Genomic DNA, 72,089 nt, shown 5'->3' on the forward strand with positions numbered 1-72,089 from the left:
TCTGCCTTTTTACTGGGAAGAGATTATGTCAGACCTGAAGAGAAACTTGGTTGGCAAAGTTACTCTGCTGTTCTTTATTATTTATTTATTTATTTATTTTTAGATTAGCTATTTTAATACTGAATTGTCAATATTCCTTTAACTTTGTGACTTGCAAACATAGGAAAGTTGTTAAAATGAAAATCAAAACCATAGCTAAAGCCTTCCCAGTTGATCAAAATTCTTGGCATAATGTCGAAAGCCCCTTGACACAGCTAGAGGAAAACTAGCTTTGTTTTTCTGTTGTTGAAACACCGTCACAATTTTCCTTGAGTCTTAAGGTGACCACATCAACTCAAGCTCTGTGATGCCATGATATGTTAAAAGAAAACTGCTTTCTTCTTGGAGAAGAGCACAGTTTTGATTGACAATGCAATGTTTTTAATAATTTTTCCTAGAAAGTAGACTTGTAATAGGCTTTTATTTCAGCCAATGAAGAGAGATAAAGAAAAATATTCTAGCTACAGAAGTCTGTAGGCTGACTTCAGCAGTTTATAAAAAATATTTTATTCTGTGATATTTTAGGAATCTCTACATATTCCCAATGCAGCATCTTTTTTTTTCCATAGCTGTACCATTTGTACAAACAATTTGTAAACAGGGAAATAGCAAAATTGATCAAATAAATTATTCACAAAGGAATTATTCACTCAGCTCAAGTATTTCTTTTAAACAACAGTAAAAGCTGTCAGCTCATATGTCTTGTTATAACAATTGAAACAGTGTTTTATTTAAAAGAGCTCTTTATGACAAAATAGAAAAAAAGGAAAACAATCTATACGACTGAACTGCAGAGCACGCTGTTTTTTAGCTGGTTTGGGGTATCAACTTTTAAATTACATAAAATACAAAGCACAATACAAAAAAAGTATCCCATTAACGGGATTCAAATTTTATTGTCCTTTCTGTGTATCCTGACTATAAATTCACATAAAATTTTGAGAAGCAACTATGTGAATTAGAAAAATATGTTTCTTGGAGATGTGGTCTCCTTAAATAGTGGCTCATTCAAGAAATATTCCCTCGTAGGCTAGGCAACAATCCTGCAGTTGAAAGAAGTAAAATGTCTTTCTAACTGTAACAGATTTTATCTATAGTTCTGTCATCTATTGAAAAAGAAGATTTAAACTAGTCCTTACTTAAAGGCTTGTTACAGAAATCTCTTTCAAAATTCCAAGAATCTTTGAATAACTTGTTGTAGATTTATTTGTTTTACCAGTTCTCCCAAATTTGTTTGTATGATGGCTGCCTTTCTCTAGTTTGGAACTTGGAAGCAAAGTCAAAGCTTCTTACTTGTCCTGCAAACTTCTAGTAGATGGTGATTACTGGTAAAAGGTTTATTTAATTAAGCATTTAATTACTTTATATCATTCCTAGGAATTAGCCTATCTTGTTTTTTTCTTAGAGCTTTTAGAACACGATTACGAACCATACCTTAACTTACGCAAAATGAATTATTACCTAAAAATGAAAATAAGAGGAGCAAAGCACATCAGAGACACATTGAAAATTCCTTTATACTTGGTGTCCCAGAGGCAGATAAAACTAGGTTTTTTCCTGCATGGATTTTTTGACCTCTTTTTGGCAAACACTAAGTGCTTAGCTGTTATTGGAGCATAGAGGGGAAAATACTGAAGTAATTTACTGGCCTGTCATTTTGCCTGAGGGTTACTCCAGCGTATTCACTCAATAACCTGTTTTGTTTATTACCTCTACCATATTCTGAAGCATTTTTCCCTCTTTCACCATTACTTGCACATCAAATTTTTATGTGAGGTGGCATATTGGAGCAAACTACAGGCTGTGAATACAGGCTTTGCAGTATATTGTGAATAAATTACTGGTATCATTCGTGAATACTCATACAAACATGAAAGAAGTAAATATATTGTAAAAGTAGAGGAAACGTATGTGTAATAATGCTGAAGATGTAGGTTAACATAGTGTTTCAATAAATTTATTGACTTAAAAGCCATGCATATGTTAAAAGAAAAAAGTAAATCTTAAATTAGCATTTTAATACCACCCTGCCTGCTGATGTCATCACATGAAGTCAAGCATTTACACCTCTAAAGAAGAACCTCTGCTATTTATGTGGTATTGGCATGTAAAACAGGATTACGTGTATTGGCTGATTTTCTCATTTCGTTTTGAAACAAGTTAATTTAGTAAATAATTGCTCACCAAATAATAGTCACCCCCCCCGCCCCTGCCAGCATATTAAACGTTAGGAATTTTAAAGGAACAATTCAAGTTTTTTTTGGTTTGCGGGAGTAAACTGAGGGAATTAAATTTCTTTACCTACTTCTGTATTGGTAAATGCTTAACTAAAGAACTTTGTGGAAGACTGGGTGGATAATATGAAGAACTAACTTGGGATATACCATATATATGTTTAATTTTCCTTTCCCTACCATCTTTCAATATATAAGTTCAATGTAAAATACTTTTCTACAAAGCTAAGGCTCAACATAGGTGAAGATCCCTATGGTGCTACGCAGTGCTTTTATTCAAAGAGTTTTAAGCTAAAAGCTTTTTTTAAAAAATAAATTTAAAGAAAAATTTTTAAACAACTAGAAAATCTAATCAATAAGAAAATTTAATAAAAATTATATATTAACAACTAAATAGTATTTGATTTTAATGGTTTGTAAAATGAAAATATAATAATGTGAGACAATTTTTATGATCTCTCATTTCTTCTAAATTGTAGTACATCTGATCATGGAATTATGACTCCTTGATTATGGAGTTATGATTAGTCTATTAGCTTGAAAATTATATGAACTTAGCTATTGTAACATGATGCACAGTTTTCAAATGATAAAGCTCAATTCCATTCCTTCCTTGAATTGCTTAGGCATTGCACCTGCTACATAGGGACTCACATTGACTTGATCTGTTGTCACAATGATGGGTGGGCTTTGTGTGTTGAAAGTTGTTAACAGTATGTGAAGAGATAAAGCATTTTGATGGAGGAGAAACATTAGGTTTTATTAATTCTGCCAGGTTCTAATGCATCAGATGCTCTGGGTGAACCAAGAGGAAGATTGAGTTGCGAAGAGTTGATAGCATGAGTATATTACTACATTTTGGTGGCTGATTCAAGCTTTGTCATTCCAGTTGCCTAAATTTGTCTTTTTTTACTTTTCAGTTTGCTCCTTCTTGTTTATAAAGAGTCAACAGGTGCATGTCCAGATCCTGTTACCGTTTGCGTTCCCATACGTGTTTGTTGAACAGCCAGTCACATCAGAGTGTCAAACAGAATTCCAAAGAATTGGTTTCTGCTTATATGGAAAAATAGGTACTATCAAAGTTGGAGTTTTAAGTTGTTTTACTTAATAGTTTTATTGTGCAGACTTTTAAATCTTTATTATTCTTTTCATTTTAACTTTACTGTAGTATTGCTATGTCTTCCTGATAACCTTATCTTCATTACAATGGGCCTGTGGGAATGTATCACCAAGAAAAAAATTAGCTGCTTCAGTAAGTTTAGAGAACTCTTTGATATATTTCTACTGAGATGCAATTGACAGTGAAGGAGCAATACATGTATAGAAAAAACTGGTGTGATTATTATTTTGCAGTTAGGACCCTCATTTTTTTTCTTGGTTTTGCATAAATATGTTAATTATACTTAACCTGACACATGGATCAGAAATGAATTCTTTGTAGGTGGGGCAATCAGTCTGCTTTTCTGCACAGCTCAACAAGTAACTGTTTTGGCATGTACACTGGGTGTCCTGACACAGAAAAATACCCACTTTCTTTTTTTCTAGTTATTCTTGCTGGCTAATTCATATCCACAATAGCTGTAGTTTTTTATTTAGCTTACTGTCTAGCTGAATTCAGTGAAAACTGTACATGGTATTCTGTGATCAGTTCCTGCAAAATGCATATTGATTTGAGGGTCATAGAGTTCACTTAAAATTAGGTTGCCTAAAGCAATTAATTTGTCAATATTTTAATAATTGGATATATTACTATTTGTGTAGCAGCTATAGGCATGATTTTTTAGAGACTTGCAATTAAGTCAATTCTGCCTTAATTTCTTTGTGGAGTGCTTGGCCCGGCAAGATCAGAGGGGGCAGTACCCGGCCTGGTCCTGGAGCTGGTGTGTTAGCAAATTCTCAGGACTCTTCAGTTGCAGATTTATGTTTGAATTAGGACCACACTGTTTCCATGGAAATTGAACAACTTTGCCAATACTTAGCCTTGAAGCGGATTAAAAATTGTTAGTTATGGAAATGAATTTATTAACAGGAAGTATTTTAGGTCAAATACATCAAACTTGGAGCAGTACATGAAAAGTGTATGATAGTTTAGTGGTCCTGTATAGAAAAGTTATTCTAGATGTAAGAAAGAACCTGTGGGGGTTGCTCAGCTCTGCCACAGTACTGGGAGGCCTCATGGCAGCCTGCAGCTCCCTCAGGGGGGAGCAGAGGGGCAGGCGCTGAGCTCTGCTCTCTGGGGACAGTGACAGGGCCAGAGGGAACTGCATGGAGCTGGGACAGGGGAGGGTCAGGCTGGGGGATAGGGAAAGGTTCTGCACCCAGAGGTGCAGGGGAACTGGGACAGGCTCCCCAGGGCCGTGGTCACGGCACTGTGCCTGCTGGAGTTGAAGTTTGGACGGCGCTGTCAGACATGTTGTCTGATTTCTTGGGGACCCTGTGTGGAGCCAGGAGTTGGACTTGATGACCTTGTGGGCTCCTTCCAAGTTAGGATATTCTGTGATTGTACGTTATTGATCGGACAGAAGCATGACAGCACTTCAGGGGTCTGGGCCTAAGCACGTGCCTTGGATCAATGCCACTTGGAACAGAGCTGAAAAAAATGGAGAATTGCCTGTCTGAGTGCGGAGCGGCCACTAAAGCAGAGGTGAGGTAAGGAGTTAACAGCAGGTCATGGAGTGTGTTAGCAGTCACAGTAACTGTAAGTAAACATCAAATGAGCTGCTCATGATCTACTGCCAACATAGCTAATTTGTTTTTCCAGAGGCAGAGTGGAGGACATTTGCAGCCTGTGTAAAGCTGCATCTCTTGTCAGGATGAGGCATGGTGCATGGTTTGCTCCACTATCTTTAGTGATAGAACGATGTTTTAAAATCACTGGCAGGATTTTTAAATACAAAAGGGCAAGACAGATAAAGTTCCAAAAGAGGATGATATCTATTAAGTGTGTAGTAAAAGTGGGATAGAGTAATAGAAAGTAATGAGTCTTGGCATGCATCTTCCTGTTTGTAGCAGCCGAATCAAGGCTTACGCCGACGGAATCCTTGCATGGCAAACCAGAACTGTGGGGATTCCATGAACGAGGAAGTATTTCCTCATCAAATGTACTTTTCACTCTGAAATCGGTAAAACTATTTTTTGTTTGCTGTACTCCATAGCCTTGTAATTCGTTAGCAGCTCTTTGGGCTTCAGTTCAACTGAGCAATTAAATCTAGTTTGGACCCAGCAAAGTCCTTAAGAATTAGAGACTCTGCATGCAATTTCTGACTAAAAGTTAGTGGGATTTTATGCATTTTTTGAAATCAGGTTTTCATAATTAGTCTCTTCCCTGTGCTCTGGAAAGAGAGCACTAAAGACCAGTAAAGATGATTTCTATGTAGAAAGTATGAATTTCTTTGTGCTTCAGAATCCATCTTTATCATACACATTACTGCCTGAATGTGTCCACCTGAAACAGGGGCCTATCTGCCACTAAATTCCCTTGTTTTAGGAAACAGAATTGAATGGGATCCATTCTAGGGGCATATGGGTGTCACATGTGCTGAAAGGATGCTAGTGATAAGAAAAGTTAATAGTGTTTTGAGTTCATTTCTGAAACTGTCCATTCAAACACAGTTGTGGAATATAAGTGCATACAACTGAATATATGAATAATTCCTTCATCTGAAATTCATAGTTTTCCCTTTCTTTTTTTTTTTTTTGACTTACTGTAATGCATCATACCTAATCAAAGGGCACAGGGCTGTTCTTTAAGCTGTAAACAAAAAATAGACAGAAACATGATAAGTGAAATGTTCGTTTTTATGGACTTCTCTGTAGGATGTGTTCCCTAAGCTGATCACGAAAGCATTCACAGATGCAAGATGTAACTACTATATCTAAGCCTCCTGCTAATGGATCTTAAATTTTTCTATAGCACCCATCACTGTTATATATAAGCCCTGAATCTAGATTTCTTAAGAACAGCATATTGAGTTTGATGACTGCTAAGTTCCTGAAGGGAGATGTTTAATGGCTTTTGTACCATACCTACTTTACTACATTAAAATGTTTAATTATATAGAAATATTGCTTTTGGTTGTTCTGATCTTAATGACTCACATCTGTGGAGGCAGATGATACCTGGGAAAATAAAGCTGGCACACAAAGGGGCCAATTTCCTGCAGCAAGAAAAGAGCTTCTCATATCTGATTGTAAAGAGCAGGTTAACTACTTGCTGCTTCTGCTGTGAGGGACTTTCATTCTTACACTTAACAGAAGCCCAGGATTAGAAGAAATATTATTTACAAAGCTTTTTTTTCCTTTTTTTTTTTTTTTCCTGTTAATAGAAATTGCTCTGATGTCTAGACTGATTTGTCTTACGAGCTAAATGAAAAATTAATCGCGCAAAAGGTGTCTGTAGAGGTAAAAGAAAGCCTGGTTGAAGTGTATAAGGGATGGTGTAGGTAGAATACAATGGAAAAGAAATCATGTGGACATAGAGTGTTCCCGTTAGCTTAATGCACCTCTATGGCACAGGGTTTTATTTTTATTTTTTAATGGGATCTATATAGTTCTTTTAAGTTTTCTTCCTTTATGGGTTACCCACAGACACACTGAAGTGCTCAGTTGTGATCACTGCATTATTAGCAAATGAAACCATCTCAAGAAATTGCTTGTGGTCACATACTTTATCCTTCATGGTTTTTAGAGGCTTTGGTGTCTTTCCAAACCGCAGAGGTGTCACGGTGCCAAACTACAGCAATACTGTGAGGATTCCAGCCTCCCCTCTTTTTCAGTTAATCTAGGTTAGAGGTAGACCCAGTGCCTTGAAAGCTTTTTAACCATCTTAATTTCTTTAAATTCAGATGTATCTCTAGCACGTTAATGGTATCAGATTGAGAACTTCCAGAGGCAAAAAGTTCTACTTCCTCTTGAAATACATGTGTCTGTGTATACACGTGTGTATATATATGCGCGTATATATACAAGATATATAGATACATCCATACATAAGCCTGAAGGGGCAAAAATTGCAGGTGGTAAGGAGGCCATATTTGAAGGAGAGAGGCTGGTCTTACCAGCCATAGCAAAATTGGTAAACCAGCTTGGAGAGGTTCCCAAACTGAAATGATACAGTCAGGCCTGTATTTTCAGCCTTGCCTTTAAAAAAGGAGTATCCAAGGAGTAAATCCTATTGACAGAGAGCTCCGGGAGAGCTTTAGCACTGAATTTTGGATCATGAATTGGGCCTGAAGTAAAACATAAGCACGTGCACCTCTATTGCTGGAGATTGCAATCTTGGTGGCCAGTGCATTTCTGAAAGCCATGGGCTTTATAGGCAGCACATCACAAATCCTGCTTTACTTTGCTGTCTTTTTTTCTTTGCATTGTGTGGCAGATAACTGAATACCTATTAGTAGGGTGAAGGTGGGTGTACCTGTAGAGAGTTAGTGACCTGCAGTCAATATTCATTCAGGATTTTTTGCTGGAATTATTGTTCTCTGATTGTATTTTCTCCTATTTTCAAAATGTTTTTAACTGTGTGATCTTTTAGCCTATTAGAGAACTTGGGAGAAAAAAATAGTTGTAACAAAAATAGAAAATTCCTCAGTCATTTGATCTGTCTTCCACTTGCTGTATTGGTGCTTCATTGCTTGATCAGCCACCTGATAATTCATGCCCCTGTTAACTTTCCAGGGTCTGTTATTGCTAAGGGTCAACTAAATAATCCATGAAGATCAGACGGCTGCTGATGTTGATCTTCAGTTGTTCGTATATCGCCTTGCAATAAGAGTTTACAGGCAACGCTTACGGTTCTGTTGGCTGTTCTTTTTTCAAAGTTGGCTCTGCATGGAAATGTAGGCTGAAAGGAAAAAGCTTTCTCTAATGGAAGTTTTTTAAATCACCTTTTATTTTTGCAGTTGTGCATATCAGTGTTAAGCAATATAAATGCCTGCTGCTTGTGTAAGTGGAGAATTTTCATTTTCTAGAACTTGCACAAAGAAAATGCCTGAGAAAGCTGCAAAACAAATGAAAATCAGTGTTCCAACTTTTGTTCTGACCTAAGGAGATTTTTAAATTGTGTATAAATTTTCATATGATTTTGATACTTGGAAGGAAGCAGTGTTTTAAAAGATAGAAAAATATTCTGACATCATTCATATTTCAGTTCCTTTGTAAAAATAATTGTGTGCCTTTTCACTTTGCAAATGAGCTTTTCTTTAAACAGCTGAAAAATAAGCTTCTGCTACCTCAGAAGCTCAGAAGCTTTCTTCATGGTCTTGAATCAGAAATGGGGCGTGTTGCTTTTATGGTATTAGGCCTTCTATTAGCAGGGGAAAATACTATAAGAAATATATAATGTTATAAAGAAGACACTGCAGTTTTTATGAAATCACTTCTAGTTTCCTCCAAACACAGATAACCCGTGACACAATTATTTGGTAAGGTCTTGTTTATCGTTGTGCTCTTCATGCAATTACCAATCAGAAACCAAGTCCTAGGTACTTGCCATGAGCCTTGAACTTGCTTTGGGTTTGTTGCTACCGCCCTTAAGAAGCCCAGACTTCCACTAGCTCTGGTGATAACTCCTACGGAGAGTGTGGGGTGCTGGGGTGTCTGCATATCCCTGTGCACTGCCACGCTCGGTGGCACAGCTCTGGTTTCATTAATGCTGTAGATACTCGATGAAGCTGTCATAAGTGAGCAAGCTGGCTTCTCCCTCCCTTCCTCTCTAAAAATTTCTGATGAACTGATGTATGCTGACCCTGAAGAGACCTGAAGCGTATTTGAAAGGAGTACTCCAAGTGTGATCAGTGAATACAGTCCTGTCTTTCAATTTCCTTATGAATACTATAGGATAAAAGGAAGCGTGTTTTTTTTCTTTCCCTTTTCTTTCCATAACAGCAATTCTTTGACTTGAGGAAGTGAAGCTCAAACTTATTTTATGCATTGCTTTCATCATCTGTGTAGCACCAGTCATTTTAAATGTGCTAGATTTACATCTCATGTAAATGCATAAAAATAGGAGACTATATCCAAAGCTCGATAGAAATTCCATTTCTTACAAATCAAACTATATAATTTTTCAAAAGGGTTAGACACAAAACGATAGTGACATTCTTATCTTAGTAATTTAACAAGCTATTCTTTTCCCACCCTCTCTGTCAGGTGGCCACCTCATTGACACTCAGGGTGTGATTACGCTGGGAGCAGGACCACAGGCACGAGACTTCTCCAGCAAGAGGAGTGTTACTAGAGAGGATTTAAAGCTTTGGATGGCTGCAGATCAGGAGAGAAAGGGGAATATACCTTATATAAACCCACCAACACCACTACTCTAAGATACATGCTCACGATAATCATATGCTCCCTTCGGTGCCAAGTACAAGTCATTGTTTTTAGCGGCCTTTGGATCAGGCCCTAAACCCCACAGCAAAGGAATTGCAATTTGACCGTTCATACCAAATGAGTAATTCCAGCTCATTAACATTATTTTATTCAGTCAGAATCGCTGATATGTACCAGCTGCTTTGCACCACTCTGCAGACACAAAGCAAATATAAACCTGGTGAGGTTGGGTTTATGGCTGCAGCCTGTTGGCAGGATAATAGAACCCAGCCAAAGCATGCAGGTAGATGTGACCTGCTGTTAATTGAGAGATAGCGGTAATCAAAGGTGTTTATGCTTATTCTTCTCATGGGGATGTAACTTCCAACTAATAGTTTTTGGGAAACATTGTGCAAAAATGGTGAAAAGATAGTTGAAATCTTGTACAGTGCCTATTGAATTTGAGTTAATTGTGGCAAGATTATACCATGAATTGATGTACGCAGAAGCAGTGATGGAAATGCAGATCTGGTCAAATGCCCCAACTGCCAGTTAAAACTGACAGCCAGTTCTTCAAACAGTTGCTTTTCTGCCTAGGGCTTTACATGTGACAGACTTTCTGTGTCCAGCCTGAGACAGACACTTTTGATTTAGCCTTAAATTTCAAAAGACAGTATACTTTCTTCCATGAGGCTTCCTCAGGTGTTGGTATCGGTCCCCTAGTTTCTTGCAAACTTCCTGGTGGGTTATGGAGTTCTGGGACATACTTATCCATTCTTTTGGGAGCCAAAACAAGACTGCATAGAAGTTCTTCAAAACTTGATGCAGCAAATCTAATGTGTAATGCAGGAACAGGGCTATATCTGCAAGCAGTGCAGATGTCTCACCTAGCGTGTGGATATGTAGAAAAACTTTTCAGAGGTTTAAATCTTTCATTTCTCACTATTTATCTTTTGGCTATTCCATTTTTCATCCTGTGATCATTCATGGGTGAAATACTAAGCTTCTCTCTAGATCAAATAGTTACATATATATCAGCCATAAAATAAGAGACAATATTGTTCTGCTGAATGCAGTCTTGAATGCACAGAAACGTGTGCTAATTGTGAGGATTCTGGAGTCCTGGTGTGGAAGTTGATTCTCTAGAAATTGAAATAAGAGCTTGCTTGAAGGAAGAGCTTGTTCTTGCTGAGAGAGAAATAACTTCTTGGTTTTGGCCTAATATATTGAGAGGCAGGATAACAGCATGAAGTGGGAAAGGTATGCTATTCGTATATGATGTATTGCAGATGGCAAGGCTTTGGAAGATTTCTTTTTCACTTTCAAAACTTGTCTCTCTTCATTTTGGCCCACTCTCATGTTAGTAGGTATATTGACTAACACAGTGGGTGTCCACCAAGAGAAATCAGGTAGTTTAATTTTCTGGTGTCAGTGGTTACAAGTTAAAAGCATATTTTTCAGCCCCCTGGAAGTCATTTTGTAATGTGATATTGAAGGAACACAAGATCTACAGGTATTCCTGCAACTAATTTTGGCAGAGAAATAGAACAGAGGAAGCAAGCTGTCCTTAGAGCACATCATACTAGGTTGAAAATGTGGGAGTCACAAAGGATATAAAATCTCTGAGCGTGGGTAAAATCCCAATGGGTGTTGATATAGGAACTCTTTGGGGACTGACTTAAGTTATTCTTCTCCACCTACTGTTCCATAGAAGATACTAACCTCATGCAGATTTTTGTGTTAGTAATATTTGTAATAACTTCCCTTGTCCAGAAAAAAACTTTTCATTAGCAAGAAGCATAATTCTGTGCACCTTTCTCAAACAATGTTCCCATTAATTTAATATGGAGTTAAATCTTCATGTTGTTTAAGAAATGCTGTCTTTTGAGGTACCTCTGCCTCCAGTTGACTCCCACATGTGCAAAATAAAATGCAAACCAAGGGGGACTGAACACCTAAACGGGATGTGTAAGATAGTGAAGGGCTCTTACTTTGAAAAGAATTCTTCCTACAACTCTGTCAAAGTTTTTCTCACTATAGATGTGGATTTTCAAGACACAAGCGAGGAAAACTCAAGTTTTATGGAAAGAGGTTTCTTCATGATTCAGGTTCTGATTCAGATGACCTTTGAAAGGAAAGAATGGTCTAGGTTGAAATCTGGCATGTTAGGCAGAGGGAGGAGAACTTCTTAGTCACTCGACACTACAAGAACATTTCATGTGTTTTAGAATAACGCTGTAACATTGGTGCCTTTCTAATGGCTGGAGGACCTGTCTTATACTTGATATGAAAAAGTATGTGAGCACCACCACACTGCAGACTTAAATATAGTTCCATTTCACAGAGATAACTGACTTCTGGCTTGGGAAAAAGGAAACGTTCCTTCTGAATGCAGCCTGGATCCTGAGTTTTTCTTTCTGGAAATGTCTGCACAGCTGGGAAAGGTCACTTAGGATGTGAAGCATGTCTTTGAAATCCTGCACATTGTTTAAAAATTCTGCCACTTGTGACTTATCTGGGAGTTGCATTCCGTCTGGGGGGAGAAAGAAGCAAATATCATCCTTTTGAGCAGAACACGTCCTTTTCATATTAGATTCTATAATACATTGGAAGCTTTAGATTTTAGAGTAGTAGTCTTGCAAGGAATAATAAACCATCCAAAAGAGACAAACCATTCCAATTTAGGAAAAATATGATGTGTTAAAAGTAATTCTGTTAAAAGGTGCTCAATCTGTTTTATTGTAAGTTTCATTTCATTATTGTTTAAACCTTCGTATATAGGTTTATATATATTTTCTGTCCCAATTTTCACAGAAACAGATGGTATATGTCGGACAATCGATCTGTCCTGAAGTGGCAGAGTAAAACACTTTTATTATAGCAAAAATTATTTGGAAAACTCCTGAGCTCACCCTTTTGTGTACAAAATTGACTTTTGGTGCAAAGCAAGTTTTATTGCTGCTTAAACTAGTATTGATCAAACTATCAAAGATTGTGTTATGGTTTGAGTGGTTGTTCTCAGAGTACCTACAAGAATGATTTTTTCTATCTGAATTCTGCAATCAATCCTGATTCTGTTGAATATCTTTTTTTTTTTTTTCTTAAACTAATTTTTAACATGGTTACTTCTCTGACCTTTTACAAGATAAAAGAATAAATTGAAGTAGTGTTGTCCTTTTTTAATTTCCTCTTCTGAAAATAATTCATTTAAATGTTAGAAGCCTTTCTACACACCTTCAGGGCAGCTTTAATTTTTGAGCTAAAGGTGCTGCTTAAGACTCCAGTTATTAGAGACATCCTTAACAGTAGTTAAGTCTTTACTTAATTTTAGTAAAAGGTTCTTTGTAAAATCTGGATGTAGACAAACTGTGGGCCCTGAGTGAGTGCATTGGTTTTGATTATAGCACTTTGGCCTCTTGCCTTCTTAAGCCAAGAACTGGAACCTCATCCAGTTTCAGCTGTGCCACAAAACAAACAAACAAACAAAACAAAACCAACAAACAGCAACAAAAACCACAAAGCACCAACACAAAAAGCTGTTGCACACAGCTTCTGTACCCTTCTCTATGTTAAGTTGTTTGGTAGGTGTTGAACTCCAGCACATGCAGCATCTACCTTGCTGCATAAATATAGTGGCAGAAACACTTTAGCATTAAAAACATTAAGTACTGGAACAATTTGTGACCACAGAGAAGCTAAGAGTGTGTCACTTGGTTCTGATTAGCATCAGCAGGTTAGCGAAATGACTCCAGGGCTCTGGGTGGAAGCATTTATTGCTAACAGAAGAGATTCCAAATTCTTTATTCCTGTCAAGAAATGCTTTCTGTGAGAAGACAGATCGATTGTAGTGGAAGTATCATTGTCAGTTTATGATCAATTAGACTCACAATCTAGCATGACAGAAGTAAATGAGGAAAATACATAATGTATAGATCTATATTCTGGCTGAAAACCTTGAAGCAGCTTACATATTCTTCTAGTACAATGGAAATGATTAAATCATTACATGTGAGAAACTAAAGCTCCGGCTTTTTTTGGGAGAGAAAAAAATGCTTAGATGTATATGTAGTATAATGCTTAGATGCATCTTCACTGCTTCGATTTATATGTGGTTTTAAAAGAGACTTAGAGAGCTTTTAGTCTTGAATCTCAGAGGTAAGCTCCAGCAAGATTTATTTTCCTCCAAAAAAGTAGGTCGGGGAAGAAGAGAGGTATTAACTACAGGTAAAATCTTTGGAGAACTTTCTCCAAATCTAGACACACCAAGGTAAGAAAAAAGCGAACTGAGAATGGCCTGATTTCCACTATTTCGGATAGTGCAGTTGTCTTTTTAAATATAAATATTGTCAGGTATCTTGAAAAAGCAAAGACTTAAACCCACTCAAAGCATTGCCTTCAACAGCTGTGCTTTTCAAGACCGTTTCTAGAGGAATGCTGATGACTGGTGCGCGTGGGGAAGCGCCTGTCGCACTGTGGTGACATGTGAGCACCAGTTGCACCTACTAGTGCTCCAAAAAATGGGAACCCTGTGAGATGGACCCTTACTGTGCTCTGCTTTCTTCAGAAGATGCCCGAGTCTCAGTGGCGAACCCTGAGCTCTTCCATTTATTTTCAAAAATGCTTCTTAGGATTGGTAAAATTTTATGATGCAAGAACTGCAGATAATTACTGTATAAATATTGGCATAAATTAACCAGTGCAATTTTAGCACTTGATTAATGGAGTGAGTAAAGATACCGAGATGTATTAATGTTTGCAGATGTAGACCTTGAAATAGGAAATGAAGTCTATATTATCCAAATAAAATTAGCAGGAGAATTCACATCAGAATTGCGTAAAAGCAGAGGGGAGCTCATGTAGCCTGCATGAGAAATCTCTTTTATCCCTCAAAGCAAATGCAGACACCCTTTTCTCATGTACAAAGGGTTAAGGGAGAATTGTGCCAACCAACGTCAGATGGAGATCTGCCCCAGAATTTTAGTCCAAGAAACAATTAATTGACCTAAAAGCCCCATGCTCATTGCCAAGGGGAAATGTCTGTTGTTAATGTACTAGGTGCTGCTTTCCCCCTCATGTAAAACTTGGTGCAAAAGAAGTGGCAGAAGAGCCTGTGGTAACTGGCTGTGCGTCGTTCTGCGCAGAGGGTTTCTTCCACTAAATTGACATTCAAATGACCTGAAAATCAACTCTCTTTGCCTGTCTGTGTCTTTTCCCAGATAGATCTGTAAACTCCAGATTTAGTAAGGAAAATATGCAAATATTTGTTGAGGGGAACAAATGTGCTGTTTATTTTCTGTACTAAATTGAATTTGCTGAAGATTTAACAGAGCAGAGCAGCACCTGCTAGTCTAATATTACATTAATATCAGTCATGCAGAGTGGGGCCCTGCTTAATGACTAGGTTGCTGTTTGCCTGTGCTCAGTAATTGAGATGCAAGAGTTTTACTCTGTGCTTTGCTACGGGAGCACTGTGTTTTGTTAATCACTACCTCATTATGGTTGGATTGCTATTCAATAATCTGTTTGACAGAGGGTGTGACTGACAAACGAAAGAAGAAGGTTAGTCTGGTAACACATTTGCTTCTGACTTGTGGCTTTTGCAAAATCAACACAAAGAGCAGAAATTAACCTCTGCTCTGAGGTGAAAGAATTATACTTCTGCTCTGCTGTTAAATTGGCCTGTGATAATATCTATACAGGGTGATGGTAAGCAACAAAGTACATCTGTTGTGTTTTGAAATTGAACTGAAATTATTTTTTAAATTAGGAACAGAAACACTGAGGTTCTCCAACAATGCTTTTTTATTATTGTTATTTCCCTTTTGAAAGGGATGAGAAAGAAAAGTTATATCCCAAACCAAAATGCTAGTTAGTACAGTAAGGAAGAGTTTGTGTTTAAGAAACTGGCAGGGGCACTGGTTTCTTCTCCTGTTTTGTAGTGTTCCGTGGCAAATTTCCTTTAGTTTTCCATTAGTGAGAAGAGGTGTTTTTTTCCTCAGTTACGGCATCAGTTGTTAAAACTGTCGTAGGTCAGGGAATATTTTTTCATTGGTCAATGGAAATACAGTTATGACTCCGATTTCAATTTCAGCCTCCAGGCAGTAATGGCTAGACGTTAGCACATGATAAGGTAAGGAATAAGAAAGTACCCATCAGAAAATAAATTAAGATGCATGCTTTTTGCTCAAATGGTATTACAGAGAAGAAAACTATGCTAAACATTGGAAATAAAATGCCATTTCTCATTTGGTTTCAATTGATTTCTCATAATTTACATCGAGGTGACAGTGTTTCTGGAAGTCAGTATCAGTGTTACAGACAGAAGGGACAGTGTGAGTGTAGAGATGGTGCAATGAGGACAGTAATAAATACTGCACAGGGAGGTTTGAAAAACAAAACAAAATGACCAAATGGAACCTTCAGGTTCCCAAGTGACTCCTTCGTGGCAAGGAGGAAGCTTGGCAGAGAATTCCAAAAGTTGGCAGGATTTTCTGAGAAGCAAGTTCAAGACGATGCAGTTCTTTCTTTTCTTTTTTCTTTCTTTTTTTTTTTTTTTTTTTTTTTTTTTTCCCTGTTGTGAAGAAATTGTTTACTTTTCTGAGAAGGGCTTCCTTGAAATGAGAACTCACTGCGCTGCCAGGTATTTACTCGACAGGACTCACAATCATCTAATAAATAGTGGAGAACCTCTTGCAGTAATTCAGTGAGCTGAAATGGAAAGCGTCTGATATTATGGGGCTACTTACTCCAACATGGGCTCTAATTCTGTTAGGAAGAGAACCTATTAATGCTGAAATGATTGTCTTGTTGGATTTCTGTAGGGCTCGTCAGTGGTTTTTCTGCTGCTAGCTCTGTTCAGTGCTGTGGCATGTGACAGTACAAGGATTGTGCCTGATTACAGGGAGGCTATTGAATGTTACGAGTTTTCAATCAATTCTTTTAAGCTTTGTACACAATTGTTAGATAGCGATAGGTACCTCCTGTTCCAGTGAATGTGGTCATCTAAGTAAGCTGTAAGGCGTTTCAGAGGGAAGCTAATTGATCTCATTTTTAAGTACCGCGGTTCCTTGTCTGATAGCTCCCTTGTTCATCAGAAGGTTCAGACACAATGAGAGCTGTCCCATTTCTTCCTATGGTGCCGTAAGGATAGAATTTACTGCTTTGAACTCATTGTCTCTGTCAGTCAACATTAGAAATTATTAAAGATTGAAAGGATCTCTTCTTGTACAAAAATAAATCCAATGTAAAACACTGAAGTCATGTTAGGCCAGCTGGTCAGTTTTGTAGCAGAACTTAAGGGTGTTTTTTTTCAAGTTTATGAATGATCTAACTTTTATGCTATACATACACATAGGTTTTATTTAATTTAAAAAAAAAAAAAAAGTAATTTTTGTTCAGCAGTCCTTGCAGTAACAGTTTTCCCTCAGGCCAACTAATTCAAATTATACTCCATTCAGTTTTTCTTTACAAGTATATGGTATAGGTGGGAGATGGGCTAGGTATTCACTCATCAGCAATGCTAGCTTGGTCTGTTGAATCTCCAAAGGGTTATTCTGTTGCCCGACATAATGACCACCGTAAAATGCTCTTTTTCAAGACATCTGTAAAACTACTGTAATGTAATAAAAAAAAAATAATAATAAAAAAGGAAGCGTGAGACCAGACCTAGAAAACAAGGCCATCCCCAAAGTAAACTCATCTTGCTAATTCTTCAACTTCTATCCAGAAGTACCTTTCTGGATACCAGTGAAAAATGGTTTTAAAGGGATTTAAATATTTTAAAGGCGTTTAAAGATTTGCCTTGAGGTTTTTCTGTGTATTTCACTAAAGCTGGGAGAAGACTGGGTTTTATGGTAGAAATCATTGGTCTTAAAACATTTTGGTTTCGTTCCTCTTGCCTTACTAAATTGTTATAAATCAACATTTCAAAATAACTGGCTACAAATAACTAGATTTTTAGAAATATTTAATGTCTTAATGTAGATATGTCATAATTTTCACAAGTTCTTAGGCACAAAACTTTCATTAACTTGCATGCAGATTGTGGCATTAAATATTTCTGTTTTAATGAAATGTTAAGTTCTTAAAGGCTTTAAAAAGTGTTATCTCAAGTTCTAAAGTAGTTTTGGAAACCAATAATTAAGCAGTTTGTCAACAAAACTCCCAAAGGAACTTTCCCCTTTAGCTTTTATTAAAATGTAAGTCTCAGGCGCTTCTAAGCTTCTGTTTAATTAGCCTCAGACTCAGACCTGTACATTTAAAAACAAACAATGAAACAATTTATTCTCATGCCCTGGCGAAAGGCAGTGTCAGCAATTCTGGATTTCTTCCCACTAAGATACAACCACTGGGGCCTCAAAGTTGGTGATTCAAGTATAGGGAAATAAACAATAACCCCCAAATCCTCAAGACAAACTAGAGTAAATTTCAGTTTTTAATTACTTTTGTGCTAATGGAGACTGATACGATAAAGAAATGTTTCCAAAGGCTGATTAAATGACTGAAGCTGAATTTCTGAAACGCCAGTTAATAGCAAGAAGTGAATGTCTTGTCCTTGCAAGCACGTGTAGAAGCGTGTGTTGTATTCCAGGTGGATGGCCCAATCCAACTCCATAGAAATGAAATTCCAGTTTTGCAGCAGAGGTGGTGTGCGTTACAATCTGTATCTGAGAGAGTCTGATAGCATGCAATAAATGATAAATCAGACTGCTCCCATGAGAAAGGTTTGCCTTGCTGGGAGCAGCAAGTCGTGGAAATTCAGAGGGCCCAAATAGCCTTGTTCTTGACGCTGACAGTACAGAGGAATGCAGAGGGTTCTTGGTCGGCTGTGCACGGGCTGTTCTCAACAGCAGCTGCTGCCCTGGCAGGTCAGCACACAGAGATTGTCAACCAGTGGCAGAGAAGGGGAGTGAAGGAAGGAGGAAGAACAATGCAAACTGTTTGTTTACAGATAATGGGAATAATTTATTTTCTTTACAGTCTGTTTAAATTTTCATTAAACTTGAGTCCTTTCTCTCAGGTCTACATTACTGTGTACTTACAGTCAGCTCCGCCACCAGGAAGGAATCTCATTTCTATGGAAATTAAAACCAGGTCTTCAATCCAGGATTAAAGCAGAAATACATCTTTGTTTCAAAGACTGCTACAGGAAATCGTCTTTATTTAAAGCTGTATTTCCAACCTGTTACATTAATTACGTTTTTGGGTGATGACACTATGAAAATGAATTGTATATTCAAAAAAAAGATTCCTCTAATGTATTTGATTCACTATCACCATTTACTCTTGGGTAATAAAAATTAATTCCTGCTATCTTCTTCCCCCTTTGATTACCGTTTTGCTTTTTTTTTTTTTTTTGTCAATAAGCCTGAGTTTTTTCTTTATATCCTGTCTGTAAAATTATTTGAGAGCAATGCACGTATGCTTATTTTGCTCATTTGGAAATTATTCAATTATTTATTCTCAACCTGGCATGAACCTGGGGGAGAGAGCTTAGAAGAAATGAACCTGTAAATCCAACTATTTTCACTAAACTTTACGTTTGAGGAAGAAGGAAAGCTTAAACACGTAAGAAGAATAAAAAAGTGTCCTTTACTGCTGCCCATAGAGTACCAGGATAAAGAGTTTGTGTTGTTTTTTTTTTTTCTTATTCCAGACTTTTTTTTTGAAAATATGATCTGTTTAAAAGCACGAGTATGTTGCCCCCACCTGAGACCAATCCTGGATAAAGCTCACCAATATAATCCAAAACAATTGTACCCCAGTGGCATGATTGCCCTTGAAACCTCTGCTGCTGGCTAACCGAGTCCCCAGCTGCTAGCAATGGTATCAGTGCTCCCCGGGGGAGGCTGCTGATTGCAGCGGTATTGCTGGTGCCTGTGTATCGTGGAGCTGCAGGTGATGGACTTAAAGCAAAGCTGAAGTATGGCAGGTGTTGAACAGTCTTTGCCTGTTACCAGTAGCTTCAGGCTTGAGAAGTTGCACATACTGTTCTGGTGCTTCAACAGATTATAAAGAGTATATATATGTAAATATTTACATAGATCATAAGAAAAAGCAGCAGGGAAAGCAGAAGCTGAGGCCTCTCAGTGCTTTTCAAGAGGCATTTTTTTTTTCTTCATTGGTACAAACATTATCAGAAACCCCCAAGAAAACTCTAGGGGTGGGTGAAAAAGAGAGCACTTCCCTCATCAGTGCTACCAGGTAAGTACAGTATCTGTTGGGGTGAGGGGAGGGAGGAAGGGTAATTTACTTAACTAACAGAGTGCAGAAATACACGAAACAGAACTGCAGACTGTAAGGCCTCGCAGTTCTGATCTTTAGAAGCTTTCCAGGTGGGTGCTGCTGTGATTTCTGCTAAGCTGTCGGCTCTAAAGTCACAACTTAACCTGAAGATGAATGCCGGTTGCAATGGTTGCTTTAAAGTGGGCTTTAACAAAATCTTTTCAGAAGAGCAAAGTAGTTTGTTATTCCAATAGCTGAAGTCTCCAGATGAACAGCACCTGTAAATAATAATAATAATAGTGGAATACGCCATTTTTGAAAGTTTATTGGAACTGGCTTTGTAGTCTGTGCTGCCTGCTCCGGAGTCTGGGGGTGAGGAGGGCTGATTCCCTCTGTGTCCCGACAGTGCGAAGGATCACATATGATTGCTTACTGCTCGCTTACTGCCTTTGTGATCACAACTGTTCTCCAGGCTTGTAGTGATCAGAAGAGTCTTAAAAACTTTGTGGGAGAGGGGTTAGGTAGGAGAAAGGGTGAAGGAAGAGGTGGGGCAGTGTTGGTCTGCGTGCAGCCGTGTGAGCAGGTGTATTTTGGAGCTTGGATTTAGGTACTTTATCTCTTCAAGGCCTTTTTTTTTTTTTTTTTTTCTTTTTGGATTCTATGAACTAGATTGTGCTGATTTTGCCTCACCCTTGTCCTGCAGTACAACTGCATCATGAGCAAAGGGGACAAGATCTAGCTGCCAGTGGTTTAATAACCTAGAGCATTGCTATCTTAGAAAGCGGCCTTTCCACTCCTTATTGCTACAGATAACTTATCCTTAAAGCCACTCTAGTGGGGGTTTATTTAAATTATGTTTTGTTATGGGAGAAAGGTGAGTGATTCCTGGTCAGCTTTATACCTGTGACTTTCTCCATAAATTTATTGTCATACTTAATTGGTCTTGTTGAAACAATTAAAATGAAATAAACAACAAAAACATGCTGATTAGGTGGAAAAGTCCGGTAGGGAAATGGACTTGGTGTTCTGTTAGGGATAAAAATGAACTGTGTAAATCATACCTGATGTGTTGAGAACTTGAGGAATATTTCAATTTGGAGCCATTGTTACTCCTCATCAAATCTGACAGCTGGGGTGGCTCCACTAATTCTCTTTGAGCATGATTGACTCTCACTGACTTCAAGAAATGTGAATCGATGCTGCCTTGCAAATAGATAGGTCTCCTATTTAACTGTCTGTCAAGGGGGGAGCGTTTTCTTTCCCATCTCTACCATCATTAAACACATGATTATAGTATACGTGTGTGTCTTGTCTGTCTACAGCCTGACACCTAAAATGTATGCTGTGTGACAATATAATTTACTTTATTATCAGAAGTATCAGCCATTCCTTAATTTCTAAAAGAGTAGTTTAGGCAACATGTTTGCTTTTGAACCTATCCTGTACCAACGATATTTACTTAGGATGATTCTAAACATGGCAATTCTGACTCTTTAAGTGGTGGTAACAGCACTGTGCCATCTTTTGGCTGCTTGCTTACCGATAAAGAGCCAACTTCAGAGAATTGTCTCTCAGACCAGAAATCAGAATTTCTACCGAGCCCTTCTATGAACCTATTCTTCTGGTTTCTCTGTTTTGGCCAGGGACCTCCCCCCGCTTCTTCCCCTCTCCATGAAGTTTTTTGTCTATTTGGAGTTTTGAGGTGTTTCTCAGCTGTCTCCTTGTATAAGGATGCTGCTTTTTTCCTGCCAGTAGGAGAACCTGTTAATACAGCCACTCATTCTGGTGTTACATACATGGAAAGGTAACCCCAACCTTTGGTTGCTTAAGGTTTGAGTCTCTCAGGCTCGGCCACAACTTCTGCATTATCCTGATTCGCTGTCTCTGAGAAGAGAGTTTCCTTAACTTGCCGATTTTTATCTTGATTCACCTTGCCCCCAAACACTAGGCAAGTTTAATAATAAACAAAGAAAAGATTTAACAAGACTGAAGGTCAAGGTTTTCTGGGCAAGGTTGGAAACGAAAGATCACAAGTAAACCCAACATAAAACACAGTCTTGGTTTATCACTGACAATATTTCTTCCAGCCTGCTCTTGTATTTCTCATCTAGAATTCTGTGCTATAGCCTCTTCACGAACACCGAGCTCCCAGGTTCACAGAGGCATTTTACTTCTTGGAGGACTGAATACCTCTTCTCCTTAAGCAGCCCCACTTGCATTTCACTGCAGCTGGGGGTGCATACAAATGTAGAAGCCCTGGGTGGCTGTGTGAAGCAAGGCGTGTTGGGTACCCTAATATAATCCCCCCCTTGCCTGGGTTCATCTCTGTTGTCATTCCTACCAGACTAAACGCACACCACACACAAACACTGCTGGGTTTGCTCCTAGCCTCATGTTTCCGTAGGCCTCTCTTCCTACCCAGCTTTGTGCTCGCTGCCCGTCTGAGCCATTCATCATCTTCTCCCCAGGCCTGGTGAGAGGAGCGTTGTGTTCATATTAAATGTTAATATTGTTAAATTCATAATTACATGTACAGCCTGTGAAGCTCGTGGTCTTTTCTTAAAGCTAAATAGCTTTCAAAAGAGTTGTTTTACAAAATATTTGTCAGTATGGTTTGTTCCTTTAGTTTGTTGCTTTAGTTTGAGCATGGTTAGGAGCAGGATTTTTTTTTCCTGCTTTCATATGGATTCCTGTGTTGTCTTATACTTCACATGTCTCCAAAACATTGATCCTGAAATGTATTTTTAGGAAAAATATTGCTAGAACTAGTAAAATTAAAGAGAAAAGGCTGTGAAGGAAGAAGCTCAGCTGAAACAGCTACTGATGCTGGCTTGATGAAGCACTAGAACTGCATGTGTAGAGACAGTGACCTGAAATGTATCTCAGGACACATGTACACAAATGTGGATCTTTTAAATTCTACCAAAATTAAATGCAGAAGAGCTCACTCACTTGTGCTTACAGGTATTCTAAATAATTCCTTCAGAAGATTTTGTTACCTTTACTTTGAGAGAAAAAAGCAGCAAGCAACAAGATCAGTGTTTGTAAAAGAGGGAAGCCTCTGAATTTTCTTTTTCTCTTTGATTTTAAGATAAATACACTCAAGTGGTCTAGACAACTTTATTATCCATTTGATGACCTTTCAGTCAAAACAAAAACTGAAGAGGCTTGAGACACGAGTATTGCATTTTGTTCTCTTCTTTTGAATCATTGTCTTCCTAGGCACCCACAGAATCATCTTTATTCTAACAGTTAAGTTTCCCTAGGAACCTCTTGGGGTTTTGCACAGGGATTTTTCTTCACCATCTTTACTGCTCTACAAGAACCGTTTCTGTGCAGAAATGGGCCAGATAATGCTCAGAGCAGACTATTCCCTTGTGCCGAGGAAGTGCAGAGGCAACCTATACGTACGCTGTAGGCTGAAGCAGGCACAAAAGCAATCGGGAAATGAGGCGTGAAGCCACACGCAGGGTGGCTCTGCACCTTGGTTTTACTTAGAATTTACTCTGTGCCATTACCTCCTTGGGAAGCAAATCTGCACTGTTGTCATTCTTCCTGTTTACCCCTGATGTTTGGGATGGAGGGACATAAAGGGAAGGTGGAACCAAACCTATGCTGACCTACACTTATTTAGAACATCCTAATACAGTATGGCATGGAGGCGGAGAGACCTGGACTATTCACCAGCTGATTAATGATGTCTCAGAGGAGCACTGCTTACTCTAGCCTTTCTTGCAACATTGCTTTTCTGCAACCTGTTGCTTGAAATCCTGTAACAACAGAAATTGCAGGTGGCTGCTGTCACAAAGCAGCTTCACATCAGGTATTTCTAACTCCCTTTGGGGCTGAAGTTCGTGGTACTATAGGCAACGTCTCTGCCTATTGTAGCAGACCAAAAAAAAAGGTTTAATTACTGGCAATTCTCTGCTTTTGCCCTACTAAATCACATAGCTTGGGACACTGGAAACAGACTGGCTGGCAGAACAGAGCTCAGTCTCTGGTAATTTGCCTGGCTTATGGGTACTCTGACCTCCCCACACACTTACCCCGTTTACTTTTTAAATGACCAATTTAATCAGGCACATGTACAATACAGAAATGGGTGTGTGAATATCTAAAAATATGAGAGAGGGAACTTCAGATGTTTTATCTTTCATTAGTTAATAACAGCAGTAATGACCTCAGCAGCACAGGATGTCTTTTGCAAAATTAATAACCACATGAGGGTTAATGGCCCAAGGCGATGAACTCTCTCAGACAATCATTAATCTACCTTGATGATTATTGCTTCATTACTGAACACTGAAACCTCCTTGGTGTACCAGTGAATGCCTAATTTCTGCCCTCCCTACTGATGTTCATAATGTGCCCTCTTATCTTTCTTCTGGGTATGCAGGAGAACAGGAGTAAAGCTCCCAGATGCAAATGAAGGTAGCCAGCAGGAGAGGTACGAAACTCATTTGAATACAGGCTTGGAGAACACGTCTCCCAAATGATTATCTGTTTTCTACCTACATATTAAAAAGTGCTTTAAGGGCTATTTTTTGTTTATGGTTTTAAGTAGCTGTAGTCTGAGAAGCAATACAATGGCTCATGAAGCAAAGGCTTTCTGAGAAGGTTATGTATATAGACTGTTTAATTGGTTGGTCTGTGTATTTAGATGGTGCCTATTAGTACCGAGTCCTTGTTTTCCTCCCTAGGAATAGCATCCTGCAGCTCAGAGCTGCAAACATATCCCTTCTGTTGCTGCTATTGATCTGAATTTAACCCTGTAAACGAGACGTGGAGAAATGGAAGCTGAGACATCCTAGAGAAAACTGTGTGTCAGGGTATTTAACACAGCCAGGCCCTGCCACAAACAAATTTTTATGGCAATTTAGTCTGCTGTTTTGAATAGTCTAGTTTTTTGGAGCAAGGCCAGCATCTGTAGAAGGAAAGAGCTCTGAAAGCACATCATCTTGCTGGCTGTGTAATATAGAAACTTGCACAATCCCACATCTAGCCTTTTTTCCTCCTTGTCAGCCTCTGACAGCTGTGCACATTAACCTTCAGAACCTGTTTTTTCCTTTTTTTTTTCCCCCCCTGCTTTATCATCTCTGCTGCCAGGATTAGTTTTAGTTGGACAGTGATTAATAAAGAGAGGGTGCTGCATAACCAGCTCAGATTTGGATAGGTAATTAGGACCTCTAGCTACTAGCTCCAAGTTAGGACCAGCTGCATTTCATTTGGATTTTGTAGCTGCACAGCCCTGTTGCAGAGCGGATAAATCCGGAATATATATTTGAAATTTCTCTGTGTTAGTGGGCTAGAAAACAGCAACTGTTTACAATTCTTTTGCTTTGTTTTTTGCTTGTCTTTGTGGAACATGAGAAGCATAGACAAGCATTATTGATGCAAAGAAACTGTAATTATCAACAATTATGATTGAAGATGGCTTATTGGAGGTGGGAGAGCTCTGTAAAACTCTTCAGGAACATTGTAATACACACAGGTGTAGCCCGCTGACATTATGGGAGCTTAACAAAACACTGAAGTGTCTGGATCTGAGACATAACCTGAGCACTGGGAAATTGCCACTGTGAGAATTCATAACCTCAGTCTGCAAGGTGTCTTTCCTGCATTTGCTGGTAGATGGAGACAATACAAACCTTCTTAACCAAGGCTTCATCCACTCAGCCTGTCCAAACTTTAAAGGTGATTTCCTAATAATACGCAGGAAAAGCAAAGCGCATCAGAACAATAGTAATGGCAGAGGTTAGCGGCCACTCTGTTCTGCACATGGCTTAATAGTTTTGGCTGTTCTTGTGCTCCCCCTTTTTTTAGGGAGATCCATGTACACTGGCATCCTGGACCTCCACCGACTAACTCATTCTTCTGTATTCCCTTGATCATAAGCCTAATGTGTGGTCAACAGCAAATTTGATGGGAGATTTTCTTTGCCCTACTCTCTAGTGAGTACTCAGTGTATATCTAGTGATTACAAAATCTCATTCCATTACACTACTAATTTACAGGGAATTAAATTATAAACAAGGTGATTACTGAATGTTATTTATGGCCCATGTAATTATATAGCTGTCAAAGCAATGGATGCAGTTGAATTGGTTTCTGTTTTTTTCTTTATTTTTTTTTTTCAAAAGCCTTGGTCTGCACTTTTTTCCTGGTCTACTGAGTTTGTTAATTGTCCACAGCTGAAAATACTTCTTTTTACATTGCAAGATCACTAGCCTTTACTCTAAGAATGTAGCTGTAGCTGGTTATAATTAGCTGTGAAGCTGATGAGAAATTTTGCCTATTGGGTTTGAAACCCCTTCAAGTAATGAAAAATAGTTTACTTTTTTGTGTACTGGTCGATGAAGGAAAGAATTTCAATTCCCTGAAAAATAGCTAGGATGCAACAGTAGTAAATAATGAAAGAATTACTTGTCATAACTGTTGCTTTTATAAAAGATACCTTGTCTACAAGCTGGTAGGACGTATGGTCATATATAATGCAAGGAGTAAATCAGAATGAAAATACTGAACATTTGCTTTTGATAAGATTATTGATAGCATATGCATAATTTTATGATGGATTAAGCAACAAATCTGTAGAGACCTACATGGAATTGCTTTTCCACAAGCATTCAACCAGTGGAGAAAGGTGGTAATACAGTGGCCTCTCCTCTGTTTGAAAAGCACAAGTACGCTTTGGATGTGATGGTAAATGAATTATATTAACTAGTATAATCCGCAATTAAAGAATGAAACAGCATAGCACATGGGTCTGTTCAAAAACCAACTAAGTGTGTGTGTATATATATGTATATGTATAGTTTAAAGTCAGCAGAAGTCTTGTCCAAGTATTATTTGATTGTAATGTTAGGAATAAAATACTGAGAAATTACTGTGTCATTGCCAGGTCACCTTTATACTCTTCATCAGCCTACTTGAATAATGTTAATTTTTTGAAAGGAATTTTAAAGGACAAAACCACGTTTCCTTTAAGAACCTCTAGAAAAGCCTTGATTTATCTTTCTTTTTTAATATATATTTTTTCTTCTTAGGTATGCCAGGGGTATGGTTGGTACAGTTTTACATTTACTTCTAAGAGGGAAAAATACCGTATTTGATCATTGTGTTCATGGATGCAAACACTGTTCTGGTGTTTTCAGTCTAACATAGACTTGTGTCTCCTGCTGAAAGGTGTTGAATTTTGTGCAACAGTGCTACCCAGTGCACTGGTTCCTGTTGTCCATCTATGCAAGTGTAAGTAAGTCTTGCTCTGAGGGCAAAAAGTTCATCTTGGTTCTATTAGCACTTTTCCTCTGAAATTTTCCTCTAAAATTGTTGTAACACGTCAATAACTCAAGGCTGCTTTAACTGGAGGCTAATTGTCAGTGATTGTACCATATGTCATATGTCATGGGAGGAAACAGGAACATTTGTCACCTATTCACAAGAAGCTTGTGGCAGTGTCTTATATATATATTTTTTTTGTTTACCTGGTGCTTATTACAACTGTGTCGAATCAATTTTGTCTGCCATGGTTGAGAAAGTATCAAAAAATAAAATCAAAATTTGACAAAAAAAATACAGATATTAGTATCTCTACATGAAAACACATGCACTAACTTCTCTGCATCTCTAAACTGTTACTAAAATTAAACCTTTTGTAGTTGCGTACCACCACATGGAGCTCAGTCCCGTCCCACAAAAGAAGCCTGAGTCTTCAGGAGTTTGCAAACACAGAGTGAACTGTATGAGTATTGTCTTTCTATACATAAAAATCGAAATATATATATGCGTGTGTGTATATATATACATATATAAATAAGGCATAGGTAGGCAGGTGAAGCCTCTCTAGAGCTTGTGGTTTGTTTACAGCACGTGTCAGTGTATAGGCTAAATGCCCTTAATTCAGCTATCAAAGCTGACATACACTGTATATTTATTAATGTCCCACCTTTGACCTTCCATCCTACCTGCTTAGAGGACATTAAACACTGACTTAAGGAAATGCTTTGGTGTGGAGTTTTTAAATTAGGTTCTGAAGCAATCAACCTTTTAAGTAAACATTCTCTAGTGTACTTAGCTTCCCTGACTGCCTCCTGCAGGAGAGAGCTCACACTCTGATTCTCATCTGTTATTCCCCTTCCTTCCCTCTTTTCCTTACATTAATACTAGCTTGCTAGCATTTGAAGTTTTATTCAGAAAGGCCTTTTGATGTGTGGCTTTATTTGATGAGGAAGATGGCAGAAGGTTAAACAAAACAGACTTGTCTTCTTAGCGTGTTCTGCCAGACAGCTGCAGTATAAAGGAGCAATGTGTTGAACGCTTTGTGGTTGGAGATGTATTTGCAGCGTCATTTGAATGCCAATGTCTGAACCTTAGACCATCAGCTGTGCCTTTCACCTTGTGGCATGGTGTGTGCCCCAGCATTCAGCAGTGATGTTTGAGGGCCATCCGTCACAGAGCATGTATTTGAGTACCCAGACGTGGAAGAAGTGTATAAAGTGGAGCTAGTTGGTGTTACCAGCAAATCTCCTTCATAAATAGCTGGTATGAACTGGGAGGATTAAATTACTCCTTTTGGTGTAATTCCTTTGACAGTAGTCTAACCTACCTGGCCACAGACTGTTGTCACCTCTCAGTCTGCAGTCTGTTACACAAGATTTCTTTATTTCAATAAAGAAATTAAAAACAAGAAAGTGTTCATTTCAATGACTGTCTACCTTTCAAAATATTTCAGATTCAAATCTGCTAATCCAAAGATCAGTCCCGTTAGCTGACTGAATCAAGAAGACTTGAGTCAGAACAAAAGATAGTAGCTGTTAACATTAGGAAAAGGAAAGTGGACCCTTCATGACTGTTTTTCTAGAACATCAATATGGTAAATAAGTAAATGAACTTCGCATTCAATGATAGGTCTGAAATCTTCTGGCTAATCAAGGGACATCAACAAAAGGCCAAGCGTGAGCCTTCTCTACCATCACAAGGGAGTGGAAGTGGATAGCAAAAGTCTCCATTCTAGGCTGGAACTGTGCAGTTTGCAATTAAAATAAAGCTCTAACTCACCTTGGTAGGGAAAAAAATATAAGGAAAGAGTTATAACACAGAAAGAGTCATTGCTATATAATCTACTCATGGAAAGCTGATAGCCTCCAAGTAGCCTACAGCGTGAAGGTCGTGGCTATAAAAGGGAGTTAAATTAAGAATCCACAGTTCTCAGGTTAGCAGTGCAGGTGGTATTTTCTTATGTGAGCAGGCTATGAAAGGCTTGTCTGAAACTGATGAGTGGGGCCAAATGTAGGTCAAGAACTTGAGTGGAGGCATTACCTGATTTTGGTGTTCTCGTAAAAGATGTGTGCCTTCTCCCCAGCAATGTGAGTTGGGATCGCTGTACGTGGTGATTGCTGTTAACAAGCAATGTCTACTAATTGTCCCCATGCACTATAGAACATGTAATTTTCGCCCAGTCTAGATGTATCAGAGGATCTTCTGGATTGATTGTTTAGCAGAAGAGAAGTGAAGGAGTGTAGTCCTAGGAAGACTGTTGGAGATTTTGGTTTTCTGTGTATTTTTATTACAGCAGAAGATAATAAAGAGATGTTTCAAATTATCTTCAGTGTATCTCAAAAGGAGCAAGTGACATGACAGTGTAATAATACCAAATACCATTGTGCACCAGCAGTCTGGTCCAATTACTATGTTATATCATGATGGATTTTGTGTTAGTGAAGCTTCAGTAACACAGTGATGTGACCCAGGGTAATTGGAGAAAAAAAAAATCTATTAAAATAATTAAAAAATTGCTTGGGTTACTTACGTAGGAATGCAAGCAATCACCAAATAAGCAGAAAGAAAGGGGAATATGATCCACAGCCTGCTAAAGTTGTTGGAACAGCTCTTGGAGGCTGCAGTATCCAAGCTCAAGTTCATAGTGCTCTGTGTATGGATCACTTTTCTTCCAAGTTATGTTTTTTGGTACGTTTGTGCAGATAGACTTGTGTATCTGTTTTATTATTATTATTATTCAGGATTCTTATTGATTCTGGATTTCAGGATTATTTATTGATTCTGCTAACAAAATCAGATATTCTCCAGTGCAACAGTAAAATTGTGTACATGATGTTCCCTGGTGAATAAAAATCTCACGCTATCGTACGGGAGAAAAATCAATCACATATGCCTATTTTCCTTCAATTAAGGCCAAATTATTAGTATGAAAAATGACTGAGATGGTCTGTATGTTGCAGGACTTTAGATTGGGAGGTCTTTTTAGCTTTAAAATGTATCCCTTATTTAAAGAAAAAGTCTCTGCCAGAAAATTTGAAATTACTTGAAATAGTCTGCAGCTCTAGAGTGGGATTGCAAGTTATCAGCTGGCTGTGCCACATTGACAAAAGCACTGAGAAAGGAGGAGGCTCCTTTGGCCTGTGGGTTTTGTGGGGATTTTTTTCTTGTTTGGTTATCGATTCAAGGCTATTATCTTGGATGATGATATCTGGAGTTTCTGCGCTCGAATATCTAAAAGGCCCATTTAAATTACTTTGGGAAAATTACTAAGACAATTATGGGATTGTAATATAAAGTACCATAATTACACTTTAATGCTTCTCATCGATTGTTGAGGTTTGCACTTTGCAGTAGCATGAAACACTGAAACTGTTTTCTTTGCCCACCCAGAAAGTTAATGTTTTAATAGCACTTCTACAATGACAGCTTTTCACAACTTGGTGAGTAGGAGCGTGTGAGATGAGAGATGTGTGCTATATATATGAATGCGCACACACTTATTCATCCTGCTTGGAAAGCCACGTGTCAGTATCTCTTGTCTTCCAGGTTCCTCCTCTGTCTTTAAGTGGTCCAAAGGGGCAGGTGTGTTTGTGTCCCTGCGTCAGGATGGAGCAAAGCTCCCCAGGTGGGGAATGGTGAGGTGACGTGGTGGTGGCACTCATCCTTTGTGTGCCTAGAAGAGAGCATGTTCTCTGTGAAGGCACCAGGAATTGAAGAGGGGACAGGCTCTTTTTTGAAGAAATACTTGATCAGGGTTTCCAAATACCAGCTCTATCAGCTTTCTGATGGTGTAGTCAAAAGGCAGCTTCTGGATAACCTTTTAGAAACCAACAAGAGGAAATTCAAAGAAGCTGCTTCCAGTTATTTGCAGGGTAATGTGTAAAGTTAAATTCTACAAAGAATGAAGGAAAAAAGTGATGCTGTCTTCCCTGTTCTAATTTTCCAGCCTGAGAATAATGAAGTATCTCTTGCTTCTTTTTCAAAGGCTTTCTGGACAAGGTTATAATAATAAAGAAAAATAGTAATATTTGATCACTGCAATAATTCCTTAGCATTCCCGGGATTTCAGTGGTTATTAATGCCATGTACCTGTATCATCCCCTAGCTGCCACCTCAGAGCTTATGATTCCAGGACAGCCTGTGCCTCCAAGGCAGATACCATGAGGTATGGCCTTGCCTTCCAGTCCCATGTACAGGAATCTTGTTCCCCCTGGTTCTGGGCTCCTCTGCTTGAAACTTCTCCGTGTGCTGGTACCCCCAGCAGCTGGGTGATGACCAGGGCTGGCGCACAGCTGCTGTCTCCTCAGTGGTTCCCTTTCTGCTGCCATCTTCTCTACAGTTGGATAGGGGACGGGGTGAATTTTAACTTTCTGTTTCCAGCAATTTGCCTGATGGAAGTTCTTGCACAGAAGCGTGCCTTGGCCTTGTGGTTAGTTTACAGTCATTTTTGTCTGTGAAATTATGGAAGTATGAGAAATACTCTATCAGGTCCCACATGACAGGCCCAACCAGAGCTGGAAGATGTGCATTTGCAGGCCTTGCCTTCCCTTTCTGTCAGAGGTATTCCCTCCCATCTGCTGCCAGGCCTCAGGAGGCTCCTCTGACGTTTGGATTAAGCTCTGCCATAACAATATTGATTGGAGTGTCTTAGTGGTTAAGGAAGCAAAGCTGTCCTGTTCTGTAAATGCTATATCGTTATGCTATCGGAATCTTACCTTTTAAACCGTTGTGGTGTACGGAGGGTTTGTCCTTCCCTCGCACAGTGCACACGCACAGTCCTTCCTTCTTCCGAGGGTTGGCTGCCAGACGCACTTCCCTCCGTGTGCACGTTCACCTCTCCTGTGGAGCAAGCTATGAGCGTGCTGCCATCTCATGGCAGGCCACTGTTTAATTAGATATGACAAACAGTACAGGACAAATTGGGATTATCATCATGCAAATGTGACCTGCCCAAATCTATGTAAATAAAAAATGAATTCTGCCTGTGTTTTTAAACTGAGAACATTCTCTGATTTCCATGTAGCGGATAATGAGACCTTAAGTGGCAGAGAAGGTGTGGCTGAACCCACTGTGTATCCTTCTACATGTACAATTTTTGTGCCTTTAGAAAAATAAAGGACCTTGACTACACAGTATTAATATTAAAGATGTCTGGGATAATGCAGCAAATCCCACAGAACGTTACTATCAGTGCAATTCTCTCCTCAGAAAAACATCTCTCTTTACTTTCAGCAGCAGGTATTGGTATACATAGCAGAGCAAAACATAATTAAATCTATTAAGGAGACTTGTTGCAGAACACAAATGTCTGAATATTGATGGAAAAAGAAAACATTTTGTCTTTCTCTTCTGAGGGTAGATAACGCCGTCTTTCAATTCTTATTTAAGAATTCTCAGTCTGTGAGGCTGTTCAAACATCTGACATTTCTGTGTTCAGCTGGGATTTCTATTCTGCACCCAGCTCTGTGGTATCTGGCTGCTATCATGATGGATGTTTCGCTGCTTGAAATTGTTGTCCCGTAGAGTCTTCAGTTATCATCAAGGGTATTTTGGCACAGGGCCCTAGGGGAAAAACATGATTTCATTGTGGTTTGCTTTTGAGGTCTCTATTTTAAGGCAGTGGTTTGGCCACAGGGTGTTAATGTGTGCTGCTCAGAGGACCTGAAATCTGGGACGTTACCTGGAAGGACCACCTACATCAGTGTCCTGCTTCCAACAGCAGCCATGGGTGGTCGGGCTGAACTGGCAGGTGCACATGTGCTCATGACACAGTTCACAGGGTCCCCCAAAACATCTCTGTATTCAAGACAAAAATCCTAGTGCAGACCCTTGTTGCAAAGGCCAGGCTGCAGTCCTTCTGCTGGCCCCTGCAGCACTCAGGAGAAGTGGTGGCACTTCTCTCCTCTCCTCTGCAGTCAAGCACTCCTATCTGAGGATCCCCAATGACACAGACTTCCCTCAAGTAAAGCACCCCTAGGGAGCATCTACCAGGTCCTTGTGTTTTCAGGGAGTGAGACCCTGTCACCCATGCAGGATCTCTTTCCAGTTCTCTTGTGTTATATTTTGGGGACTTTGATCCTGTCTGCTGGTTGTCTTTCTCACTTACTGTCCACCAGAATTTTTTCATTTTTCATGTTTTCAGTGGGCTCCTTTTTTAGGGCTATCTTTTAGGTTAATTTGGAGAACTGTAAGGAAGAGTGGGTGTATGCTGACACCTAGGACCAACTCCGAGGTCAGTGCTGAGCACTAACTTGGCTGGTCTGTAGTGGGTGTCAGTTAACTGGAGAAAGGAAGAAGGGCTGACTGGTATTTCACAGTGAATAAATTTGTGCTGTATACTGCGCATCTGAGCTTCCAATTAAGAAGAGTTAATGGATGGAGCTTTGCAATACCTGAAGTTACATAAATTGACAACTGAAAAACTTGCTTAACCTTCTTGAAATTTAATCCTAATGCACCAGCAAGCTTGTGTTTCTGAGGCAGAAAATCATTTTTGCTATAGTCTTCCAGTCAAACATTTTACCCTTCTTATCAATGTAAACCCAGCCTTTCTTACATTTGCAGGTAAGAATATATTTTCTGGAAAGTTGCTTCCCCATTCCCCAGCAGAGTTTGTAGCTGTGTATTAGTACTTGCAGCTCCAGGCTGAACTACTCAGAGTTGCACCTACCATTCATCTTGTGAGCACAGAATCGCTGGGCTCTTTCATACTGCACTTTTGTCTCTGGATTTAGTGCTGTCTGGCAAAGCGAGTACGTAGGAGCAGCACCACTTTACTCATATTGTATTGACAGGTGAGGTCCTGGTGTGCTCTTTCTGGTGACTGTTGTGGATGAGGAGCTATTCTGGTGTCGAGTTCCTCTGCAACCTCTAGAACTACATAATTGTTTGTTGCTTTATCCCTGATTATCTACGTTGTTTGTTGCTTTATCCCTAAAATAAGGAAATACAATGTTTTGTTGTTTTTTCCTTGTGATAGGGGTGGGAAGTTTTCTTAATTTCAGCTGGTGAAATGCAAGGATTACATTACTATGTCCACTCAGTGAAAAAATTCAGTGAAAACATTGGAAGAACTTGTGGTCTCATGATTGACACATCTGTGAAGTTTCTTCTGGGTTATTTCAATGGGTAAAGCAAGAGAAGATACAATTCAGTATAATTATCTCTTCCCATCCATCTCCATGCTCTGGGAATGTCTCTGGGTTGATGCAGGTCTTTTACACGCAGCATATAGAAAAGCATGGCACTCCCCAGAGAGCTTCTTAAGCTGCATGCTCATGTTGGGCTCTAAAAGAATGCCGGCATTCTCAGATCGCGTTACAGAATCCAGTGCGTGAAATAAGTTTTAAACTCCTCTGGACTTTAACAACTTATATATAAAAGGTATATTTTATTTTATTTTATTTTACGTAAAGACCAACTCTGTCAAAATCCAAGCCTGACACCTGCTATTAAAATGCTGGTAGGAACTAGGTTTTATTTCCTAAATTATAAATCCAGCCAGTCAATTGGATTACAACCAGTGATACTACCCAGAGCAAAGGGTAACAAATGCTGCCTACACCTAAGCCTTGCCATGGGTGTTTTTGCTAGTGTGCCAAGTGGGGCGAGATTTCTCCTAGTGTGCATGCAGTACCAGGACAAGGAAAAAATGCAGCTCTGAAAATCTGCAAATTACTCCTGTGTATCAGGCATCCACACTGATATCTTCATTACTGTTTTTTTTTTCCCCCCCAAATTGTCGTCTTATAGTTGCCCAGTAACTCTTCTGATGATGGGTAAATTTAGAGAAGACAACTATTCAAAATAAGAGTGAAGTTTTAAGTGATAAAATTGAGAGTGGCAAAACAATAGAATAAGCTGAACATTTTTTTTGGATGTTCTTGGCTTATTTAGGAGCCTCATGACGTGCTGCCTGCCAGTCTGGGAGTGACTGATGGAGTTTCTCTCCTTGAATGCACGTTCCCCCTTTGCAAAGCACAGCATTCTGTCTTCCATCCGTGCTCCTGTTCTTGTTCTCAGTCTGGCATGTGCTGCCATTTGGGGCTTAATGAAATAAATAGGTCTCATCCTCCCCTTTCTCAGGAAGAACCTCAATTTTAAAGATATCCTGTGTTCATCTTTTGGCATCTACCTGTCCATTGCACGTTCCAGTACCGTATGAAACATATGTATGGTATTTCGGTGTGCATGTTACTGGATTCACCATCTTTCAATCCCTCTTACCTCTTCAATCACTCTTACCTCTTCTAAGAGGTCATACTGGAATTGTATTACCCAGGGTGGACTCAGTGTAGACAGTGATTCTTCTAAACTGCTTTGGCTTACCACAAGCCGCCTTTTATCAATTTTAGGGGGTCATGCTGTCACTCCCGTTCAAATAGAAATATTCCAGCAACTTTCCTCTACTTAGTCTCTTTGTGCTTCTATAACAATGAAAATTATGAGAGCTTATTCATTGTAGCTGATGAGAGCAGAAAGCATTGTGGAAGATGGTTGTTGTTCCCCTAGGATGATGCCATATGAATAAAAGATTTAGGTGCATTTCCATATAATACATTGCCTTTTTCGTTAGACATTCAGTTCTGCTCCTGATATACTGAATGGAGATGTTGGCATTTCCCAGTCCAGCTTGAGGGCTGAAGAACAGGAGTTCTTAATGGCTTATTGTCAAAGCAGCTGCCTCTGCTGCATCTCGTGCTCCTCAGGCCATGGCCTGCCGTCGTAATTGTGGATTAGGCACCAAAGATTAGCGACTGTAGCAGATTCATGGACTTTATTGCTTCATGATAATTGCAGCGATTCACCAGGCACTAGGAAGATGTCAGTCCTTTTAATAGATGTCAGTTCTTCATCCAAATCTCTCCTCTGCCCAGCTGAACAAGGAGACCAAATTAGGAGTGAGTGATTTTTTAATTTTTTTTTATTTCTACAAAGACATTTTGTGTCTAGATTACCCTGCATGTGGATCATAGTGTCTTTAGGACAGCTTCAAAATTTTCTTTTAACAGCTGACATCAGAAATATCCCAGCTGACAGCACTGGTGCAGCAGCAGTGGTACAGTGCACACCACGGCTGGGCCTCACAGCAGGCCCTTCATTGTTTCGCTGCACCCAGCACTCCTAGGTTGGTTTGTACATAATGAGCTAGCTCCTAACTGTTCATCTCATCTAATGTATATACTTTTTAGTCTGCATTTTCTTTAAGGTGAGTTTAAGAATTCTAGGGAAGTAGAGATGATCAACTCCTCCTAAAGTCAGAAACCATTTTTCTATGAGAAGTTGTGGTATAACAATAAAAAAAAAAAAAAAAAAGAGAGAGAGAGAAGGAAAACAGATATACTTTCTCTTAACTTCTGTGTAGCATCTGTTTTAAAGGGATGCACCTTGTCCTGTTAGAACCTGAGCCTTTTAAGAGTTCTGAACCTAACACAGCACTTGAAAGAATTGGATAAATGGTGTCATTGTTACATCCTGCCACTTTCAGATTCATTGTATGAGAGAGACTATACTGAAACAAATGGAATACAATTCAATTTGTTCTTTTCCACTGTAAGGGAACTGTTTTGTCCTGCTTAGAAAATGGATGTGTTATAAAATTATTAAACCAAATGCAGGACAAGATAAGGGGTATAAGATGTTGTAAAGCTGTGAAAGCCCAGGAAATTGTTTTAAACATTGTTTTTATCCCCAAGACTGATTCTTAGCAATGCTCTCTAGCAATGTGTGTTTTATTTTGTAAACAATTGTTCTGATCTTCACTGATGTTAAGTATGGGGAAGCCTTTTCTGTATTATTCTTTTCTGGAAGTAAGGTATATGATGTGAACAAAGCTGTCAAAAGATATTACTTCATTCAGAAATGCCCAAGCTGTTTCACATGGCATTGCAATATGTTGGAAAACCATAAGTGTGCAAAGCTCTCTTATACCATATGGTTATGTATGGCGCAGTACAGAGACTGATCCGATAGTGTTCGGTGGCTGGACTCCTACTGATTTCATTGCAATAGGGATTTCTACTGAGATGTTAATCCAAAGCCTCTATGTTCTTCTTTTTCTGACCCTAGCTGGATCTTTTAGGACATTTGGAGAGCTGGCTTGTGAATGTACTACAGCAGAAGATTTTGAACTGTGTTGTGGTTGAAAATGAATTTCCTGAAATTAAGGAATGAAAGACATAAAGAAATGAGCAGAATTTTAAAAGTTGTTTTCTATGAAGTATTTGGTTAAAGTCTTGTGAAATCACAAAAAATAGGCTGAGATGTTCTTCTCTTTTTTTTCTTCCCTCAACAAAGCCAGTTACTTCTGGTGCTTCACACGCAGCCAGTTGGGCGGTGCTGGGTCAGACCATCACTCGGTCCCAGGATGGAAAGAGAGAGGGCTGCAGAACAGCTTTTAGGCATGCTGACATCAGGACAAATGATGTCTTCGTTATTTTTCGAGAGTTGTGGATTATAATTATTTCAGGTTAATAAATTGAGATTTGTATGAGATTTATGTCAGGCTAATGACATCAGGGAAGACTTCAATATCATTTGCCAGATGTACCCAGATAGTTCCACTGACTTCAGCACTATCAGCTGGGTGAGGAGAATGTATGGAATATCACCTCACATCTCACCCATCTCTCTTCTGCCAATTTTTAGAGGGGAAACAAGATCGCCTGAGGCCAGCTTGCAGCTAATGTAACAGGGGAAAGACGGGGAGATGATAATAATTCACCCACCCATGACAATATTCAGGTTCAGTGCTGAACTCTGCACTATCTATCACAGGAGCTATTGCTTTCTCTGTGCAGTAAGAGGGGCTCATTGTGGATGCTCTCAGGAACCTGCCTCTTCACATTGATGGGCTGTCTACTTCTGTTAATGCCTCCTTCTTGTATATGTCAGAGTTCACTCTTGCCATCCTTACATTTTCAACCTCATCTCTCCAAGTTCTTTTAGTTCAATCTACTGAAGGAAATAGCAAATCCATTTTCCTTGCTCTCCTTGTTGAATGGTTTAGTTATCTTCCTTGAGAGAGAACTTCATTTGTGGTGGTCCAGTGAACAAAGTTGAGGATGCGAATTAAATTATCTATGTGGCTTTAGTTTGGGCAGGATAATTAAATGGGTAAATCCACACAATCTCAATGAAAACTTAGTATCCAATTTACCCTAAAAATTTTTTTGGTCACTCTGTAAGTATCCAACTTTTGTGTTTAGCCATCTCTACAGTGAATTTCCTCAGTTTCTCTTGGTATTTGGTTGGAGAACTCTAACAAGTCATTTTTTTGTTCAAGGTGTTTAAGTCTTCATCAGACTTAAATTTGGTCCTTCTAATTTAATCCACTTTCTTGTAAGCCTGATGAGCTGGTAGTGTTTCTTCTGTTCCTTCCCCTTTAAAGGAAAAAATGCTGAGAAATATGTATTGGGAATCAGTTATTCATCAACTTTTGCTGATGATGCAGATTACCAATTGCCTACAATTAGTCCTAAATTTTCTCTTTCCCCTGACACTACTGTCCTGTAAATTTTCATAATAAATTCTGAATAAACACTGCTAAAATCCCCCTGATAATAAGCAGGATTAATAGCAGCAAAGCCCAAATTACTGTTGTGCGCTTTATAAATTAACACAAAGGTGAAAGATATCAGAAAACCACTTATTTGTACACTGGGGCTGATTCTCCACTGCTTTACAACTAATCTTGCCATTAATACTTGTGCAGTGTTACGATGTAAAGTTAAATGGTATATTCCAGTGCTACAGCTTGTACTTAATTAATATCAGGACCCCATTGTGTTGGATGCTGTACAAATGCTTCATAGGGAAGCATGAGTATACCATTTGAATAAGAAGTGCTGAACTTGTAAGCAGAGACGCAAAGAAAGACTCAATTGAAGCCACGTGTCGGATCAGTAACAAAGCTGGGGGAAAGTCGAGTCTTGACTGATTGCTGCAATGGGTGTGGGGGCTCCAGGCAGAAAACCTGAGCCAACTTTGTCCTTTTGGAAGAGTTGTCCATAGCCATCTTGAATAGGAAGGTTTAAAATGTCTTCAGCAAGGAGAGCTTCTACCAAGCTCTGTGTTTGAGAGGATTCTTTCGCAGGTGTATCTGATCCAACAGGGCTCTGTCAGTCTTCACTGTCAATTTCTACCATACCATCTTAACAGATGCCTCAAAGGCATTCATTTCCCTGAGAAGTTGTTTCAGTAAGGCTTTAGTCAGAACAATTAAGTGCCCTCATTCCATCCAGAAAATAACTTAGAAAGATAGCATGTTTTATTTTTATTTATTTTAATGAACGGAATGTTATCTAAATACTAACGCTTTTATTATTATTATTTTTTTCTATTAGGCCTAGTGGTCAGAAACTTTTCAGTTGCGTACTGAAGAATAATAGTGTACTTCTCTCACTCCACAGCTTGGCTTTCCAAACAAACAAAAATCTAAACAGGTTCCTCCAAATCAAACGCTTTGAGCAATAATTTCCCACTACAAATAGCTTATATGACATGCTGGAATGAAGTAAGATAATATAGGGAAAAAATAATTTCCCAATCTAATTTATTTTGTGAATTCTTTTCCTGGCAGTTTTAAAGGTGCCAGGGGGTCATACTTTCAGCTGATACCAACTGATGCATTGCTAATTGAATGGGGAGGTGCCACATTAAGAAACCCAAACTTCTGATTTTTAACTCCTTGTACCCCTCTTAACAAAAATGTGTTGGCAGCTGCATCCCAAGTGTGCCCATAAAAGATCCCTCTGTTTTCCTCCAGGGAACAGAATTCATGTGGACTTCTCTGAGTTTTCTTTGAGTTAGTAAAGCAAAACTTGTCTACTCTTACAAAGCACTATGGAGTCTCTCTCATCCATGCTATTTTATGTTGCTGTTTATGAATAACAATCTTTAATAACAACATGAATTCACAATACATATGAAGTATTCTCTGGGGTCTCAGTGTTTCAGTCTGAATTCTGCTTGTCTGAAGAAGTTCTCCTAGTTACTGTTGTAATTTTACGTGTGTTGGTGAAAAGAATTTGGTCTGCTGACAGTTTTGGGGTTCTTTTTCAATCGTGCTCTGGGGTAGCCTTTTTAGAAATGCTGACCATTTTTCTGTAGTCCTTTTGTTGTGGGAAATGGAAACATGACCATTGATTTTGGAGGAAGCAGGTCAGCTGGTACTGAGCATTTTGTAACGTCCCTCTGTGTCTTACCCTGCAGTGTGGTATTTCATTCTCCTTGGCTGTGGCAGCTTGCTCATGTGACATTTATGTGCCATGTCAGGGTACCCTGCAATCACTAATACCTCTAAAGGAGGTTCTGTGGGAAACACCTCTGGTGTCCTTCCTTTCTTTATTCTTTGTACATCACAGAGGTAGAGGAATGATGATTTTCTTTTCCTACGTAGTTACACTGATGCCTTCCCACTGCCATTTCCTATGAAGGAAAGCTAGCAGATCATTGCAAAACTGAAAATTACTTAAAAATATCTGAAGATGATCTCTCCTTACTCAGATAAATACAATCACATAGTTCTTACCCAAAATGTGAAGAGACAGTGGTGTTTGGCCATTCTTATCTTTGACCAACTGTAACATGTGTTTGACCTGAATGTAACTATTGAATGAATGGGCTGAGTAAGGAGGAGTGCTAGTTGCACTTGAAGTAAAATCTTAATTACATTTAGTGTCTCTGCAAGTATATTTTTTCTGAAATTGAAGTCTTGTTGCTAGTTCAAGATAACTTCCTGTATATTAAAGGAAACACTGCGTTCTCTGACCTCTGTGTTGATGCCAGTTGATTTGCCTACACAGTCTCAGCACAAAGGACTTGCTGTTTCAAAGTAGAATGTGAAGTTACACATGCCACCAGGACCAGTGTCTCCTACTGAAGCATGACTCCAAGGGCTTGTAAATACTGGGATTTGTTCCTGGGTGGCTTTTCCAAAGTAAGTATGAAGTCTTATATTCCTCTTTGAAGACTCATTCTCCATGAAGTGCTTTTCTTCTAGTGAGACTGTATAATTCATTTTTAAAAGTGGTTAGGATTCAACTAGAGAGAGGCAGTCCTGTTGCAGCATAAAAGTTTCCTACCTGGAGCACTTTTAAGTTCACACACCTGGCTTTGTTCCAGAACAACTTTCATGTGTAGACAAGACTATATTTCCCTGCAAGACGTTTCCAATCAACTCTGGCCTGTGGGCTCTCTCTGGGAGGCAGAGCTGCATGCAGAGAACTTGCTGGATTGGGTCCGTTATGTCAAGCTTCCTTCCTCTCACCTTTCAGAGTAATTCTGAAAACTCACGTATTGCACAGAGCATGCTGGCTGCAAAGACCATCCCACGCTGTGTGCTTTCTCTCTTTGTAATCTGCTTCACTGTATTGAAACAGCTTGCATCCTCCGATTACAAACCCTCTAGGGTAGGGACATTTTTGTTACTTGTTTTGCTCAGCTCGCCTACTATAGTGTTCCTTGTTCATCTCTTTTGGAGCACAGTGTATGCTACACCAAAATAATATTATGTTAAAAGAAGTTGAGGTTTTGAACAAGTAAACAATAAGCTTTGGGTTTCTCATTTTCATAAATTTTAACTAGTTTATTCTGTATATTCCATGGCAAGACACACCTATGCAATGGGAGGGACTCTGCTTGTGGCTCTTCCAATGAGTTCAGAATGAGAGTATCTGATACTGCATCGGGCTGTGCTGACATCCTGAATCTAATGGTGCCATGGCCTCTGCTACTTCAGGCAGCGTAATGGTTACACTACACAACATCTTGGGAGGTGGATTTAAGCCTTATGCTCTCTGTTGAAAAGCAAATACAGTTATTTGGTTTGTACCACCATACACTGTTGTTTGTGTCGGTAGCTGCCATAAGAAGGTAAGGTACAAGGTTTTTATTTCCTTGCCATAGCTTGGGTCATCCCTTTGTATATAGGATATGTGCTGCCACTCTGCTTCACAATTAAGTGACTAGTGTAGCTTTTTAAATGTATATTGTCTTTGTTTTTATGCTAAGGTTCTGCATCATGACTGTAGAAATAGTGTGGATCTTCTGGTTTTTAAAAAGCCCTGTAACATGCAGAATGTTTTTCTGCACAGGAAATCTTCTCAGATGTGATTTTGTGCCCTTTGATGCATATCCACCTATGAATTTATGCTGAGGACTTCACTTCTTTTATAGTCTTATGGGACACTTTGGCTTTGGTTTCAGCTGGAGTCAGGATCTTTTCTGTTCTTGTGTATGCAAAACAAAGCTAGTATGGTTTACATACATGAATATTTTCAAATATTTGAATCTCCTAACTTCTGAAATATTGTTATTTCTGTAAATGCATACACAATGACCTGAAATACTTTCCTGCTCTATAGAAGGTAACAAGATGTAATTTCTATAGCTGAACTCAGAATACTTCTCCTATTGTCCATTCAGCTAAAAATGTGAATTGCTTTTCCATTTGTCCCCTTTTCTCATTCTTTATTTCTTGAATAAACTATTTTTATTATCGTCTTAAGCTTTTTATCTAATTCTATTCACCGGCTTTATTGTGCCCATTGCACAGTCTTTTTATGATGGTTCTCCCTCTTTCTAAAGTCTTTTATTAATGCAGCACATATGTATATTCTTTCATTTCATTTCATTGTTGCATTTTTTTTCTTGCTGTCCCTTTTTTCTCATCTCCAACTCATTGTGATAAATACCATTTTTGCATTCTGTTTGTGATTCTTGGTCTTTACAAAAGGCAAAGATGCCCATTTGACATCACAAAGAAAATGTCAGTGTTTAAACATCAAGGGCTTCATTTTGTAAAGGTTGAGAGTGTGCACAGTCTCCAGCAGTTCCACACTGAAATATAGGTGCTCACTTCTGCAAAATTGGTTTTATTGCCTTACTTTTTAGCTGATAATAAACTGATAATGAATGCAGGACATTGCTGAATAAACATATTAATCATTTAGTGGCTGTACAAGACTTCAAAACTTGAAAATATCAAACGAAATGCAGAGATAAAACAGGGCATCCTTTGGGGGCAAAGTCTGCCCTGTGTCAAGTACTAGCTCTGTTTAATACACGTAAATGTCACCATTACTTTTCAAACAAACGGGTGTAAGCTGTGGACGCCATTTGCATGAGACTTAAGGTTTCTAGAATGAGCAATATTTTCTTCTGCCAATACATGTAAAGAAAACCCTTCAAATGAAGGGAATGCCATGTCTGTTGTTTGAGAACGCTTTTGGTGTTAGGTAGATGGTGACTGCCTGGCACTGAATGTAAGGCTCCTGTGCCCTCGGGGTGGGCATTGATTAAGACTCAATCATGGAATCTATTGACCGGAGTAGTAATGACCTAGTCAGAGACTTCAATAATGCAGTCACAATCCTTTGTAAGGATTATTTTTCTTAACATATTCCTGTTACCTGCCTTGCCCTCTTTTTTTTTTTTTTTTTTTTTTTTTTTTTTTTTTTTTTTTAATCTTGAATTTCTGGGATTGTGCCAGCAAAACAATTCAGCATGTGCTGGACTTCAAGCGTGTCATTAGTGGGATGGGAGGGTGTCCTTACCAGCACTGGAGACAAGAGCAGCTAGAGCAGCTTATTAGCTCTAATACAGTCATTTCCAGCGTTGCTCTCTGATACAAGCTAGGACAAGGCCAAGACTCTTGTAAATGTACATAACAACAGACACTGGCATATGTTTGGGAGTTACAGAGAATGTAGAGCTAGGATATTGTTATTAAAATATTTCTCCAGCTTTATTCTTGCTGAAATTTTCTATGTCTAAGATGAGTATTTACTGTGCAATCTTTGCTGTTGAGCTCTGCCAAAACCTCTCATTCTCCTGCTCGTCAGTGCTTGTGTTTTCCTCCCAGACCTGTGCTTTTCTGGAGAAGAGAGATCAGCTGGCTCAGTAATAACACATCTGATGCATGTTCTGCTCCAGCCTTGTAGGTCACACTGAGGTTGTGCTCCCAGTCTGATGGGTTTTGCTCACCATCGAATAAAATAAAGATTCTTTATTCCTGAAAAGCCAAACAGTTACTGTAAACCTTTCGTAAAGGGCCTCTTTTTTTTTTTTTTTTTTTTTTTAATTTTCCCCTTAATGATACCTGGGTTAATAAAAGATTGTGCACTTCTAAATTTGAAAATGCATTAGCAATTGTTAGGTGTTTGTTTGTTTTTTAACTCAGATTCCCTCACTGTCATACACTTCATTAATTCTGCATACTACATGCTTTCTAGGTTTATCCTAAAATGCTGTATCATTTACTCAGGTAAATTAAGTTGTCGTAGAAACTTTGTTAAGTATTAGGTCTTTTCTCACCGTTTGGCAGTATATTTTTGATATTTAAATAACAGTTTATTTTTTTCTCTTGTGCTCACTCCATTTTTTTCTAATAGATCTGCTTGAGCTAGCTGTAATGATACGAATAGGTAGTTCTTCATACTGAGCCGTGGTGAAGTATAACAGGCCTTCAATTTGAGACTGCATAGTAGCAGCATCCAGAGTCAGGTTGCAGGGAAAAGAAGCATTTTGCAAGCACGTTGAGTTTGTCAAATCACTTTCCTTTGGCACTTTGAGCTGTTGTACCTACTCTCTACAGTTATTAAAATAATGATTCATATATATATATGTACTTGCTATTGATAGAAAAGAAATCCTGTAACTATTTGAGCAAACAGGATTAGGCGAAGATTTAACTAGCCGTCTTTCACGGCTTTTTGATTTCCAGTCTTCTTGTTTCAACAGGTGTTCCATCTGTTAAGCTGTACTTCAGGAAAGCACTTAAGCACATACTTAAATCAGTCAATACAAGGAAGACCCATAAGCCTGGATTTAACTAGGTGCATATTTCTGAATCAAGGCATTAAGCTGCTTGCTCAATATGTAAAAAATTCCATCATTTTAATCACAGTGATTGTGTGCGTCCTTACCAAAATGCAGTGCCATATACAAATATTAACTACTGAACCTAGCTTGAGTACAATGAGAAGTATGTTTTCTTCATGGAAAACAACAACTTGGGAAAGTATATCCAGATACTTTGTGATGATAAGAGAAAATTGTACCTCTTAGGTTTTAGCCTTATGATTCTACAAAAGTAGAATATCCTGAGTTGGACCAGTTTGTGACTAGAATTAATACATGTGATGACATGGAAATCAATGAGATCAAACATGCCCGACCGGCATGTTTTTTTTTTTTTTGCCTTGTTTTCCCCATTTGTTAAATACCACTTCTTCACCTCCATGGAGATAGTTGGAGACAACAGAATTTCCCATAATGTTACGTGTCATTACTAACATAATTTTCTGATGTGTTTAAGTATTCAAAGAGAGTGAATGATAGACTCTCCAAGATTTAAAGTATTTCAATGGTAAATGAATAGAATGGCATGTAACCAGTGGGCAAACATTGCTGCATATTACTATATTTTTCTTTTAGGCATAGTATATGTGAATATACACAAAGCAATCTTGCTGCACAGCATTTCAAAATGTAATGTATATTCTGTCTGTGGACCCTCAGTTCTACCATTATCGATCGAAGTCCATGTGTGCTCTTATAAAAAAGAAAATGACTTTCTACTGTGGGCTCAAATGAGAGCATACAGTGTCTCTCTTTTGTTTCAGAGTTCCCCAGAAAACAACGAAACGTACAGCTCAGTGACTTAACTAATACAGAAGTAGTGCAGTGATAGCATTTTGCTGTCACAGTAGTAACTTCCATTAGGTACCTTCTCATTAGCAGCATCAACCAGCACACGTTACTGTTCCCACATGGTGTGCATGCTAATATATCAGGTAGAGAAAACTGATGTGGTAACCACGTTATGACATGGATCTCACTTCTGCCTTTGCAAATATGTCCCTGAACATACCGTGTTGCCAGTGAAAGGTGGCCACCCAGGCTGCTGTTTTATGTCTTTGAAAATCGTCTTGTTAAACCTTTGCGGGCTTGATACTGTTAACATGTAACACCTCAGTGTGTACTACTTACATAGCCCCGTATGAACTATTAATGCAAAACAAGTTATTCTACTGTATTAGTCTCATTTTCCTTTAAAAAAGAATTCTTGTTTCGTTGGAATCAGAAGTGATCTTTAGGAAAGCCTTTCCATTGCAGGTTACTGCACAGTTCACTTGAGCCTCTGGCTATGAACAATTACTAAAAGAAACAATAGTACAAGAGTTGTTCTTTTCATGTGATGACTTTTTTTGTAATAATATTCTTTATTACAATAAAACCATCGGAATACTCATAATTTCGTATTTCTTCATAAAATCAGTGTTGTTTATAGCCTTTGTCCTTGGAATGCAGCTGTAAGCAATGATAATGAAGGAATAAATAATCTGTGGAGTCAGTGGAAGGTACACTTCTTACTTCGCTAAACTCTTTTGGATGCACATGTGGTCAGTTGATGGACTGAATCTGTGCCATGTCTGCATGTTGTTTTTTAGCTGTTGCTGTGAGCTAGCAGAGAACAGGCAAGCTTTGGGTTGAGGAACCATCCAGAACTTACCTAGGACCTGTAAGAGGGATGGTGTGCTTGATTCATCAGATTGCCATTCACTTTATGTTAGTAGTCATTACCCAGTGCTGCCAACCCTTCCACTCTGCCAGCTGTGTTTAGTGCAGAAATGATGTTCAGTGCTGTTCGTATAACACTGCGAAATGGCCATCCCTATATCATAGGGAGAAGGAGGAAGCTGCATTTAACCACAGTTTGAAATTTATTCCCTTAAGAATGTTGATACAGAAAAGCTCACTAAATAACAAAAAAAAAACAAAAAAAAAAAAAAAACACCCTTAACAGCCAGACTTGCAAAAGCTGCCTCAAATTCAGCTTCTGGTAATGAGCTACATGCAGGAGTGTGCTCACAGCAATAATAGACCAATTCTGCCAAATGTGGGAGAATTTGGGGCCTGTTTTCAAGAGTGTTTAAGTGTATGACTCTTCAGTGCTGTCCAGGAAAACTGATTCAGGACACGCTTTAATCATTCCTTGGAAGTTTAGAAAAAAAAAATTCTGAAAAATATTTGTCTGTTAAGGTAAGTAACTCAGTGGAAGAATATGAAGGCCACTTAGTTCCTCTTTTCCCACCAATTTTGGTCTGACTACTCTGTGCTCCTTCCTTCTTAATTCTTCTTGTAAATTAATTTTAGATCTGATATCACCTCTGACCACTACAATTAGTTGGAGGAAGAGAAAATATGGAAGAACAGGGGAGAAGGAAGGGAGGAAATGTTCCACTTACAGAATAAAAATGACTTCCTGAAAATACAACCTTTTTTTTTTTTTTTTTTTTTTTTTCCCCAAAGCAAATGATTAGTCAAACATGAAATAAAGGAAAGCTCAGATTTGTCGGTTGGTGCTCTGGCTTGCAGCACCCTGGGTGTTATTTGGAGCCACAAGCAGCCTGTGACAGGTGTGTGCAGTTTTGATGTCCCAGCGGGATTAGTGGGCACAGGGAGCTGCTGTACACAGGGTTGTGGCTGTGACAACCCAGTAAATTTTAGATGGCAATTCTGCCTGGCCATGCTGCAGGGTTCCCTCACCACAGCTCCACCTGCCTGAGGCTGGGACTCCTTGGGATGTCCTTGTCTGCTCTGGGCTGTGAATCACTCCGAGCATCTCCTTACTCCTTTACTTTCTGAGGTGTGCCACGTTTGTTGTTGTCCGGGGAAGATTTAGCTGTGCAGCTTAGAGAATCAGGAATTTTGGCTGTTCAGTCTAACGAGGAAGAGTACTATGTTCCTGTATCATTCTTTGACACAACTGTTCCCAAAATGAAAACAAATGTGTTGTGTCCAGATGTATTTTACCAATTTTTACAGCATGGAAAACAAAGGAAAAAAGAAGCAACTTAAAATGTCTTTCTGTTTGATTTCTCATAAACAATCACAATAATTAACTTAAGAAATTACTGGGTGTCTTAAGATGTCCTGACTGTTTATATTTGAAAGCCCTTTCTGCAAAGATGGCTTATTCACTAAAGACTGATCTTTTAAATGCCTCCTTGTAAAACATATTTTACTGTGACACCTTATAAATATTAGAACAATGGGCTTTGCAGAACAAACAGATCCAAAACCACAGAAACACACAACAATGATTCATTTCTTATATCAGTCATTCAATACATTATTAACTTCCCTGTGAGCAGGAGGTGCATTACAATCTTTATGCCCTAAGAGCAGAAGTCAAAATATTCCCAGAGCAGCAGAGAGAAATGTATTTTACAGGTACTGGTATTGCACCTGTTTGCAAGGCGTCAAAATGCAGAAATCTGAATGCATCTATATTCAAATCTAGAATTAAACCCAACAGTACACCCTATTAAGTTTCCTCTGAGGTTCCTTTCAGCTCTTGTTGTAAATTACCAGCCTTATTGAGAGTTTGTAGTGCAAGCAGAAGAGAAGTCTGCACAGAGCTCCAGTGGCCTAGAACGTCAGGGCAGTAAGATTTTTATTTTTCATTCTGCAAAGCAGAAATTGTTTCTAATAATCCAACATATAGTCAACTCCTTTTATTTTAACTTTTTAAATTAAGCATGGAGCATGAGAAACATCTGTGTTGCAGTTTAATGACACAATTCACTCCTTGTACTTTTATAGGATTAATTAGCATCTAAACAATATTTTTTTTCTTGTTACAGCTCTAAGCTCGGCTTATGCAGAACCAATTATATCTCTGCATTTCAGTCTGCTAGAAGCTCGTGGCACGGCAGTTGTTCTGAGGAGGTCAGCAGTGGTAATAAGTTGTTCTTAGGGACTTTTCCTACTGTTTGCATTTTGACAGTTAGCATGCATTTTATTTATGCTGACATGTCCTCTCAGCGTCCGCAGGTATTGAGCCATCTGTGTCCTTGTCCTTCCTGCACTTCTTTGGCAGAGAGCTGACGCTTATGGGGACCTACGTAGTCCAAGCACTGTTACTTGTGTTAGTGCAAAGTAAGTGTAAAATGCACGTAGCAGCGGTCAAATCAGGTAACGTTGTTCTTGTTTTGTATCGGTGGAAAGTGTATGCAAAGTCAGGGAACGCTTAGGGCTACGCTCCATACTGGTCTGAATCAAACTCCATTCTGTAATGTGCAGAGAGCATTTGAAATGGTGCTGGTTGATGTTAGTATGCAATAAAAATCAACCAGAGGGTGAATATTGATGGGGCTCTGATTTCCAAATCTTGACGTTGTAATGCCTGTTATCTCTTTGCCCTTCTTCTCTGAAAATATCCAAGAGCAGAATTCACAACAAGAGCTAGGCTGGGGTAAGACTATATGCTACAATTCTTTCTGACCCATAGATCTATAAGATGTAGTGTGGCTTCTGTCTATTAAGCAAGTATAAACCATAGCAGTGTCACTCATCGATTTAGAAGTTACATCAGAGATTAGAGGAATTACCACTTCTAATGGCAATTTCAAGAAATCCCCAGGTTCGTGTGAAATTGGTACTGGGTGAGGCGGTCATCCCGAGGGTAGGGAACTGAGAGGATGTCCTTTAGAGCCAGTTCCCTGGAATGGCCTGGTTGAAAAAAAATGATTTTATTTAGGGTAAGGATGTTGACAGCATTAGGTGATCAGCTTTCTTGCTAAAATTTGTATGTGTTTAAATTAAAAATTCCATTTGAAGTGATCATCAATAGTTATGCTAGATGGGAATTTTTCCACTCCATAGTTACAAGTTGCCACAGTTTCTTGCCAGATACCCTGGTTAATTACAGACAAGTTAATTACTCCCCAGTCATGATTTACTGTGGCTACTGGCTGCTATTTCCACTTGATTGCTACCACATCTCAGAATGACAATGAAAAATTATGCTCCAAATTAGATGTGAAAGGAAAGAGAAATCCAGTTTAAAATGCAAAACTCAAAGAGCAGCAAACCTTGGTAAACTCACTTCAGAATGGAAAGGCTGGAGAAAATCATTCATTTTTTTCCTCTGCCATTGTTGTGGATGTTTGAAACTACACTAATTACCAAACTCATGAATTCAGAATAGCACATTCATATTTGTCCACCCCCTGACCCTGTGTGTCTGGTATCGAGCTACTGCATCTTGTCATAAATTATGAATTCTCTGAAACAGGGTCTGCATTTGGATGGATTCTTACAATGCAGAGCAGGTCGGCTTTATCCCAGGTTTGGCACCTGCAGTTACAAACTGCTGCATCATATCAGAGTGGCATCTCTACCTATAACTGATAGATAAACATTCCCTTCTCTTGTACACTCGGATTGTCTGTTGCTGATTAGATATTATCACGGTGTAATATTTGTGTCAGCTGGAGGCATTTTCATGGTGATTTTTTGCCCATCCTTATTGGGACAGCTTTCTGCTTTTGCATCGCGTGCAGTGAACTGAAGGCGGGCACAGTCCAAACCACCGGTGTCTGGTGGCAAGTCAGCCTCACCTCGAGGCTCTTCCACCAGCTGTGAGCCCAGTTTTAGATCCACCCTGCCTTTGGGAGCAGATAAAAATGCTCTCAGACAAAAGGAGATGGAAGGGAAGGCAGAAAGGAGCAAGAAAGGAAGAGAAGGAATAGAGATCTCATGTGAACAAGGAGAGGAATGCCTGGGACCCCACTACTGGGGTGAGGGAGAGAATGGGGAACAGAGCCCCTTGCATTGATTAGCACTGGGAGGAAAGTTTGTGGTTGCAGTGCTGTGAAAGGGATGGGAGAAAAAAGACATAAGGGAGGCAGTGGATAAGCAAGGAACTAGTGTGTACTCTGTGTCTTGACCTGCAGTGGCTACCGGTGTGTTTGTGCCTCTGGCCTGCAGCGTTTGCTCAAAGTCTGGCTGTGCTCCAGGTTTCATACGATTCGGTGAGATTCTTGCTCATTCTGGTCACTCCCTGTTTGCATGCTGCTGACTTGAGCACTTTCCCTTGTTTTTCCAACGTGAAAATTGGAGTTAAAATCAATTTATTCTAGAGTAAAAAATTTGGAAAGTGCGGGCAGACGCAAAGTGTTTTGCTTTGTCATCAAAATTGTGCAATTCCAAAAGAATTTGACCACTGAGACTTTTTGGACGCCAGCCTGTTTGATCTGTTCTCTCTTTGCTGGGTTTCTTGAGAATTATTTTGAGAACATATTAATGAGAATGTCAGCTCCAGCCATCAGTAATGGTTAATATGACAAAAACGTGTCACAAAAAGGCTGAAAACTTGCTTTACCTTGAAATTCCCAAGGACATTTATGTACACCTTTCCTCTCCTAAAACAGACTCTGAATTGCCTGTTCCAAGCCTGTTCTCACTGCACCCAAGCATTCATGGAGAAAATGTTTGTACAGTGCTTGCAGCAACTTGGGTACATTGCATATGTGGAAGAGAAGTTGGATCTCATTAATTACTCCAACAGTAAAGGCAATTAGTGAAGTGCATCTTGTTAGGTATCTGCTAAGATCCTACTTAATGGCTCATTACTTGTAAGCAAGCAGTCTGGTAACGTTTCTAGGACTGTGTATAATAGTGTGAGAGCTATGGAGAAGCATAAGGGGAGCAAGCAGTGCTGTTGCTAATTCTCATTTTCTCTTTACTTTTCATAATGATAGAAAAGCGAATTAATTCCAGTATGAAACTGTATTGAATCAGTCCCATCTCACTCCTCCAGCCCAGCAAGCACAGGGATTCTCTTTTTACTTTGTTTGGTCAAATGTGTAGGATACCAGGTTTCCAAGAGCCTTGTCTGACACTGCTCACTCCCCCAGATTTATTCCTTGCTCCTTTAGTTACTTCATACTCCTTAAGCAGAGATGGAGGCCTGTGAATGAGAACTGCAGGCATGTCCTAAACCTGTCTCTCACTGCCTTGGAGAAGCAGCGTAAGTCGTGTGGCTGATGGCTTGTGGGGTTTGTTAGCAGTGAGGAAGAGACGGTTTTCATTGCCATGCAGGCACAAGCAGGTCATTTAATTTGTACAGTGTCTGACTACTGGTGGTCGTTTCCTTGTTTGTTCAGGCAGGGTTGAGTAGGCAAAAGAGACTGTCTTGTTTGGTGGTTATTGCTGGCTAATGACACAACAGGGATCTTGCAGTTATTAAAACCCTGTGTTTCCCTTTATCACAGTCTGCCTTAATGCTTTTCTGTGCAGGCAGTCAGCTACTCCATTATTTTTTGCTCCATTAGATTTTGTTGTGGTCGTTTGCAAATAACTGGCTGCTGGATAGACAGATCCTTCTATGCAGTGGCTCTTCCCTTGTGGCAAAAGTGAAGCACAGGTCCCTCCCTGAATGAGCCCGTGTCCCTGTACCTGCAATGCCACCCTGCAGGGACAGGACACTGCAAAGCCAGCTAATGGCTGGAATTTCGAGTGTTCTTGAGATTTCCCTCATATAAAACTCCTTTAAGCTCCAGGTATTAAGAGTTGGAGCTCAGTCGACTGCCCCGGTGTCTGAGCAGTCATTATCCCAAGGAGCCCCGCGAGCAGGTTGTGCTATTTACTGCCGTTACTGTCAAATAACACAGTGCTCTGTCTTGCTTTAAGAAGGGTAGTGATGCTTTAAAATGAATGGCTGCTAACAGGAGTAATCCTATAATCAGGATAATGTTTTATACACAAGTCTATTTTTGTACAATGCCACTACAGTAAATGAGCCTATTCTGATACCACTGAACAAGTACTACAATTTTCCAGGTGGGCAACTTTGATTAGACATTGGTCTTTTTCTTTGTGAACCTAAGGTTCTGCTAAACAACATACTGTGCTAAATTAGTTAGCACATTGAGTTTAAAATAAGATAATTCCTCTTTATAAATACGTGTCTTTCCACTGTATGCCCAGAAAGACTTTTTTTTTTTTTTTTTTTTTGGCTAGCGGTGTGGGGTTATGAATACTTAAATACCTAAGTACTCTGTCACAGTACTGCCTTCTCTAGCAGTATAAAATTGAGCACATAACAAGTTTTTAAAATTTATCTTGACTGTAAACATGCATGGTTAGTGTCACTTTTTCCCCTATTTTACTGAATTTAAGTTGTTGGTTTTGGAGCAAAACCAGCTCAAAGGTGCGATTTTATATTTTGATCTGAAAGCCATGAGATCCGTGGTATCCTGTGCTGTTTGTCATGGCTGTGGTGGTGGTGGGGAGAGCTGGGCTGCTGGTGGGACCTTTTCTGGAGCAGGCAGCTTCCTTCCCCTGGGAGAAACCAGTCCTCTGGGAAGGAGGAGCGTGAACCTTCACCCAGGCCAGCACGTCTGCAGACTTGGCCAAACTGACACAGGGCTTTAAATTCAATATCAGTCACTTGCATTTGGCTCAAGTGTCTTTGGGGAGCCACAGCTTTTAAAATGGATGTGGAAAGCTGGAGGTCTGGACACTTGATGTTGAAGAAGTGAAGGTGGCTGCTCAGCAGAGTACACGGATGTTGAAGTCATAGGCATAAAGTTATGTATTCTTAGTTAAGGTTTGAAAATGGATTTCCATTTTCTTCATCAGCCATGATCTTGTTATTTAATATAATGGCTTTCAGTAACAAGTGCTGGAGATTAAGAATTAACAGAGCTGTGATCGGCACAGCCTGGTCAAGCAGCAGTCAGATGCAGTGACAGCCAACATGAGCAGCTGGAGCTGCCTGCGCTGAGCATCGCCTGCATGGTGGCAGTGTCTGAGCCCCATCGACGTCAGTTCTGCATTGCACATGTTTAACAGGACAGTGTGGGTCTGTGGGAATCCAGATCTCCTCCTCTGAGCTCGCTCAGTGTGTCAGCATTACATCTTCATAGGCATGTAGGAACCATGCACGAATGTGCACTGTCCATTTTAATTACAGACTTCAACTCAGATTCATCATCTTAGTTCCCTTCAAGACGTTTTTCTGCTCTTTCTTTGTGCTTTATGAGTATCATTTTCATGGTTCACTCTGTAAGATTTTGCTTCCCAAATTAACATCTGAATTTGACATTTTCTTGATAATAAATAGGCAGTGTTATGATGAAAGTACCCAGGAAGGCTGCATTACATTCTCTGGCAATTTATTTTAAAGACATATGAAGTGTGTCCTTCTTCCCAGGCAGAGCTGATGCTATTCCATATAGCATATCTCAGTGCTTTTAAATCCTCAGGGAAATTATCTTTTAAATTACTTAAGGGGGAAAAAAAATAAAAAGGCAGCATGCCTTGACACCAAGGATTAACTGCTCCTACATAAGTTAATTTGGTTTAAAGATGTGATACTTTCTGGATATTGATTTGGATATTTTAGTTCTATAACTCATAAATTACAGGCAAGCTCAGTACATTATGAAGATACTTGGCTGGATATTAAAATTTTAGAAGTACTCATGAAATAATTGGTAAAGTCATAATTGCTCTGATATTTGAGAGTTTTTAAAAAATGTAAAAACAGGGAGTAATACAGGAGAAGTGGGAAATAAATCCAGTCCTACAAAGACCAGCATCATTCATTACAGCAAACAAATAAATCCCACGTTTGGGACACACCATCTGTGTCTTTGTTGTCTCTCTCTTTTGTACAACTTATGCTGAGTCTTCTACAACTGATTCCAAAGAGACGTGGGGATATTTGGCATGTGGAACGTTTGTCTGTGGAATATTCAGCTGGGAGAAAGTAATATAAAAAGCTTGCATCTCTTGCACAATCATTATCAGTAATCCCTGACATATTTTTTTCATTAGAGAGACTTTTTTTTTTTAATTCATCTGGAGATCTAAATTGGTGCTCAGTGAAAAGAATGAATATTTTCAACAGATAAATAGTTTGAGAACCCATAAGGCATTGGCAAAGTGTTTGCAGGGTAAACTATTTCATGGAAATGGTCTTGGTAATAATATTAGTTTTTTTTTGTTGTTGTTGTTTTGTTTTTTAATATATACAAAGAGTAACAGGGCCTTTGTAAATTAGGAACCTCTGAGACCTGAAAGTGGTGGCATTTGGCATCACTGAGTGGCCAGTCATGAGCGCCACTGCTGCAGCCGTGGATTTGCGCCACCATAATTTTCTCGCACTTCTGAGGCATCCCTGCTGTTGGGATGTCCCACCTAGCTCAGACAAGGCCAGGGGATGAAGGCTGTGCAGCCTGGCTGGGGAAGCGCTGGTGGGGTTTTCCTTCTGTAGAGGCTGCTGCTGGTAGGCAGAGCAGAGCCTGAGCTGAGACAGGCAAGGGGTGTCTGCCAGGAGAGGGCTGGGAGGTGGAAGGGAGCCCTGGAGATGTGTACCTTTTATTTTCTACCTTTGCAATGATTCTGCTGCTTTTGCAGTCCCTGTGGAAATGAAGTTCAGCTAATTAACAGTAATGAACACCATGCTGTGAACAATGTTGCAAATAAATGAAGATTTATAGAACAGAATTGAAGACAAAGTCATGTTTTTCAGCACTACCAGAGTTTGCTGATCTGAGATCTTCCATCGCTTCTAGCCTGTAGTTGCCATCGCTTCCTCTTGCTTTGTCTTTGTCCCTTGCAGTAATAATTCCCCTGTACTGAATTGTAGTCTGTTTATTTAGCAGGGATCCTTTGATCACATTTGATTTTCGTCGTGCTTCAAGATAGAGATTATGGTGTGCTTCTGTGGAGATTCACACTTCAGACTATTTCTCTACTTTCTTTTTAATTGTCATGTGCATAAATTACTGCTGATCTTCTTTCATTTGTAGATTTTTGCCCTGGAGTTATGTCGTCTCCTACTGACGTTTCTTGTTGCTTGGTTTTGAAACACCTGTCACTTTGTGAGGATTTATTTCAATGTGTCTCAGGTTTCCTTTTGGCTTCCCTATGGAATTAATGCAACTTTCTTTTTAATGAGAATAATTATTTTTCTGTCTCCATGTCATTATATTTCTTTTGCTGAAATGAATATGTCATTAGAATTCCCTTCAAATAAGTCATAAGGGCTCCCCGTATATTCTAGGTGATATACAGATTATGAATTAATAGAATAGTGCTAATTAATTTCTTCTTTCTAATTTTCTCCTTTAATTCCACAGTATTACGTGAGTAATTGCTAGAGATTCAGGATCTTTTCTAGATTCAGTGACTATTTCTGTCACTTCAAAATAAGCTTGTATTGCAAGATGTTGATGATGATATGTTGATCATACTCTGGAGTCTGCCATTTGATAAAGTTTCGAAGAGGAAATTTAATGCAACAAATACTCAAATCTGTAGCATACAAAATTACTAATTCTCAATTTTTAAGAAGGCTGGTATTTTTTTCTGTTTCTCATTTCAAGTTGAACTGGTCATATAGTCTATTACAAACATGTAAAAGAGTTAAAAGAAGATAGTAGTAAAAATGAATGTAAGCTCTTTGGATGGACATCATCTTTCCAGCGTAGCATGTCCTGCACTGCTGGACTTTAAGCGGTGCTCTGAATTCAAATTATTGAGAATCTGAAGCCTTTTTTCAGATGTGCATTTACTGGTGAATGAAGGCACCTGGAGGCACTTGAGCATCTTAGCACCAACCTCTTCTCAGATGCGTCTGTGGAGTGGCGATCTGGGCTCTTTTCTCCTGGGAGGGAGATAAGAACATAAAATAATGGGAGACGTTAGCCAAGTTAGGCAGTTGAACAGTATGCGCTAAGCTGATGAATGTGGACTATTTTTTTTCTGTAGAATCAAATCTAATAGTATTCCAATATTTTAATTAAATTAGGTAAAATTCATACTCCCCTTGCAGTGTAATGATTAAGGCACAGCATCAAATTACATTGATCTGAGACTAGAAATGACACCTTTCGCCTTAATTTTATGCTTAGCTTTGTCCCAGCCATTAGTCAGGATTATCCTAAAAAAAATTGATACAATTTATTTGAGAAAGATAAAATACAACAAGATTTATTGAAATCTTTCTTGTTCATTTTCTCCCTTTCTTTCTTCCCCTTTAGCAGCTTAACTGAAACAATATTTGTGTAACTTGTTGTCTGATTGTCTCATGGGCTTTCTGAGTTCCCACCCTCTCTGAGGACCCAATATCCTTTTCTGTACACTCAGAGCACGTCATCATTCCCTTTCTGTCTTCTGTGTAGTCAAATAATTTGAAACATTTTCCTCTTGAAAATTCTATTGTCATATTCTATTCTTATTAAAATAATTATGAACCTCTACTATAATGGATTTTTTTTTTCCACTTAGGCTTGTTTAAATAAGTACCTAGCAGTCTGCTTTCAAAGGATCCTTTGTTTCCTCATTCAAGGTGCATTGGAGTGTTCCCTGAAATAGCTCAATTAGTTTCCATTCTTTTTTCTTTTCTTTCCTGCAGCCCTATCCATTCACTTCTGTAGTTTCTTGATCTTTCTACAAGAATTACATCTTCATCTCCCCAACTTGTATTTTTAATCAAACAACCTTGAATCAGTGTGATGGTGCTATGAAACTGAGTTGCTTTCCCATTTTTGTACATTCTGTATTCATTTTCTTTCAAGAGAGCTAGTATGACACCACTTTTCAGAATGCTTTGCAATAGCTTTTTTCCCCCCTCAAATGTGAGGATTTTATTACTTCTATTCAGGTTGAGAAGGAAGATTTTGTTTAGAATACAATCTTCCATTTAGAATAACCAGTAGTCCATTTTAGACTATTTGTCCTAAAAACACAACTTTTGAAGTCAACCTCTGGCTCAGTGAGATTGTGTGTTCACGTAGGTCAGAAGAACTGGGGTCAGAATAATCTGGTTCTGGTACATAATCTGGTTCTATAGCATTTCCTACCCTTTTCTCTGACTGGAAGCACCAGGAGAACGCCAAATTTCTGGTGTCATGGTTATCCTTTTACTTTACCAGTAATTCTACTTTAGACCTTAAAGTCTTTTGATTAAAATGTACCAGAAGGGACCACTTCTGAAAACAGTAATTTGGCTTCGAGACAGGATTTAAAAAAAAAAAAACAAACAAAAAAACAAAACCAACACCAAACCAAAAAATCGCTGGTTCTACTTGCCATGTAGCAGTTTCCTCCATGAAAAATGGCAAGTGGCTGGATCCTACACGCCAGCTCTGCAGGAGCATCACACTTCTATGCTAATGACTCTTCGGTAAACCACGACAGCTGTGAAGCTAAGAATGACAGCGAAAAGCTACCTAATATGGAGGAGGGGGATATGAGTCTCAAGACCAGCCTCATCATGATAGTCCTATATCTTGCCAATTAATTGAAGGTACGGTGAGTGAAAATAGCACAATTGAGAACACAGCAGGGAAAGCAAGTGCTATTAAACCCTCTAAAGCTACCAGAGGAAATACATTAGTTCTTTAATCAGCAGAAATGGTAATTTAACAATGCAAGAAGAGGCAGAAGAATCTATTATTTAAAAAACAGAAATTCTAATGTAAGTGTGAATCATAGCAGAATGCCACATTAGACTCCATTCCTCATCAGGCGCAATGTGGACAAGATTGCCCCTCTCCAGCTGTAGGCTCTGGGCTCGTGCTGCTGGAGCAATCAGGAGGACGTCAGGCAGAGAGCTGGATGCACTGAGTGCTGGATCCAAATCTTGAAAGATGAATTATTAGAGCTGCACAAAGGCATTGTATGCAGGATGCTTTTTGACCTATAATTTAAATAATGCAAATCTCTATTCAAACAAATCTCTATTTTTTCCTCGATGATGTTGCATTTTGTTACAATTATATATAACTTGCAATTGAGCAATATTAGGGTTTCGTTGTATATTGAAAACATATATAAAATTCAGGGATTTGTAGAATCCCAAAGACCATAAAGCCACATGGTAATGCAAAGTATTCATCAGTGAACATAAAAATGACTTCTATTAAAAAAAAAAAAAAAAAAATGCTGATGATAGTTTCAGGTGATGTAAACAAGCCACAGCTATTCAGGTTGTCAATTTAGTCTTCTAGTAACTTATTTTACTTCGTCTGTCACCAGATCTGTAGAAAATCTAGCTGGTCCCTTCATCATGCTGTATGATGAAAGAGAAATGCTGTTCCTCCACGACTCCCCTTAATAGCTGGGAAGCCACAGGTAGATTTGCAGGCTCATGTGGATATGCACCAAAAAGTCATATTCCCCTGGGCAAATCCACTGCAGTGTCAGCAGCTATCAGAATAAAACCTAAATTAATTTTGAAGGACTTTAATGGTGTTGATAGCCGGTAGATGTAATATGTTACAATTCTTGGGCTGTCATCTCGTTTTTGCTACTTATCTATGTAATTCAGATTTTACCTATCAGGAAAACAAACAACAAACAAAATCAAACCCACATATGTAACCACTTGTCTTCCAGTTCTTAACGTTTCTTAAATAACGATTTCTGCTTTCAAAAGAGAGGGAAGATTGAAGGGAAGCGTGTGTAAAATCTCTGATGTTAAATTCAAGGACCCCCTTAATAGCGTCCTGTACTGGGGTCACCAAATTCCCCAAACAGAATTGTATGAAGGGGGAGTTGAACATTGTAACTACCATGCTGTGAGAGCGTGAAGCACTTAACACTGTCTCCTACTGTATTAATGGCTTTCCCTCTCCTTGTATAAGAGAATGCAAAATTCAAAAGTAATAGAAAAGCAATATAAATGTGTTACAGTGACATTGATGATAACACTGCCTGTAAAATTTAAATATACTCTGAATGGATGTAAATTAACAGCTCTTGGAGCTGTGCCTTGTAAAACTCACTCATATGTGACTTAATTTTATTACGTTCCTGCTGCACATACAGAGCTGAAATTACACATGTGAAGAACATTTGTAGTGGAAAAAATGAATTATTGTGTGTGTTGAACAGTTAAGATGTAGTGGTTAAACAGTATAATTATGATAATCGTGGTGTTGGAAAACTGTGAATCCGTTACCGCCACTGCTTTGCTTTTTTTTTTTTTTTTTTTTTTTTTTTTTTGAGCACTTCTCCATGAAAGCCATCAGCAGCAGAAAGATTGTCTGGGAGAGGATGCCAGGGGCAGAGAAAGGGGAAGGGAAGATGTACTAGGTATTGATTAGATGTGTTTCTCATTAATGCAAGCACACTTACATGGAGGCGAGCCATATTCTCAGACTGCAAATTTAACAAGCGAGGCAGGTAAACAGATAGTTAACCTAACGGTGAGCGGGACTAGTTCTTTAGCAAGGGCAGGGATCCTTGTAATGGATAATTATCTAAGGACAGTCTCTTGTACCTGATTTAATTAGGATATGACCTGTCCTGTTTCATTCAGAAAATGTGTACCTATCTGTTCCTAAGTAGGACTGTGTGACCCAAAAGCATGCGACTAGAGTTTGCAGTGGTTTAGCAGTAATAATTCTTTTCCTGAAGATTTAGCTACCCTTAACCAAAATGCTACTAAAAGAGATGTTTAAGTGTCAAATAGTGGTTTTCTTTGGAAGTACAGAATATACAAAAGAAAGGGGCTTAAAGTTTTGGAAGCCAGAGCTGCCCAAAATGTAGGGGTTTGACTATAAGTTTATTTAATTTGAATGGCTTTTTGATTTTGTTTTATGCACCAAAAATTTTGTCAGACTTACTGACTGAATATTTTGCTCTGCAGAAACATCCAGAAAGCTTTTGCTTGAGATGAAGCACTTGATAGAAACTCAAATGTATTCACAGTAGGATTAAATTTCCAAAATGTGGTGAATACTGCTTCTCTCAAGGAGTAATGTCAATAAGGAAGGGTGATAATTTTCTTTAGTGCGTGTGTGTGAGAAGCAGGTGTAAAAAGCTGTGTTGCAAGCACACAGAGTTTTAATCCTTCTTTCCAGTCATGTACTGTCAGATGTAAATCTCTGCCAGGTGGAAGGGGGTGCAGAGTCAGGGCCCTTGGGAGCACGGCTCCTGACTGCGTGGTCGGACAGTGATGCAGGAATGCCCGGAGGCATGGCTCTGCAGGCCACAGGATCACTAAGGGTCTTGTTAGTTCTTCGGAAGGAGGTAACTTTCCATCCTCTCACTGCTTTCCACTGGCAGCTCAAATCTTTCTATGGTGTTTTACTTCCAAAATGGTGAAATTGGCTTTGTGGAGATGATTTACATCATCGTGTTATCTGCATCCAAAGCACAGTGAAGCTGAGGACAGCCTTTCACTCTCAGCAAAGTACAGTGTATCCTGTTATCTCTCTGGGGAATCCACAGAACTTTACCATGGGCCATCTTCAGAGACCCGGGGAGATGTGTTTTTTTTTTTTTTTTCATGGGATAGTTTCTTGTACAATAGCCATAATCTTTATTGCTTTGTGGTGTATAGTGCTTGCCATCAAGATTGATTAAATGCCTCGGCTTCATTGCGCCTCCCATAAATGGCTATAAGGATTGATTAAATGCTTCAGTTTCAATATTTAATCAAACTCACCAGCTGTCTATTGCTGTATACTACAAAATCATGGGATTATTCCTTAAATAATATGCAATAAACCAAATAATTCATAAATCAGGTACAGTATGGTGTATCTCTATAGCTTATTTCCTTTTAACTAAGGAAGGAGAGAATGGGTGATGTTGACTGCCCATGATAATTTTGCACCCTAATTTTTAAAAGTAGCACTACATAAAAACTGTTCTCTTTTTCCTAACATTAGTGTGAGAGAATTTGTTGTCATGTCCCTACCAGTTAAAATCAGAGACGTGTTAGATTAAACCCACTAAAGGTTTCATGTTCACCAAGGATTTTTTAATTTATTTTTTTTTAAGATATTACTTGTTTTGCTGTGAAGCTGTCAGAAGAAGACTAATGGAATCAGTAAACCACTTGAGCTTGTTGACTTACGGAAGGCATACTAAAAAGCCAACTTGCCTGTTAATCGAAGCAGCTTCTGAAAGTAAAGGCATGGCCGTGGTGAGGTTAGAGAAATGAGTAGTTTGACAAGGGTGTTAAATCGTGAACAAGCCCTGCCCATGGAATGGAGCCAAAATAGGGTGTTAAGCAGTGTGAACACCCTGGTGGTTTTCTGCACTGAATACTGTGAGTTTCTGTTAATCAAGCTGCTAAAGCTCTTGCTAAACGTGCCTTCTTTTCCTTGGTAAACCAGGCCACTTGACATTAGTAAATCTATGAGCCGTTAAGGCTGTTCAGTACAGTCTGGGGGACTAAGCATGCTACATGTGTAGGCATGGTCCTCAGTTTCCATCTCTCTTGAGCCATCTGAGCAGTTGTCACTGTTTTATTTCTTGGCATTCTTTCTTCTTTGTGAAGAAAGGCAGGAGGACAGAGGCCCTGTTAGCCTCTATGCAGCTGATTAGGTGGGCCTCTTAAGGGTAGATATTGTCCATATTGTGAGGATGTGGGAACTCAGCACAGCTGGTCTGAACAGTGGATTTAATTTAACATTACAGTAGACATTTGCAACCAGATCAGTCAGTCTACGTGCCTGCTTTGACTCAGAGTGCCTTTGCCGTACAAGTACCGCTTTGTCCCACTGCTAAAGGCAGCCTGGATATCCAGGCGGGTGGGTGTTGGGGCCATTTGACTCTCACCTGGAGTATCTTTAGGGAAATGGAGTTGGTTGGAAAGCAAATACTCCTCTCATGAGAAATTTTTGTAACCTAGAAGTGAAAAACGCACATTTCTTCAGGAATTTTTGCACGCCCTTAAGAATAAACTTGTTTTGTGTTGTTTTGTTTTGCTTTGCTTTGTTTTGTTTTCCCAGTCATTTGAGAATCTTATTATGGTTTGGCTGATAAGCAAGACACAGAAGTAGCATAGGGAAATATTTGAACTCCTCTGTGACGTGATAAAAAAAAAAAAAAAAGTATCATTTTCTGCAATTTAAAGAGAAAACTATTTAGAAGGTTTGATTTTTTTTTTTTTTTAATGGGCAGATGATAAGACACATTAACTGTACGTGCTGATAAATCAGCAGTTACTTTGGTCTTCTGGTTATCTTTAGGCAAAGCTCCAAAGGCTTCACTTGTACTGAAGCACACTCCTACTTCCCCCAAAATCTCACTGCTTTAGGGAGGTTGTAGGAAGTTTTTTTCATTGTACCCATGTTATTTACTTATAAATATCAAGCAGAACAAGTTAAAAAACTACTAAAATAACTATTTATAGTGTTAACAAAATTTGGAACAAGAAATATCAAACCGAACAATTTAGATGAGATACTACAAGTTTTGTGAATTAAAAAGAGAAAAAAATGAACTAGATTATTTATAAAGGTACTCTTTTTTTCTTTTTTAATCATGTCACTGCTGGGAAATAAGACTCCATTTATTTTTACACGAATTACTATCTGTTGTTGATGTTATCACATGAATAAATAGCTAAGTATTCATTCTTCATGTAGACTCCACTGTGCTACAAATGAATTCATAGCTTGTAATTTACATTTTATTTAAGTACCTGGTGGTTGAGCATCAAAATATATTCAGCAAATCCTCCAGGCTAATTGCTAAACAGGAAAAACTAATTGTAGTTTATTTGAACGTGGTTAGGCTAAGTGCAGAACCATGATTTCTGAATAACTGGGGAAAAATTGCCAGCAGTCATCGTGGTCCTTGTGGGTCAGGGTGGCCTGCTGCACGTTGTCCAGGCTCAAAGGCAGATTTTCTCTGGACTAAACAGGAATCTTGGAGGATCAGGTGATATCAGCATGAGTGGGAAACAACAGCATCTCCTCAGTTTCCTACTGGCCTGAGCTGCTGTTGAGGCTCCATCCGAGAATCATTCATCAACCGGAGTCATGAGCTCCACCGGGGATTTGGTCCTGCAGCCCCCTCTCACTTTATTGTAGCATTATCAGTTGCCAAAAAGCATTCTGTTTTGCAACGAGGTCACTTGTGAAGGAGAGGGAATCAAAAAATGAGGGTTACTTCTGATGGTCATTCAAAAAGGGGTAGATGTCTGTAAGTGGGTGTTTGTGGTGATGCAGTAAAGGCTATCTATGTAGGTAGCAGATAATATCTGAAAATGGCAAGGGAGTGATGAGAAAATGAATACAAAGAAAACTGTAAGCAAACAAGGAAACAACGGCGTGAATTGCTTACTGCTAAATTAGCAGATCACTGGACTCAAGATCAGGGATTAAATCCTAAAATAAAGGTGTACTTTGTAAGATTTGGAGGATCTGTGTATAAATTGTAGGAGCAGGATTTGGTATGACTTGTACTTTCAAACGGGAATTAGAATATCCTAGCAAGACACCAGGGACCGAAGATGTAAATGACAGAACAGTTCAAATACCTTGGTATTTGTGTAGATCTAATCTCAACTAATAACTGTACTCCATTTAGGGAATTGCTAAATTCAAACAAAAGTCATTCTGATTAACTGACACTCTGTTGTAGTGGAGATGAGATAAAGACGGCGGGGGGGGGGGGGGGGGGGGAGTAAATTAACCTTAAAAAAAGTAGCTGACAAATACTCTGCAAGGTGTTGGTTTTAGGGAGAGGTGCAGCTCATTGTGCTTCCTCTGGTGGGAACAGGAGCTGAGGCAGGATGCTGGCAGGCAGCGAGAGGCAACAAGGACTGACCAAAGGGATCATCAGAGTCCTGCGAACAAGAAGGGCACAGAATAAAATAGCTTAACTTAAACCATATAACCATATGCCAAATCAGTGGTGGAGCAAGGATTAATGCTGTGGTTTTACAACAAAACTGTGCTACCTTGATTTGTGCCCAAACACCTAAACTTCCCCAGCTCCTAATAAAGCCCTTTATCACCCCATCTGATCCCATGATACACGCCGTGTTTGTTAATGTTCATTAAGCATCAAGCCCGTTAGTTTTCACTGAGCAGCAGGTGAAGATGAACTGAAGGTCATTTTCTTCCTTCTCCCCCTCTACATATTGCAGTGGTATGGCTTTGGGTGCTCACATCCCAAAGATCTCTGTAGGCCTAAATATATCTGCAGAAATACATGTCCATATTTTCGCGTGACTGCATTTCTTTTCCAGTTACTATCTGCAGTATTATCTGACTGTGTTTTACAATCCTCTCTCACATTTTCTGTGCTGTATGATGATAAGCTTATGCAATAAATGTTAGCAGAAGTCTAAGAGTTAGGAAAGATTGTTATTTAGTGTTTTGTGGTGGTCTTTCCTTCTTGAAATATTTTTTGTGTCATGAGGTGATTTTTGCCTGATGCAGAATTATAGAAGAAAAGTACTTTTTGCTTTAACACATTTACCAAAGAAGCAATTTCCAATTGAGGAAGCACTGTAAATGCTTTTAGAAGAAGTCTTTTTCTCTTAAACTTATGGGCTAAGTTAAGTAATACTGTTAGAGGTTACCCAGACTATTAATTGTGTGCTCTTTGGGCAGGACTTTGCTTTCTTCTGTTGTGTGAAAAATAGCAGGGTGCTTGTGTTGCAATCTAGGAAAAAGGAAAATCCATAAATAACATTTAATAATGTCCTTTTCTGTATCAAATTCTTGTGAGGTCATGAGGCTAGAGAAGCTGAAACCTGTTGTTACTTGAAAAAATTTAAGAAATACAAAAGCAAAATTTGATTGACTATATCTGGCTAAGAAGTAACTGCTTTTGAAGTGTTTGTCTTTTTAAAAAATATTTCTTATTTTTTCTTTCCCCCGTGTGGAAATTATTCTTTTTATTTAAAGAAAGGTTTTAAGTACAAATATTAGATATGGATTTGCATTAATATAACTATTTTAATCTGCTGCTGAGTTTCCCTTAGACTACTGTTGTCAGTTGGGTGAATGTTTTATATATATATATATATATTTATAAAACTCTTCCTACTCTGAAGTTTCTCGAGTTAAATCACAAACATGTAGAGAACATGACATATTGCATTTCTCTATATATGTTTAGACCCATCATGGGGAGCAAGGAGAAAATGCAATTTAATAACGCATTTTTATTCATCTGAATGTTAATTGTATATTTTTATTAGTTTGAAGTCAGTGGTGTTGGGAGACATTGCTGTAATTTCTAAATTTTCCCCATGCAGAATCACGTCTGGCTGTGACATAATACTATGCTCCTCACCAAAAGCCTAAGAAAAAACAACTTTCAAATAGCTGTGGCATTGCATTACTTTTTTAAAAAAGTATTGGTTAAAGAAAAAACAAAGTATTTTAATATGCAAGTTTGAATTGAGAAAATATATGCATAGTTATTCAGCCATAAGTGTGTTTTATTAGCATTTAGACTTAAAAGGAAAACAAACATTGTTGACTAGTTTTGCCAAATAAACAAGCTAAATCTTTTCATGTTTATAACTAGTTCAAAAACATATTGAATCAATCAAAATATACTTAGCTGCAAATTTTCCAGCATTTTCCAGCAAATTTTCTTTAAAATTCCAGAGAATAAACTATGTTTCTAAAGGTACTATAAAGTGGAGAAAGCTTATTTCCACATGACGTGATCCTACAGAGATAATTTGCCACATTTCCCCACTATAATTCTATTACATTTAGGGACTCATTTAATACCACTTATCTATCTGATGTTAAACTGGGCATGATGTAGCCAGTCTTGCAAAACTGTAACGCAGGAGCACAGTTTACCAACAGTTCTTGGAAAATTCAAAACTATGTGGACCTCTTCCGTTGAGTTCGTTAGGGAACCTTACACAGGTTCTGTGGCAATACTGAGGAAAAAAAAAAGGGGGAAAAAGTCTAAAATTTTTTATGTGAATGAACAAAATAATGGGTTTGTAGGAACAGCTTTTCTTCACTGCTCAAAGATCACGAAGCAGTTCAGGATGGATATGAAGACAGCAAAATTAAAAAAACTTGTGTGTATATATATGTGCTAGAAAGTAGTTGGGTCTTACTAGTTTACAGCTGATGGGATGGATGCATTAATGTAGTCTTCACAATTTACAGCTTAGACAGAAGAGACCATTGTCTCTATTTTATAGATGGAAAAATACAAAAGAGGAAATTCATCACATAATGAATATCTAATATTTTCTTCAGCCTAGAATAGAGTTGAGCAAGGAACCATTCTTGAGTCCTTAAATTCTGTATTGAAAAGATCTTTTTGGTGTTTGGCTTTGGTGTAAGAGAAACCAATACTGCAAATATCTAAGGACTACTTTTCTTCATATGCTGTCTGGGAGTAGTGCCTCATTAAAGTAGGGTCAGGTTCCTCCTCTCTGAGCAGCTGTGATTTATCTGAAATGCCCCTATTGTTTTTGAAGTTGATGCTCGGATCCTAGCAATTCCCCTGAAGTTCCCAATCTAGTCTGTTTCCTTCCTTTTCTGTTCTCCCAGCGTGACGTGGAGTCTCCTGCCTCCCTCATTCCTTCCTTCACCGAGGTTTCTTCCTTGTCCTTCCAGCAGCATCCCCCCTTCTGTAAGGGAAATGAGACCGCCTGCTTCTCCTTGGGAACTGCCTTCCCTTCGGGTCTCCTTAATCAGAGTCATTGGTAGACCTTGAGAAAAGGTCTACCTTTTCTCAAAAAAAAGAATTTATAAGTCCAGAAGGTGGAACGAGGCACTGTGGAAACTCCTTCCCTTCTCCTGTCCTTCGTTTCTTCTCCAGTTTCACAGAACAGCAGCTCTGGATGCCTGGAGGTGAAGCAGTCCCTCAGCAACCCCCCAGCAGCTCCTGGCAAAAGCAGTCAGAGCCGGCAGCCCCGCTTGGCTGGCGCCGAGGTGGTAAGACGGGGCTATGACAGTGGACTCTACCTTGCAGGCAGACATTTTAATCCACTTCCATCACTGTATAATAATATTTCTGCAACCTCCTGTAAAATCAGGGATGATGGAGGCCTTACTTGGGCTCTGTAAATAGCATTTTGCTGAGGAGTGTGTGACGTGCCTCATTCTGCTGTATTTTCTCATGAGTGAACCTTGACTGTGTGGGGAAACACCCAGACAAAGCGGTTTAAGGCTTCTTTGTTTTCCTCCTTTTCTCCTCGCTAATGGAAGAGCTGCAGAGAAGGGAAGAGTTCCCTCAGTTAATTGATAATTTTCTAGCTGACAGCCACAGCAAAGTCCCTGGTGTGAAATGCTAGGAGAAGAGAATCCAGAGTGAAAAATAAAAATAAGAATAATTAAAAAAAAAAAAAAGAAACTAGCTATATTTTGCTCCATAACTTACCACTCCTATTTAGGCTCTAGAGATTGCTTCTCAAATAAATACCAAACAAGTAATTATGTTGTGTCTTGAGCAACAACTGAAAAGAAAAAAAATTGAAGTGTTCTCCTAGGCAAGTGGAGAGGAAAATACCCTTGATCCTTTGGATAAATATAGGACCAAATCTTCAGATAATAGAGATTCAAGTAATTGCTTTAAACTCCAAGCAACTGTAGTGGGATGAATATTTTGCCTGTTCTCCCCATGAGCTATAATGAATTTTTGGATGATTTCTGCTGCTTCTAGGAAATGTCCTCGGTTCAGAATTCTCCCAGTAAGGCAGGAAATACCCTTCTGCGTGAGTTGGGACCATGTCCCAGTTCACATTTAGTCAAGACAGCACAGCAAATGGTGTAATAAAGGAATTAGACGCAGCAAATGTTGTTAGCAGTGTTTTTGCACCGTATGATTGCGGAGATGCGATATTTTAGGTTCTCTCCCTCACTACTCACAGTTGACTTGAGCATGTTGATACGACTTTGGATGAGGTTCAATGAGACGTAATGCTGCTTGTACTTGCATGACAGTAGTTTTATTCTGAGGTATAAAATGACCTGACTCCACAGTCTGGAAACTGGCACCTTAAACTTAATAACCGGAGGCTGAATTTTCTTTCTTTGGCTGAACCGTCACCTCCAGACCCTCACACATAGAATTCCATAAATAAATTTTTGAGGTTTATTTCTTCCCTTAAGAATCTAGAATCACATACTACTCTTGCTTCCCCCATCACCTTTCCTTTAAATTCACACATGAGCATTAAAGTGTTAGAAATTCAGTGCAAATTTATCCTCCTGGGATTATGCTGAATGGTGATATTCAGTTACTGTACCTTGATGTCAGCCTGACTTTGGGGGAATCTGCTCTCTCTCCAACGTGCACAGAATACCCAATTCGGATATTACCATGAGGATCTGAGGAGGAAATTTTGCCTCCAATGCCTGGGTGCCACTGGGATTTCTCATGCTATGTATAATGCATGATGCAAGTTGCTGCAGTTTTTTCCCCTCATTTTTGTCAATAGCTCTAATCCTTTTGACCAGACTTATGCAGCACAAATACCTGTGAAAAGACTTTGTACTGACACTTAGTAAATGCTAATAAATGTTCTTTTCTTAAAAAAAAAAAAAAAAAAAAAAAATGCAGTGGAGGTGCTAGGGAGGCTTGATGAAAATGCAGTTTGCATTCGTGTAAATAAAAGGCCCCTTGTAGTGAAATTTTGACCACCAGACAAAGGTAAGTCCAGAGATTTAGCATGCTGCACAATGCAGGGGAGGAGAGGGCTCTTACCTTGCTTGCTTGCATCCTAGTTGGATGCAGAAGGTGGCAGTTGGTGGAACAAAAACAACTTAGCATCTCAAAATGACAAAATTGAGTCCGCTTTTAGTGAAATTCAAAGTCTGCACATATTTCAGCATAGAACTCTGTTCTGAAGGAAGAATTGCCTGGAAAATAAGATCAAGGTTTTCAGTCTATAAATGTGATGCCTTAAGAGAATAACCTCATTCGTGTCTAGAAAGACGGAAAAAAACCAAACCCTTAAGGATATGTATATCTTACTCATTAAAGCAAATAGGACTACTTAATATCCAGCTGCAGCACAGACTAACATTGTGGCCCAGTTTTAAATGCTGGAATCAATCCTGTTTATGGGAGCGGGACTACTTGTGATCCTTATTCAAGCACATAGCGAGGTATTTGCACAGCCCGCAAGTGAAGGGAGAGCTCGGCATGCTCAGGTCCTTGCAAGCTAGGCATCTGTCTCTCCCTAACTTGATGAAGCTTTTATTTAGGCTTCTATTTATTAAAAACAAATGTTTCACTAGCAGAATTTGAGTTTTTATGAATTTCAGAATAGACTTTGAGTCCAAAAGTGGTAATGAGGTGAATAAAGCGGTGTGAAGCTTCAGGCATTAGCAATTCCAGGCACAGCTTGAGAAGAGTAGGCCTGGAAGTTCACCGTTAATGCTTTTGAAAATTGATGCTGAAACACATGTAATTTAGTCTAAAACATTTTTTTGTTTGTTGATAACAGTGCCTTGGGGATGATGGTGTTCTGGGTAGGTTTCAGCTCTAATACCAGTGAAGCAGTGAAGGCTTTGGGGAGTTTAGCTCAACCAAGTGCTAGTAATTGCAGCAGGACGAGGAGCCCAATGAGCTGTAAGGCTGCCAAATTACTGAAGGCCATTCCCACCTGTCGCTCCAGCCATCTCTGGTAACGGTATACTGGGATTTTCCCTGGTGAGCTGCTTTTCAAAGACTTATAAAAGGAAGGGTAGAGGTAACAGGAAGGTGTCTGGCAAATGGAACAGGATGGCGAAGGGATTTTTCTCTTACTACAGAAGCAAACTTGCAGAGCAGCTAGCATGCTGTAAATCAGGAGGTGGGTAAAAGAGCAGCGGACACAGATCAGTGCTAAATGATGAGCGTTATCATTCTTGTAATTAAGAAATTAAGCAGATATTTAAGGTAAAGGGGAGCAAAAGGTATGCTGAACCTCTGTGGGGGGAAAAAAGTAATTTGGAGAGAAAGTGAAGGAAGGGTGGAAACTGGCCTTGGAAGATTTTTGTAGCTGTTTGTGAGTAGATTGAAGTAAATGCTTGGCAGAATATTTATTTGTAAGGAGTATTTAAATACTTGGGTTATATGCTGAGAAATACTATTTTTTGCACTTCCATTTTCACAAGAAAGATGCTCAAAATGAGAAATTATTTCTAAAAGTGTGAAGGAATGTTTTTCTTACATAAAATCTCAAGAGCTGAATGCTTTCAGAAAGTGCCTACAAGCTGGCAACTTCAACCCCTGGTCCCAGTTAATGACAATGATCAAGACATGGGGTACAGAGAGGGAGAAGAAAGGTTTCTCTGGGAAATGTCAGATCACATTCCTTCATATTCTGCCAAAATAAATGTAGCTCTTGTCAAAATTGAGTACGGGCAGTCAGTAAGTGCCACACAGAGTGCTTAATGCTTCTCAAGGAGATTTGCCTGTGCTCACGTGGTGTTTGTTAGCTGCTCTACAGTGAAGGCCTTTAAATGTGGTTAATAATGATGCACACAGGCTTATTGGAAATAATTGCAATTACAGTTCACATGGGGCCTTTAGATTCCCTGCTCTGGTCTGGAGTGATGAACAGCTATTTCACCTCACAGGGAGCTCAGCAATGTATCTGTGTGGCACTTGCTTGCAGTACTCCTGCTGGTTTGGCCCGCTGAATACGTGAGCTCTCCAGCCCGTGGCTGACCTGCCTTGGGAGCTCGAGCAGTTGGAAATTGTTTTCTGAGCTCTTCAAGTACCTTGTTAGTCCTTAGTGGTAGGCAGCTTCGCATGCAGGGGAAGTTTGGGGATTTATTTTGGACTGAGATTCAGGTAAAAGGAAATGGCAGGAGTTGAAGTGTGTATGTTACTTCTCCGTTCTCTGCGTGCCCTCTCAAGAGGAGAGGAGAGAAGCTCCTGAAATTCAGAGCCAATAAAGTGCACGTCTCTGACTGAAATCTTCAAACTGGGCTATGATGCATGAGTCCCGCTCAGGAGCATACATTCTTGTCTGTTCCAGAGACAACTAAGTGTTGCTCTTGTTCTTTCACACCTACATCTTCTGTCTCTGCCAAGATGTTTCCTTCATCTGTGGCCTTATTTAGCATGCTGTCCACCTACTAGCTGCGTTCTCATTATGTATTTTAAATGAGCAATAAAATACCCATTTACATAATGAATACATTTATATTGATATGTTATATAATTTAGAGATGTACTTAATTAAAACTTGTTTATAATTAGGTCTCTTGCTATGCCAGCTAACTCTTATGTTATTTATAAAACTTCAGAAATAGTAGAAAAACATGAATATTAGAATGTGAAAATATCTTTGTTGTTGCCTCATTTGTAACCCTTTTGGGCCTGTTTCCATTTATCTTGGGGTGTTCCTCTTTCACTGGGATGAATATTCATTGGAAATGCTTTGAGTGTTTGCTGGTGAGGACAGACTGCAGAGAAATCGTTGATCAGTCATTGGGTTTAATTTTCTGGTTGTTTCAGGTATGA

Source organism: Netta rufina (assembly GCF_964035555.1).
Source record: "Netta rufina genome assembly, chromosome: 19".
NCBI lineage: Eukaryota > Metazoa > Chordata > Aves > Anseriformes > Anatidae > Netta > Netta rufina.